The sequence below is a fragment of the Triturus cristatus genome, chromosome 2_2, assembly GCF_964204655.1.
Source record: "Triturus cristatus chromosome 2_2, aTriCri1.1, whole genome shotgun sequence".
In the NCBI taxonomy this organism is placed as follows: domain Eukaryota; kingdom Metazoa; phylum Chordata; class Amphibia; order Caudata; family Salamandridae; genus Triturus; species Triturus cristatus.
This window is the reverse complement of record NC_140582.1, coordinates 469,914,493-469,986,581: the sequence shown is the minus strand read 5'-3', so window position 1 is coordinate 469,986,581 and position 72,089 is coordinate 469,914,493.

Below are 72,089 nucleotides of genomic sequence, written 5' to 3'. Positions count from 1 at the left end.
CAACCCAAATGTGTTAAACCCTGGCCGGGAAAGAACCTGAGCGCAGGCCTGGCGAGGACCTATGGTGTAGTGTTGTGTAGCATTGCATTCGTCGGGTTTCGATTGGGAGAACTTGCATAACAGCTTGGGAAACGTGACCCTCGGAGGCTCTAGAAGAGCGTTTTTCACCCCCAGTGGGGGAAGGGTGGTACGAACAACGCAACCCCCAGGCGTCTCCGTTGCACACTGGTGTTCTGATCTCCCTGGCTCGAATGGCTTACTCGTGTGCATGTCTTAGCCCACGAGCAGTTTTATGTTACTCACAAGGTTATGGTTTCCCAACTCCTTTCAAAACGTGTTCAAGATCCCCGTTATTGGTTTAGTTTGCCTGTAGCAAGTAACTCCTCAGTTTATGTTACGACTGGCTTCCGTGGTTGCTGCCTTGTAAACTATGTACCAAGTGTTCAGCATTCTTGTTGTGGTAGTGGATCAGCACCATCTACTCTGCCAAATCACCCCTTTTGGGTTACACGCCAGCGAACCCAGTGTTTAACCTCGCCTCAGGTGACTGAGAACACGTACTTGGGCTTACCACCTGTTATCTGTCAGTCACTGTTATTTTAGGACGAATGCCTCGATGCTAGGAAGGGGTTGTAGATTATCAGATTCGCTTTCAAATTGCCACTCTTGCTGGAGCATTCGTAGTGATGGAGAAATTGGCTGGATGCCTAAGCATATCAAATAATGGTGAGTGGTTGCTGTGTGGTACTGCAGACCGTTCGTGGAAAACTGTTTTTTTTCACGACAGATAATCACCCAGAGAAGACACGTCGCATAAACTGCATGCCGAAACCACTACTCTGGGGCAGGTGCATGTACATTTATTTTGTAGTGCTGCAACACCCATAAGGACGGGAAACACGCCACACCTACCCAAGGGGCTCTGGTCCGACATGGCTGCGGCTCGGTTGGGCTCTCAGAGAGAGCTGTGAGGTGACGAGCACTGCCGGAGCCCCACGCGCCCTGCTTTGCGTTATGGTCCTATGCTCTGTTTGTGTACGGTTAGGTTGCATAGAGGGATTTTGTACCCTTAATGTTACGTGAAACGCGCAATAATGATGCAGTGCACCAGCTGTTAGTGTGCAAAGATGGTATCGAAGGACACATACAGGAGCAGCGGTTTAAACGAGTGCTAGACTAACGAAGTGAAAAAAAAACAAAGAGCACACAAGAAAGCGACAAACACAAGCAGTTTGGAAGGGAAACAAAACGGGAAATGGAAACAGCTGTTTAAAAATTAAAATCTGACAAATGCAAAAAAAACAAGTTAGGACTATTGGCTTTGTCAATCGTTGTTAGTTGCATAAGATAAATTAGCAGTAACTGTGGCTTGTATATAATATTGAAAAAGCATCCACTTGAAGCCCTAGTGACACCACGACAATGTTACTGCTCCTGAGTTTCAAAAAGAGGCACAAGAATCCAGAGCAGACATGGCGAGTAAGTTGGCTGAAGAGGTGGGGGTGGCAAATGGTGTTCACGGGCGCTTTGATGTCCTCAGTGGCCGCGCGGCTCACTGAAAACATCAAAGCGCCCGCGAAATGTAAGTGATCGCAATCGCGATCACACTTCAAAGTGCGGCTGTGTGACAGGCGAAAGTGAAAGACGAGTGCTTTCAGGCTGCCAAATGGTGCGCGCGCCCGGCACACATGCACAGTAGTTGGCGGCCTGAAAGCACTCGTTTGCACTTCCAAAAGTGCTTACTATAAGTCTCGCCAGAACAGCGCTAAAGCGCTGTCTCAGGCGAGACCTAAAAAACATGAACAAGATTTAACTAGAGCATAAAGACACATAATCAGGCCAGTCGCAGCAACGGAGCCGGCTGTTGTAAATGTCACAGTGAAAGCCTCTGCTCTTTATGTCCAACTGAAGTTGCGTTGTAGGTGGTGGTGATGGTGGGGGCGGGGAGAGAAGGTTGCGACGCTACGGCCAGAGCAGCCGACTGAGGAATAACGGGTTTGAAACTTGGCGTCGCCTCATCAACATTCTGTGATTATGGAAACTCCCGTATTTCAAACATTTTTTTTCAAAATGAGGTAAAAAAAAAAATACATAATAGTGATTTGGGAGGGGGTGGGTAGACTGGCAGTCTCACCCGCTTCATGCCGCACCATGGGCTCCTGCTGTCTGTCCAGCAGGACTATCATGAGAGCAGGCTCGGCTGCACAGTCCCCCATCTGTCCTAGGCAGTAGGCCGCCTCATGCTTGAGCAGCGCAGAAGGATCCTGGAACGCCCCGCTGATACCGGTAAATACACTACAAATGACAGGCGGAAGGGGGCCACAGGGAGATTAAGTGAACTGTGTGGAGAGCTGTGCAGTGAAGCTGAACACTTACTTATGGCACGAGCAGCTGGGAGCAGAGATGGCACTGAAGCTGAACAACTGCCAATGACACAGGCAGGAGAAAATAACAAGCAACAAAAAGACGCGTGTCCACGAGACGCGCTCTGTGGTGGGGGAGGGGAGGAGCGTTGAAGCGCGAGCAAGACAAAAAGGCGGAGCGAGGCGCGAGCGCGCTTGTGCATGTAACCACACGCTCTATGCCTCACAAAAAGCTGTGGTCGGCTTTTTGAAGCCCAGTAACTTAAAGTCTCGCCAGAGCAGCGCATGTGCTTGCTCAGGCGAAAACTAAAAAAACAAAAACAAGCATTTGCAATGCAATCGGTCTCGCCTTTGGGACCTTATATGTATTTAGCTATGCAGCACAGTAGCCTGGGTGCTGAAAGTAAACATCTAATGTTCTTTAACATGGAGGGAAAGTAAGCACCAAACTGCGTGACACACCAGGTATGGGAACACATGGAGAGAAATATTGCCTTTCAGTGGGAAAGGTATAGCCCAAAGCTCTGTTTTTCAATATAAAAGCAGGGTCTTTGGTGGTCATATCACTGAAAATACAAGATTTGAAAAATATATTATTGTCTACGGGTGCTCATGGAAGACCATGTCTATGGACTGGAATCTAGAGAATGCTAAAGTGATTCTGGTATTTTACTGACCTCTGCTGGTCGTTTAATAGAGGCAGTTGCCAGAAAATTTAAAAAAAGAAAGTCCCTCAGCAGAAGGCCATTCTGGTATTTTACTGACCTCTGCTGGTCGTAATCTATAATGACAGTTAAATAGAGGTAGTTGAACAGAAAAAAAAAGTCCCTAAGCGGAAGCAGACAAGTCCTAGGGCTGATCTCCAGAGCCCACAAAGTACATACACATGCAAGTATATACTAAAGTATATATACTATAGTATATACAAGAGGTCTCGAATGCTCGACCTAAAAAGGTTGTCTCTGACTTTGTATTGCTTGCTGAGTAAGTACAAGTGTATATGATTTTCCATGGCTAACCAGAGTTTGTACTTTTGTCTACCTCTCACTGTCAACATGTCATCTCAGGGCACTGATGAAAAGCATTGGCAAAGTCAATGAGTCTAGCATCAGACTCTAACCTTTTATATTCGCCAGTGCTTATTTTGTTTTGCCATGATTTTTATAAAGGTTTATTAAAACTATTTGAATTAAAAGCTATAAGAAAATGCATGGACATACATCGGTAAATGTTTTATAACAAACTTAAACCCAAATAGTCAAGGATGACGTGAGGTGGGGAGGAGGGCCGCAGGAGCCGGCGGAGCAGCAGAGTTTGGTGCTACGAGACCCCACAGCCCTGCCTGGCCCCGACTAGGTCCAGGCCTGCTCCGCAACCCCCTGCTGTGAGGAGCGCGGGCACTGGGGAGCCTGGGCAGTGGGCTGCCTTCGAGCTTCAGTCGAAGGTGCCAGAAGGTGCGTGACTGAGTGCAAACCCCGTGTGGGTGAGTGCGGCACCCTTCGGGTAGCACCAGGTGCCGCCTGCGTCCGGCTGTCAGGCCCCACTCACCTGGGTTTTAACACCAACACTGACATTGACATTTCCACCTTGTGCTTGCCTCTACTCTGCTCTGCTCTGCCCCACCCTGCTTTAACCTCCTTCACCACTGCAGCGGGGGACTGAGGAAGTCTGCACCCCAGTCCTTATGGCCCAACACCCCACTAAAGACCCCCAGGGGGCAACATTAGGAAAACATTCTAGGACAGCGGCCCCAGGGTAGAGAAGCATGGGACCCAGGTTCAGCCACACGTACAGCGAGGTCACGGGAGACTGAGGCGACACTTCAAGTAACGCTAGGATAAAGGGGCAAAAGGGTGACATTCGGTGACGACTGCCGCAATAACGCAGACAGTCAGACAACCGGGCTAAAGGAAGCCATAAGAAAGGATAAAAGAACAAGCATTTGCAATGCAATAGGTCTGGCATTTGCAAGAGTTTAAGTTATTGGCATTGTAAATAATTAGGTTTTAAAAACCAACATGTAAATAAAAGGCATTATCATTTACAATGTCAACAGCTCAAACTCTCGCAAAGCTTGATCCGGTAGAGGAACTGGAAGAGGAAAGGCGTGGTCACAGAGCAGCCCAGAGCAGGAGTGGAGTGGAGGGCAGCGACGGAGGCAGCTGGCCTCCCTGCTTATTTAAACATCATCGCTGCACCACCACTGAGCCGCCAAGCCGCAGCAGCCTCCCGCGGCCCGACATCTCGATAGCGAGAGTGAGAAAAAGTAGCGTGAAAACGAAAGACACACTGCCGGCACTGGTGTTGATGCCTCTGCGCTCCTGTGTCTTTGACACAGCGAGTGCGCGTTCTTGGCAGAGCACGGGGGGGGCCCGAATTCACCCGGGAGAAGCCCGTGACCCTACCCCACCCTGAGAGTCCTGTTTATCCCCCTGCCACCGGCCTCCACGAGCCCACTCCCAGACAGCTCACTTCCTGCCATAACGATAGAGCGGTTGCAGCGGAGGCAGGAGTTGGAGAAGGAGTTGGAGCGGGAGCAGGGGCGGGAGCGGGTGACAGACAGAACCAGAGCCAGAGCTCCGTCAGGCAGAAAGATTGCAGGAAACAGGTCGAATGAGGGTGAATCAGGCTTCCTTTCATGTTTATGTTGAATTTGAATTTGAATATGGATTTCTAAAGCGCATAGCTGCCCTTGGGCGTCCCAGCGCTGATACTATCTGAAAACACCAGTAGGAACGGAAGGGGGAAAGGGTTATACTGGAAAGAGCCAGGTTTTGAGCTGCCTACGGAAGGCAAGCAGGTTGGATTCTGACCTTATGGAGAGTGGTAGGGAGTTCCACAGCTTGGCAGCATTGTAAGAGAACAGTCTCCCTCCTGAGCGGGACCTTTTCACTCTGGGGATGGCTGCAAGATGGAGAGAGTCCGATCTGAGTTGTCGGTTTGCTCGGTATGGATTGATAATGGATTTCAGGATAGGGGGGCCTTTGCCTTGCAGTATTTTGTGGGAGATGCATAAGGCTTTGAAGGATATTCTTTCCCTTACTGGGAGCCAATGTAGGCTTTTGATGGCCGGTTTGGCTGAGCATCTCGTTTTTGTTCCGGTCAGTATTCTTGCTGCTGCGTTTTGGGCGCATTGTAGTCTGTTGATGACATAGGCAGGGGCTCCCAGGTAGAGGGCATTGCCATAGTCCAACCTGGCGTTCACCAGGCCTTGCATGAACAGTTTCCTGGACTGGAAGGGAATAAGGTGAAGGATCTTCCGTGCTGTTTTTATTAGACCGAAGCAGATGCCTGTCGTTTTCCTGGCCTGTGATTTAAAGTTGAGGTCTTGGTCCAGCCATATGCCCAGACTCTTGACTTCGGGTTTAGGGGAGGGTGGCGAACCCATGCAGGGGGGCCATAATAGAGTTTGGGGGCGTTTGAGTGGATTACCAAGGAGGAGGATCTCTGATTTTTCTCCGTTCAGTTTTAAGCGGGATTCGCACATCCAGTGATAGATGTCTTCTAGGCAAGCTGCCAGATTGTCCAGACTTGCTTGACTGGTTGATAGACACCACCAGTTGGGTGTCGTCAGCGTACATGACCGTTTTGATGCCAAATGGGGCGGTAATGTCCTCCAACGGGGACATATACACATTAAAAAGTGTGGGGCTGAGGGAGGATCCCTGGGGGACCCCACACTGAAGCGGGGTGGCTCTAGATGTGGCTAAGCCATCGGTTACCTGATAGGTTCTGCCTTCCAGGAATGATTTAATCCAGGAGAGGGCGGTCCCTGTTACTCCTGTCAGTTTAAGCCGGTGGATTAGTATGTCGTGATCCACAGTGTCGAAGGCTGCGCTTAGATCAAGGAGGATCACTGCCACTGATCCTCCTGCCTCTAAGATAGATCTTGCCTCTTCGACCACGGCTAGAAGTGCAGTGTCTGTTCCCTGCCTTGGTCTGAACTCAGTTTGGGATTGTCTTAGGAGCTCATTGGTTTCCAGGAACAAGGATAGTTGCTGGTTTACCATTCGCTCGGCCACTTTGCTTATGGCCGGGAGTAGGGAAATGGGTCTGTAGTTGGAGAGGTCGGAGGGGTCGAGATGTGGTTTTTTGAGGAGCGCCTTTACCATGGCTTTTTTCCAGTTGGTTGGGACCGTGCCTAGTCTGATGGAGTCGTTGATTAAGCGGGTAAGTGGCTCAGCTATAATCGGTATGACTAGCTTGAGTTGGCTCATCGGGGCAGGGTCCAATGGAGAGCCACTCTTAACCGCTTGTATAGTAGATCGGAATTGTTCCGTTGTTATCTGTGCGAAAGCGTCAAGACCTGGGGTGTCTGGGTCGGGGAGGGGGGTCTCACGGGGTTGAGGTGTAGGGGGCGGTGGGAGGGAGTTGAGGATTTTACTGATTTTGGTATCGAAGAACTCCGCTAGTTGGTTGCATCTATTGCCCGATGGGTCTGGTGTGGGAGGGGTCTCGGGGGTTTTGGTGAGGAGACGTACGATACGGTACGTTTCTTTGGCAGAATTGGCTGCGTTCTGTATTTTCTCCTCATAGAAACTTGCTTGTGAGTTTTTTATACACGATTTGTATTGTTTTATAGCAGATTTATATTCGGACTTGCTGTCCGTCGTATAGTTCTTTCTCCATTGTCGTTCTAATTTTTTGCACTTTTTCCTGATAAGGCGTAGCTCTGGGGTACACCAAGGGGATTTGAGAGTTCTTTTCCTGGTCGGTAGGTTTTTTTCGGACAGGATGGTATCGAGAGATTGCTTGATCCAATCCTGTAGTTGAGTGGCTGCTCTAGAAGGGTCTGGGTCCATCATGGGTTCAGTAGAAGCCAGTAATTGAGCCCAGGCGTGGGGGTCCAGTTTGTGCCATGGCCGGGATGGGGAGGGTGTTTCTCCCTTGTTGCAAGGGACAGTTGTAGTTTGAAGGGGATTAGAAAATGATCTGACCAAGGAATGGGTAAAGGGGTGCTCACCGGGAGTCTCGCGAGGTTCGTAAATATAGGGTCTAAAAGGTGGCCCTTCTCATGTGTGGGCAAGGAATTTTTTAGATGAAGATCCAGGGAGACAAGGTCGTTTTTTAGCTCGGCGGCGATTGTGTTTGTAGGGTCGTCGAAGTGGAGATTTAAGTCACCTAAGATCGTAAAGCTAGGGCAGAGGTGGCTTCCACTAGCGAGTTGCAGAAGAGACCATGTTTGCCCAGTGGGCGATATAATAGTATACCCGAAAGGGTAGTGACTGGTGGAAAGTGAATTGAGAACGGGATATTTTCGCAATCGACTACAGGGCTGTCCTTGAACTGACAGGATAGGTGATCACGGTAGATAATAGCGATCCCTCCCCCCGTTCCGGAGGGTCTATCCGCGTGTTTAATGAGGTAGCCTGCTGGGAGTGCTTGAATAATATCCGGGTCGGAGTTATGGTTAATCCATGGTTCGGTAAGGAAAAGGATATCAATCTCCGAATCCTGAAGCAGAATGTGAATTTGTGATTGATGTTTCGGGAGGGATCTGCAATTAAGCAAGGCCCTGTTTAGATAATGGAGCGTCGGAGTGACTTGCGGGGTGAGTTTGTAGGTGCAGTTCCTGCAGCATGACTGGCCGTCGGGGGGGTAGATGCTGTGGGTGCAAAGAGGTGCGAGGTGGTTCCTGAAGTTAAGTACGTTTTCCGTCGTGTACCTAAGGGGAGCCTGGGATGCAGGAGCATGGTTATGTGGCCCTTGGCCCGGTCTGGCGCGGACGGGCGCAGACGGGCTTGCCTTAGGCGCGCCTTCGGCGTGCAAACCGCGCTCCCGCTGCGCTCGTCCGCTGCGCTTCCGGTGGCAGCACATGTTATGGGTGGTGGAAGGGGCATGGCCTGAAAGGGGGCGTGTCCTCTGTCCTCGCCGGGGTGGCGTTTCTAGAGGGAATTCCTCTTGGGCTCCGAGTCAGCGATAAGATCCGCTGCCCGCTCAGCTCATCGATCGAGTGAGTGCCCAAGTGCTTGCAATCCTCTAGCGAGGTGCTTTGCTTTTAAAAACACAGTGAAACAAGCATTTGCAATGCAATAGGTCTCGCATTTACGCAAGTTTGAGCTATTGGCACTGTAAATGGCAACGCCTTTTATTTATGTTTTGGTTTTCAAAACATAAATAAAAGGCATTGTCATTTACAATGTCAGTAGCTTAAACTTCGTAAATGCGAGACCTATTGCATTGCAAATGCTTATTAATGTATGTTGTACTTTTTTGGTGCCTTTGAATGACAGACTAAAGATTTTATGAGGACTGTAAATTTTGCCAAAACATGGGCTGGTAAGACCTCTCCTGCTGTGTGCTACAGCACGGCGTGGTACAGTGCGTTCTCTGATGTTTGGTAAACAGATAATTCTATGTACAGAGGCCTCGGTTTCTTCTAACCTCCCACTCTGTAAAAAACAAACAGCAAGTACAGGTAGTATCCGATTCCTCCTGGTAAGTGTATGGCCAGTGCATGCCCATGCTTTCACACTCTGAGAGAAACTGCAAGGCTCAGTGTCTTTTGCGATCAGTTAAAGTTTTTGTGAAGCTAATATGTCCCACAGGATGCTACTGGGATATGGCACATAGATGGGTCAGTCACTGTGCACAGCCATTAGCTTGGGTTCTATACTGGCAGGGAAGGAGTAGAACGTATTCAATTTGTAAGCTAAGCCAATGAGCAATGTGCTGTAGAGCCAAAAGGGATCAAACTCAGATAGTGATAGATCAGTCAGACCTCCAAACCTTACCAACTAGAGGTACTGATAAAGAAATCTGAGACAGGAAACTGGAAACAGTGTGCCAGCTGGGCTTGTAACTTCATATCATCAATCTAGAAACAGCCTATCTATTTAACAGGAAATAGAAGTGTCAAGTAAATTACTGGATTATTAGCTGGATTTATTTGCATGCAGCAGACAAGAAGTCAGCACCGAACACCACAGTAAACAAGCTTTTCAAATTTCCGATCATCAGTAATTTGTACTATTATGCAAATATAGGATTCTGGCGACGTGAAGCACGGGTCAGAAAAACTTTACAAACTGAACAGAGCTCCATACATTCAACAGAGACAAAAATGTTTGTCATTGAGCAATGTGTTTTTAAATACCTCTGTGGTGCAGGGTAGCAAACATTCCCATTCGTAATTTATTTTAAGTACAATTTTCTAGTGTCCATTGCTCGTGTGTTTACGAGGTATGGGGTCATTCCCTCGTGTATTTCCATATGTGAATCAGAACTCATCCTTGTAGTCACCGAGACAGGACCCAAGCAAACAAACAACAAAATAATGCAGCAAATGCTTTTTGAAAGGTAAGGCGTAGAATGTTAGAAAAGAGGAACAGAGTGGGTGTATCGAATTTGCTCGAGACCATCAAGTGACCGAATTATGTAAGAGAGTCTTCCATTCTCATAACCATCTTTCACTTTAAAAAAACCCTTTCCCAGGCAGATTGGGGTGCCGCTATAAATGCAGAGCCCCAGCATACAAGATGAAGCTCCTGTGCATTCGTTCACTGGATACAGCTGGCAGCAAACGAGTCAATGAAGGGTGAGAGGACAATTCACCAGTCTTCCCCTCAGTCCGATCTATAACCGGGCACACCTGACCTCTCCGTAACTAAACTAACTGTATCGAGCACCTATGTGTGCCTTCATTGTAGGATGAACAGAATACCTCCCAACACAAAAAAAAACCAAAAAATGTTTTTTTAAAGTCTTCATCATCACTAAGCCCCAGCTGGATGCCTTCCTTTGACGCTGATTCCCCGACCCAGCCTCCTCCTGGGGGTTACCCAGATATTAGTTTTAACTCCTTCAATCCCCGCTCCTTTAGACAACCGCTTTGTATTTTTCAGTAGTCGTCTGAGCTGCCAAAGTGCATGGTTTCTGCCTTGAAAGTATTGACAGTGCCAAAATTAACCTCTCAAGAGTTAGGGCAGATTCGAATTGAGGTATTTAACTGAGATAGGAGGCCATTCGCGACCATTAGGAGTTGACTCTCAATTGTAAATAAGCCCCCAGAGACAATAACGTGCAAACTCGCCCGTTTAAGTTTGACAGATCCTGTAACAAAGTTGAGTTGCTAAATGTAAAACGCGTTATTTGCAACAGCCATGCCATATTTTGGGGAGTCTGGCAGTCAGGATGCATGGAATAAGACAAAGAGCAAGAAGAACCCGCATCCTGAAAACGTGAGTTATTTGAAAACTCACTGCAAGCCACTGACACCATGCGCGCAGCTGTGATAAAAAGCATGCAGCGGTTACCTAAGCATACTGGAGACAGTGGGAACACTGTGCGCTTTGCGCCACAGACACTCACCCACTTCTCAGACAAGGAGGGGAAAAAACGAACTTGATGGACCTTAAACATTTTACGTAAACCCTATTTACCCCACGAGCAGAGCTCCAAAATATTACATTTAAAAATACGGCGGGCCCCTTCGCCTGTGGGCACGGCACATGGGTGACTGCCCTGTGAAAAAGTCCGGGGATGGGGCACGGTCAGACGCGTGGCTGAGACACCCGATTCTATCCCAGTTCTCCCCTCCTTCTCACAGTCAAACGCCTCTCCGGCTATCTCTCCTAGTTCCCGTCCACGCCAGGCCAGCTTCCCGCTGGCGATCTGCACATATACCTGGCTGAGTGGCTGGCAGCCGTACAGTGCTAGATTTTTTCGGAATAGCATTTAAAACGGCTTCCATACAGCGCTACACACAACACATAATTGCGCGAATCCCATTGACATCTGCTTCATTACAGTTCGGCTCAGCAGCTTATTTGTATTAACAAACACCACAAGACGCGCGTTGCACTGCCACCCTCGAGCGCGGAGAGATCACCTGTTGCACGGGTCCTGTCGCTGGCGCGAGCTTGGCCGGAGCCTGCAAAAAAGCACTTCCTATCCTTCCCTTTAACGTTCGCCCTTGCGTGCGTAAACAGATAAAACGTGGCAGTCGCCGGGGCCTCTTCACTGCCAAAAAAAACAAGCAAAACAGAAAGCAGCTCCGGGCTGGGGAGGAGACCTGGGAGGCGAGGGCTGCCCGCGCATGCGCAGTACCTGTTACTTTCGCGTGCAGCCGGTGTGGGAGCTGAAGTCCCGGGTCCCAGGAGGGGGCCCGGGTGAAGAGCGGCAGATAGCAGTGCGGGGCTCCCATGCATAAGGAGAGAGCCCCGCATCGTGCTGGCAGTAGTGGAGCTGGAGTGCTCCGGAAGCCGCCGTTCAGAAGGATTCCCCCCGCAGACCGGGTGAGTGGGATTCTCCATATGTAGAAAGTGAAACTAAATGCTGGCTTGCGAGGGAAGAGGGACAGGAGATGTGCACGCCGCGTGGCTGTAGGCGCGTACACCAACTCAAATCCGCCAAAAGCCTGCGCGTGCACATCTCCTGTCCCCCTTCCGAGGCAAGTCAGCAACAATAGATCTCGCCGAAAGCAGCGCTCCGCGCTGCGTTCGCAGGCGAGACCTAAAAAGGAGGCACGTCTGCTGGCGAGTGGTGTACGATGTGCGCGCACCATGACGAGAGAGGAAAGCCAGATGGTGCCTCTGCTCGTCATTGTGCGTGTCACCGCACTCTCTATGCCACCCAAAAAGATGTGGTTGGCAAATTGGTAAAGCGACAAACCGGTGCACAACAAATGTAATCCATTTACCACAGGTAATGACACAACATATTCCCAGATTAAGCGGGGGTATGAAATTGGCCAAATTCACCTCAGGGGGCTGAGCTATGTCAAATAGTGCAGTTTGGCCAATAGTATTTTGAAACAGAATGGTAAAATACGGTAAAAAAGGAGGAGATAGCCCAAAAACAGGAGAACCTCAAACCAATCAACCAATAATATCCCTAAAAACAAATCGGTCCTGCTTGCTTCAATGGGTGCCAAGAAGAAACGGAGAACTCGTGATTCGGCGTCTGGAAAACTAGGCAAGCAAACCGCATTACATAGCTCCGCTTTATTGACATACGTCGCCACCCACAATGATGACGTTACAGAGTCACGTGATTCTTGAATACTTGTAATTGCATAGCGAGCCGACCTGTCATCTTGGAAAGGGCAAGGTGGGGTACAGTGGCCAGGATATTGGAGAGGTTGAAAAATACACATAGGAAAAGAAAAACGAAAGAGTAGAAAGCTGGATTAATCGTCCACCTAGTCCCAAGAGGAAGAAAAAGAGAAACATTCAAACTAAATTATATATATATATATATATATATATATATATATATATATATATATATATATATATATATATATAATGATGGGCCGTGAGGACAGTGACCAAATGCATACATTGGTGCGTTTCATTTTTTCGCGGGACCTTCCACGTTCGGTTATACTCATCACTGTTCCGGGATAGCGTGTACACTCATATCAGGGAGTTGTACCGAATACTGACATAACGTGATTGAAGCTTGTCGTTTTATTATTTGGTTTACATTTCTACTCGCAACTACGTTTTTTTTTCAAGATTCATGGTCTTCCGTAGTCTAACGTGATTTTGGTTTGACTGGACGATTTGCTGAGGGTCACCTACATGTACCAACTGGGATGATTGTTATACATTAATTGCCTTGAAAAAGTCTTAGTATAAGACGAAACACATGTCGGCTAGATCGTGTGCTGGGATTTCTGTTTTAATAATAAAGATGACAATCAACTGAAATTGAAGGGGTTTGATTTCTTTGACAATGGAGACCATTGATTGATGGAACTGATCTTTCCCACCTGTACTGACGAGTACATGTAATTTTGAATACAGTGATCAATCAACATTAATGTTGGACTGAAAATGTATTATGCAGGGGTGTGCTGTTCAGGCTTTTTCTGATATTCAATGTATGCATCTTGTTTAACATGCTGGCGATGTCTCTAGGTAGTAGATGTCAAAACTTGCCTTGAGCACTCCGTGTGTGAAACCTATGGTTTTTTCAGTGAATTTGTACGGTTCTTTAAATGCTAAGTTATGTATTTATTAATTTTGGGTTTTTTCAGGTTTTTCACCGTGCGCGCACCGTGAATTTTTTTGGTGCGCGCACCATGCGCTTCGCGCACCGTGCGCGCGCTGTGGGCACAAGGTGCGCTTCGCGCACCAAGCACCCACGGATCACAGTGCGTGCCGTGCCGCACGGTGCGCGCACCACGCGATTTAAAAAAAAAAAAAATGTTTTTTTCTCCCTTCTGTGACCCCCTGACCAAGGCTAGGGGGTCAGGAACTGTCCAATCTGCCCCCTTTTCACGTTTCCATAGGAAATCCGCAACATTCTATTTGGAATAACTTTGGCACCGGTTGACGAATCCTCGCGAAATTTTCAAAATAGGTGGGGCGCTCCGCTCCTACCCTGAAAGTCTCAGGGGGATTCGTCAAGCGGGGGCTGAGAAAAAAGGGGGGTCCCAAAACGCGTTCTATCCATGCAATTTTCCATAGGGACCTTTAGTCCAAGGTACAGCCCGAATGGCTGAACAGAATTACTTGAAATTTGGCAGAGAGGTAGTCCTCAGCTCAGGGATGTGCCTTTTGCATATATGGTGTCAATCTGTTCAGTAGTTCCTGAGAAAATCAAAAGTAAAATCACATACATATCTGGGCGGAGCCTAACGACACATCTCATCGTGAGATCTGATTGGCTGTCAGTACTTCATCCAAGAAGTGTTGGCAGCCATCTTGGGACCAATATACATGATAGCACCTCATTAAAAAGCATTGCAGTTAATAGAAGGTTTTAAGACTTTAGTTACATTATAAATCATTTGTTGATGGTACCATACTCATTTTAGGAATTTTGGTGTGTTCTAAGGTGATTTTACCATGTGAAAAAGCCTTCTGCTGTGATATCATGAACCATGTTTGAGAGAAAACTATTTTCTCATGCTTTTCCCACAGAGGTTTGGAAGGTGATCTATAAGCTAAACTGAGAGCATATTTTCAGTAAATTCACATTATCTTTCTCAGTCATGTAAGAATGAAGTCTGACATTCTCAGTAAAACATGTACATCCAACAAGGGCAGAGACTGTCAGTTGATTCCTTTGTGTTCTACTGCAGCTTCCCAGAGTGCTCTAAAGAACAACTAGAGCGCTAACAGTCTTACTTATGACAAAAGTATGGCACACCTGAAGCCATCTTGATTGGAATAAAGTGGTAACACTTAAAACATTTAATTTACAAAGGAACAAAATGAGGGGGTTCATTTTGCCATATAAATTATGATTAGTGCTGCAGAAAGAAAAACTAGGGCACCTTTTGACTTCTGAAATCCTCTTTTATTTCATAAAAAAATTCTGACATGCAGACTGAAACATGCACTTTGAATACCAGCAGCAGACTTGCCTGGTGAGCAGTAGCTTTACTACAGTGATCTAATGAGCAGCTAGAGTGCTAACATTCAGAATTTATGGAAAATGTGTGACACATCTGAATGTCTTCTTGATGGAATCAAAGTAAAAAACTGAAAGTATTTCCTACTGAGGAGACTGTAGTAAATGAGGAAATTAGGAAACTTCATAACAAATAAATCTCCCAAGATGGCCACCAGAGACAAAAGAGCCCAAATGTAGCCCAAATATCACCCAGATGTAGCCCAAGTATAGCCCAATGACAGAATGTCCCAGAGTGTTCTTAAGAACAACTAGAGCGCTTACTGTCTTATTTATGACAAAAGTATGGCACACCTGAAGCCATCTTGATTGGAATAAACTGGTAACACTTAAAACATTTAATTTAAAAAGGAACACAATGAGGGGGTTCATTTTGCCATAGAAATTATGATTAGTGCTGAAGGAAGAAAAATTAGGGCACATTTTGAGTGACTTCTCAAATCCTCTTCTATTTCATTAAAGAATTCTGATATGCAGACTGAAACATGCACTTCTAATACTAGCAGCAGACTTCCGTGGTGAGCAGTAGCTTTACTACAGTGATCTAATGAGCAACTAGAGTGCTAACATTCAGAATTTATGGCAAATGTGTGACATATCTGAATACCTTCTTGATGGAATCAAAGTAAAAAACTGAAAGCATTTCCTACTGAGGAGACTGCAGTAAATGAGGAAATTAGGAAACTTCATAACAAATAAATCTCCTAAAATGGCCATCAGAGACAAAAGAGCCCAAATGTAGCCCAAATGTAGCCCAATTATCACCCAGATGTAGCCCAATGACAGAAGTGTGCAAAACACTTATTTTTTCTGCATTTGCAGTTTTACATAGTGCAGACTTGTCAGGTATTGGAGTGCTTTACATGAGCATCGGTTACATCACACAAGATCAAATTCATTTTGGTTGTAGACATGGGGAGACTAAGTGATTTGACCAGAATCACAGAATGTTGAGCTGAAGCAGAAACTCCAACCTGGTTCCCCAGTTGCAAAGTCTGCAGCTCTGGAAGTAACACCACACCCTCTCCCCTTAGATGCAACATTTAATCAAGTGGTCAACTGGATAAAAAAACTAAGATTACAAATAATTTAAAAGTTCTTTGTCGCTATTTGAAAACTCAGAAAATATGTCCTCATTTTAGTTTTTTAGAGCACTAACCATAATTTTGATGCAAATAAGACCCTCTCGTATATGTAATTTCTAAAGGAAATGCTCTAGGCATTACAGTTTTGATTACATCAAGATGACGTCAGGCGTGCCACACTTTTGTAATAAATATAGAATGTTAGCAATCTAGTTGTCCATTGGGATACTGTTGAGAGGCAAAGGTCAGGGGCACGGACTCTGAAAATTGAAGGCAGGTAGGAGAGTGCAGAGGCAACAATTTGACCACACTAGGCAGGCAGGAAGGGCAGTGGCAGCACAACAGACTATGGAGGGCAGTGGAAAGGGGGGCAGGGGCAACAAACCAACAATACAGGACTGGCAAGAGAGGCTGTGGCAATATAATAGACCATTGTGGGCAGAAGGAAGAGGCAGCGGTCATACAACCATACATGCCAACAGACCCGTTTCAGCCAGGAAACGTCCAATGTTTTTAAGCTCAAATGGGCTTTACTTGATCTGTTTCCTGTCTGAAATCACCTCTTTTTCAATGTAACTCAAAGGGGAAAATCAATACCCCAGTTTTATTTCAAAATCTCCCTCTTACCAAGTTCAAAATGTTCGCAAGTATGGTACATTGGATCAGAGTAGGCAGAAGGAATGGGGTAGGGACATGGACTCGGATAACAGAGGACAGGAGGGACATTGAGAGGTGCACCAAACTGACCCTTCAGGGCAGGCATCAGGGTTTGCAGCAGTACAATACACCACACAGGGCATGCGGGACGGGAGTGCAGCACAACAATCCATAGAAAGCAATAAGGATGGGACAGGACCATGCACATGGACAACAGACAACAGAGGGGAAAGAGGCAATGGTAGCTAGCTGACCATAATGGACAGACAGGAGAGAAAGCTGCAGCATAACAGACCATAAAGGGCAGGAGGGACGGATCAGGGGCATTACAATGGAACCGACAAGCCAGGAGGGAGGGAATAGGGGTCTGCACATGGAAACAGAGGGCTGGGGGCAAGGGGGCGGGGCAGGGCAGGAGCAGCAAGATGACCATGGAGGTCAGGCAGGATGAGCACTAGAAACAAGACACACCATGGAGAGCAACAGTGAGACTATGATGGCATACACACAGACCATGGAGGGAAGGTGGGAGGGGGTCAGGAGCAGCTAGCTGACCACACAGGGAAGGTAGGAGGGGCCATGGCAGCACAGAAGACCATTCATGGCAAGCGGGAGGGTAAGTGGCAGCACAATGGCTATGATGGGCAAGAAGGAGGGTGCAGGGGCATGCACAAAGGACCATGGAGGATAGAAAGGAGGGTCAGGACCTGGGCACAGACAAGAGAGTTCAGGGGAAGGGGCCTCACAACAGACCGCGCGGGGCAGGCAGGAGGAGCAGTTGCAGCACAACAGACCAGGGAGGGCAGAAGGGTGTGGCAGTAAAATGGACAATGGAGGACAGGAGGAAGGGGATAGGGGCATGGCATGTGGACAGGCAGGGTGGAGGTGGCAGGGACAGGTTACAGTCATCTGACAATGCTAGGCAGGTGGGAGGGGAGCTCAACAGAACACTCAGAGTAGATAGGAGTGGCAGGTCCATGGAACATGGTGGTCAAAAAGGATGGAGCAGGGGCATGCACAAAGAGATCGGAGGGAAGGAGAATAGGGGCAGCAAGCTAAGCACAGAGGCTACGCAGGAGGTCAATGATGGACCATAGAATTGCGCAATGGAGGGCAGGAGGAGTGGACTGGTACATCATGCTAAATGGAGGGCAGTGGCAGCACATCAGACCATGCATGGCAGGAGGGAGGAGGCTAGTCCATGGATTCAGACAACAGAGGACAGGGAGGAGGTGGATGGGGCAGCAAGCTAACTGTTCATAGAAGGTGGCTATTAGGAACTTTATTGTTTTTAAAATGTGTGTCTGTGCGAACTACTTAAAATATGAACAAGTATGCAGCAAAATCTCACTTTTATTCAGGAAGAAGAGGACGTTTGGGACTGTGACTCCGGGCTCACTTGGCAGAAACATCCCCTGACCCTCCACCCCCCATCGCAAAATGTAATGCCCGTGAAAAGGGTAGGTGGACGCAGTGTTATATAGAACATAGTCCTGAGAGCACGATTGAAAATGAAAACTAGATATAGTATATGGTATAAACTATGCACCAAAAAGTGTGATATAAGATGAACCGAGCCTTGAAATATAATATGCAATACATTGTGCGCAATGACAGATTAATTGGAGAGCGCGAGATAGCACATGCACTAGCGCTTGCTATGTGATATGCGCCTTGGAGTGTAATATGCACAGGGCAGTGTTGTGTAACCTAAGTAGTCTCTAAAGTTGTAATATAAAATATGTGCTGGGTAGTGTAACATTGCATATGCACTGTGACAAAGATATGGATCCCAGATTATAATATGTATGGCATAGCGCTGTGCTTTTAACATAGGCAGAGGAAGGCACGTTAGATGGGGCAATATAACCCGTGCGAAGGCAAGTGTGGCATGACATATTCACGGGGTGGTGTTACAGTGCACATGGGCTAGAGAGTGTCATAGCATACGCACTAGCTGGTGGAATACAACACAGAGGTGTGTGGCACTCGGCGGGCACTGGTGGGTGTAACACAGCATTGGGCTCAGCCAGGAGCACGCTGTGACTCTCAAGTGAGGTTTGTCTCCTTTCCAGAGAGTAAAATAAAAAGTATTACACATCCGGCGGTGGATGTGTGTTTTATTAACCGTGAGGGGGTTTCTTGCATAGTTTGGTCGAATTTTTGTCGAATCCCCTTTGAATGGCTTGGTGTGCATGTGTATTAAATGTGCCCGTCAATAGCTACACATGTTTGTATAAATAAACGACAAGGGTGTCTACTTGGAGAGTACCCACCAGCGGGGGCGCCGGGATTAGACACGGTAGAGTGTCAGACATGTCAGAGCTTCACTAGCAGTGTGAATACATTCTACGTGGATTCATTGTATGCATAGTCGCCTTTTAATGAATATCACGCAAATCGTCATGGTGATAGGTACATACGGTTTGTCCAGCATGTCCTAGGTGTTTCTATAAATATATATTTTTTTAAAATAATAAAAATCAAAGGCCGGCCCCGGGGGATGGGGTCCCCGGGGCCATAAGTGGCCTGAGGAGGGGGGCAACACAGTCCCCCTCCTAAAGAATAAAAAAAAAAAAAATAGGCCATGACCCGGGGGTTGGGGTCCCCGGGGCCGATTAAGGCCTTGGGAGGGCCAAATTAATTTTTTTCAACAAAAAAAATTAGGGTGCAGGCCCTGGGGGATGGGGTCCCCAGGGCTAATAAATTAGAAAAAGAAAGGGGGACACACAGCCCTCCTTCTAAAAAAAAATAAAAATAAAAGACCGGCATCGCGACGGAGGCCACGCCCCCTCCTTGCAGCACTCTGCAAACGCGCCCCCTGGCCAGTTGTAAGTTGATGAATTAATTCCCCTTCAATACTGAGGGTCCCTGAGGGCCAACTGGCCCAACAGGTATCTCCAGTATGCGCCAGGGAGCTGCGTTGCAGACAGGTGTTCTGAGGCCACGCCCCTTTTTACACCTCCATGCAACGCAGCTCTGTAGCGCTTACTGGAGGTACCTAGTGGGCTAGTTTGACCCTAGGGACCCTTAGGATTCAAGGGGACTTAATCTCTCAACTCAGAACGGCCACAGGGCGCGTTTACACAGTGGTGAAGGGAAGGGACGGGGCCTGAGGTGACGTGTGCAAACACGCCCTGTGGCGCGTTTTTAAGTTGGGGAAATAATTCCCTTTCAATCCTGAGGGACCCTGGGGTCCAACTAGCCCACCAGGTGCTTCCAGTAAGCACCACTGCTCTGCGTTGCAGAGAGGTGGTGCAGGCCGTGCCACTTTTTACACCTCTCTGCAAAGAAGCTCTGTGGCGCTTACTGGATGTACCTAGTGGTCTAGTTGGACCCTAGGGACCCTCAGGATTCAAGGGGACTTAATCTCCCAACTTAAAACGGCTACAGGGCGTGTTTACACAGTGGGGAAGGGGGGGACGGGGCATGACGTGACGTGTTCAAACACGCCCTGTGGTGCGTTTTAAGAGGTAGTTTTAATACCCTGCCCTATTATATACTAGGGGCTTACAGAGGAGGTCATGTTAATCACAGGGGGACCCCAACGCATAGTGTGCCCTAGTGTATGTAGGTGTTTTCACTGTATTCTGAGTGTCTTTTAACATAGCACTGGCTCTAGGACTGGTTAGTCAGACTCAGTTACCACCAGTCTCCGTCTGAAAAAGTTGAGGGTACAGGATGATTTTACAACAAGGCTTGTTTCTGCTCTTCTGTTTGTTCTTTCTGCACGTTATACTTCTTCCTGCACTTTTCTTCTTCTTTGAGGACTTCTGTTGCTTCTTTCTGCATTTCTTTTTTTTTCTTTCTGTGCGTTTTTCCTTCTTTCTTCACATGTCGTATCTCTGTAGGCATAGCTAGAAATTAGCATTTAAAAAACCTTTGAAATTCACTGAAAAAACCATAGGTTTCAGGCACGTTATAGCTAGGAATTAGCATTTAAAAAACCTTAGAAATTCACTGAAAAAACCATAGGTTTCAGGGGCGTTATAGTTAGCTGGACTTTTCACTCGTACAAAACTATAGAAATTCCCCCATTATAGTTAGTTCAGCTAACTATAACTCGCGCGCCCGCAATGCACTGCTGATGACGTCACATATTACATCACTCATGACATGGTCAGTGACATCACTCATGACATCACTCATGACATCATCCTTGTGATAGAGTGGCAGACCTCCTCTCCCCCTAATATAACCTTTGATGCACACATTCAAAAATAGAAATTAAAATTTTCAAAACAATGGACATACCAATACCAGTTACAACAACCTACTCAGTAATTGTAAGATCCACATCCACTCATTCACCAACAGTCCTATACAGTCACTCATACATGTACTCACTCATCATATGTACTCATACACCTATACATCCTGTTACACAACGCCACTCATCCATAAAGTTACTCACACACATAGTCACTCATGCTAATAAAGAAACAAACATCCGTTTACCTGCATATACAGTTATACACACACCACCACACTTACTTCTACAGAAACTTACACATACTTGGTCTTTTAAATAATCACTTATAGAAACACATACTTATTCATACAGGAACGCTTTCAAGCTCTCACTCTCACATATACTCACTTATATACACCAATAGTCACATATACTAGTTTAAAACACATGTAGTTACTCATAGAGACACTATTGAGACAGTCATTCACTCACTAACACACCCTTGCACACACTCATCCACCCATACAGTCCTGCACACATGCTGTCTTCAACACATACAAACAGTGAGTCGCTCATTCATGCACCTATGCACTACGTAATACCCCCCACCGAACCATACAGACATCAGACACTTATACTGATACTCAAAAACCAACTAATAACCTATATAGACACTCATGTAGCTACTCACCAACCCATGCAGCCACTTATACACAAAGTGAGAGACTGATACAGATATTTACATATTTAAACATTACTCACTAAGCCATGTATTCACTAAGATACACTTAATCAGTCAGTTATACAATCAATTTTTCAAAAACAAATCATCCATTTAGACACTTATATACCCATTTATTCTTCCATCGACCTTGAGATATACATATATAAAACATATGTAATTTTCAGAAAAACACACATTCACTGGATGATGACATCAGTGATGTCATCAGTGATGTCATTTGAGATGTCATCAGTGATGTCATGAGTGAGGTCACTAACCAGGTCATGAGTGATGTAATATGTGACGTCATCAGCAGTGCATTGCGGGCGCGCTAGTTATAGTTAGCTGAACTAACTATAACGGGGGAATTTCTATGGTTTTGGACGAGTTTAAAGTCCAGCTAACTAGAACGCCCCTGAAACCTATGTTTTTTTCAGTGAATTTCTAAGGTTTTTCAAATGCTAATTCCTAGCTATAACGTGCCTGAAACCTATGGTTTTTTCAGTGAATATATATATATATACAGGGTTCCAAGGGCTCCATAGAAAGTAATGTAATTCTTCATCTGTGTTGTGTCCCTTTTCAATACATCTTAGGCGGCATAGCCAGGCTGCCTCCGTACGTCTCAGTGCCAGCTCACGGTTCCCACCCCGTGGGTTGGGAGGGATGTGGTCAATGCCATGGAACCAGATTTTACAATCTCCCCCACGTTGCTCCCCCATGTGAAAGGACATTGGGTATCTCATATTGTTTTTCTTTATGGCCCGCACATGCTCTTGTATATGTAATTTTAAGGGTCACACTGTGCTCCCCTCGTATCTCTTGTTACAATCACAGACAATGGCATAAACCACATACTTTGTTTTACAGTGTATGTAGTGTCTGATCTTATACTTTCTGTCTACATTATAACTGAATCTTGTGATTTTGTTCCTTCCCAGTAGACAGACATTGCACTCCTGACATGTGAAAAACCCTTGTTGCTGGAGGCAGCCTTGTTTTGTTGGTTTTAGTGGTTATGTAACTCGGACAGAGCATGTTTCTTATTGTCTTTCCCCTCCGGTAAGTGATATTGGGGGTAGCCGTGATGGCCTTAAGACTAGGTACTTCACTAAGTATACTCCAATTTTTTTTAGGATTCTGTGTACCTTATCAATATTGGTGGTGTATTGTGTGATAAAGGGCAGGTGTGTGTTTTTTCTACTTTGGCTATTCAAATTGGGTCTTTTGGCTCGTGTAGTGTCTCTAGTCACCTTCATGATTCTGTTTTCGGCCTTTTTAAGGGTGTTTTCCTTATATCCCCTATTTCTGAATCTGCTTTTCGTGGCGGAGATGTTGTCTCTGAATGTATCCCCTGAGCTGCAATTGCGTCTCACTCGTACCATTTTTCCAAATGGTATGTTCCTGATCACAGACGTAGGGTGTGCACTTATGGCATGCAAAGTACTATTGCATGAGGCTGGCTTGCGAAACATGGTGCTTTGTATGATGTTATTCTCCACACAGAATAGATCAAGAAACTCAATTTTTGTATGGCTATGTTGGATGGGAAGACTCAAATTATATGGATTATCATTCAGGAAGCAATGAAATTCCTTCAACTGATCTAAGGTGCCTTTCCATAGTAAAATGATGTAATCAATATACCTCCTCGAGAAGACAATGAAGCCCATCCAGGGGGAGGCATATCTGCCCCAGGCATGCTACCTCTCCCACCAGTCCATAAAGAGGCCAGCGTAGGAAGGAGCAGACCTGGAAGCCATGGTGGTACCCTGTGTTTGATGATACCAATCCCTATAGTGCAAAAAAATGTTTTTTGACAAAATATCAGTCATCTCCATGAGCATTTCGTTTTGTTCCATATGTTCTGTGGTACGGGTTCTTAGAAAAGATTGCACTGCCATCATCCCAAATTGTTTCTGTATACAGGTATACAGTCCTGTGACATCCACGGTGACAAACATTAAGTTGTTTGACCAAGACATTCCTTCCAATTTCTGAAGTATGTCCCTACTATCCTGTATGTAAGCCGATAAGTTGATTACAAATTGCTGTAAAGATTTGTCTACATACTGTGACATGCGTTCTGTAGGTGAGTCAATTCCAGAGATAAAGGGGCATCCTGGGGGAACGGCCCACCTTTGTGAACTTTCGGAAGCATATAGATACATGGATAGCGTGGGACCCGAACTGTTAGGTAAGCATATTCCCCATCTGAGATAAGGCCATTCTCACGCCAATCCATTAATCTATGGTTTATATGAGTGACAAGGGCTATGGTGGGATAAGCAGATATGTGCTCATAACTGGTATCTGCGAGCTGCCTATTGATTTCCCCAATGTAGTCATTATTTCTCATGATGACTTTGTTTCCACCCTTGTCCGCCTCCCTAATCACAATAGAGTTGTCCTTACTAAGATCATTCAAAGCGAACCTCTCACTTCTTGTGAGATTCTGCTTCTGGTTGTTCTCTTGTTTGTTGTTATCCATAAAAACATAGATATCCTTGGTCACTCTCTCTCTGAACTGGTCTATGTTTCTATGTGTCCCACTAGGTGCAAATTTAAACGAGGCTAGAGTATGAGCAGTGGAATACAATTTCATTGGGTTTGCATTGAAATAGTATTTTAATTTAAGCAGACGCGTAAATCTCTGCAAATCAATCAAAAGGTTTACTGGGTCCCCTGATTGGGTGGGGCAAAAACACAAACCTTTGCGCAATACATTACATTCTGATACAGATAAAGACCGGATTGACAATATTAAGTTCATTCTGCAATTGTATCTCACTGGTTTGGTGTTCCTAGTTTGTTTTCGAGCGTGTTGTCATCCCTAATGAAATGTCTTTCTTTTTCTCTCTTTCTGCCATCTCTTTCCCCCCTTCTCATCTTTGTTCTCTTTTTGTTGCTTAGTTGCCTTAGCGAAGTTGTTCCATTTCCACCAAAAAAGTGGACCGTCCTGGTGGGATGGTTCAGTCTGAGCCTCCCTCATGTGAGACAGTGCTATCAATTGAGGTCAGTGAACTGCTACTGATTGAAATTGAATCACTTGTCTCTTTCCTAGTTCTTTTTCCTTCGCAAGTCGGTTTCACGTTGTCATATTTTTAGGCGAAGGAATAAATACTTTCTTCACTATAGTCAATATCATCGCGTTTGATCTTTTTCAAATTTTTATCTCAGATAAATCTGATGGTTTGCAATGATTGTCATATATCTCGTAGTTTTTTTTTCTACTTCTTTGAGGTCAGAACTTTCAATTTCCCTTTCTAGCTTTTCAATTTCCCCTTGTAATTTTTTGACTTTTTTGTCTGCATGCTTGATGAGGATCCGTATCATGATGTTCCGATGCATTCTGTAAGTTGTCTTCCCATTCCTTGAGGGAATCCTCATCAAGATCCTAAAAGGTGGGGAATAATAATATCCTCAGTCCTCTTGGTATTTTCTTATTGTCCAGATCTTTTTCTAATGTCACATCATCCTACCATCCAGCCATCTCCTGTTTTATCAACCTTTCCAGTCTCTGGAACTTAATTTTAAGTCCTTCTACTTGTTGCCCTTCTGTCACTGCAGTGCCCTTTGCCCAAGCATTAGACAAGAGGCCTTGTGCCAATCCTTCTCTATCATTAAATTGTGACATATTTTGTTTCTTTCTGTGTGTGTCAAATAGATATAAGGTGATTCAATGTAATAATACCAAATGATGGGAACCGTTGCTCTTAATTAGTCCTATTGATTTACACAATAAAACTTATAAATGGGCAGCTGACCCAAAGACAGCTACAGCACTCACACCGTTATATCCCTACGGTCATAGATGATCCTGTGTGCACCACTCTGTATGCACTTAATGCACACAAAGTGCTACCCACACTGGGGGGAAAATTCATACAGCCACGAAGAAGTCCATTGTTTAGTGGACAAAACGCGCTGGCTGTTTTTTTATTAACTTCAATATGAGACACTAATAAATTAAGAATATCACCACATGATTCGAGAATTACTGTTATCAGTTTTTGTAATCTTTAAGTGTTTATATTGTTCTTTTTATTCATATGTGGTGCAACTCTGGTCTTTGTATTTGCAGTAATTTCAGAAGTTGATGCTGAACTGTGCACTGCGCATGTGTGGAGGCGTAAAGTTAGCGTGCATACTGCAGGATGTGGCCATCTTGTCATCAGTCCGTCAACAAAACAAGTCCAACGCGTACTCGAAAGATACCGCCTGGCACTGCACGTTTGGGGTCCCGTGTGAAACTGAATTGCCGCTTGTATACAAAAACTGAGAATTTCGGTGACGGGCACACCATGTGTATTCATTTGTAGGAACACTTCTGGAAGCATTGCTTTGAAAAATAAATAGAGCGGGAAGGAAAAATTAAAAAAAAATACATTTAAAACATTTGTGAATTGTGAAAAACGTTCTTGGTGCATTTACTTGCAGCGATGCGCGCAGCTTTTCTTTAGTTCACGTTCATCCATATAGCTATATTGTCAGAAAGTGTGTCATCACAAGTGCAGACTGAGGGCGCATTGGTACTCTTGGTTATAATGGAAGGTTTAATGGCACCATCATAATTTCTGAACTTACCTGGGGAACCTAATGAAATTTGGGATGTTTGGAAGGAAGGTTTTCAAGTTTATGTAGAAGCCATGCGAGGTGACGAATTCACTGCATCACGAAAGTTGGCCATGTTCAAACATTGTTTGGGTGCAGAAGGAAGAAGTATTTTAAAACATTTGCCCTAGTTACCGTAGGAAGGTGATGAAGATTCAGAAGGGGATGACTTTGAGATAGCATTGTTGAAATTAAATCAGAATTTCAAAACAAAGAAAAATTAAGCTGTAGAGCAGTATACATTTTTGAAAAGGACACAACTTCCAGGAGAGTCAGTAAACACATTTGTAGCAGCACTTAGGATGTTGGCATCAACTTTCAACTACAAGGTATTTCTGGATGAGATGGTAAGAGACTAATTAGTACAAAAGTTGAAAGGCAAGCAGGTTCGAGAGAAGTTGTTAAACACAGAAGAATTAACTTTACAAAAGCTATTGATATAGTGAAAAGAGAAGAAAACGAAGAAGGGATGGAGAAAATGGCAACAGGTGATATGACGAAGATGGATGTGTTCAAGCAGGGGGGCATGGCTTGCAGGCCGATAATGGCAGACGCGTGAGCCACGGCGTCTCTGCCTTGTTGCAAACTCCCGCGGGGGTCCCTGTGGTGTCGCGGGTGGTCGCTGGGGCTCGGGTCGCATCCCTGAGACCCTCTCGGTCCTTTGACAGGGTGGTCCTGTCTAAGGCCGATTTGATGCCGCTACGGCGCCGGCAGCAGCTGGACCGTGTGGGGCCACGGTGGTCGGTGGACCCTCCTCGTCCCGCTCCGGGTAAGGGCCGAGGGAAGACCCCTCGTCCCTCTGCGGGCCCCTCTCGTCCCTCCACACAGGTGGCTGCCTCGTCGGAGGGCGAGTCGGAGGTTGAATCGTCCCTGGCACTGCCGCATGGGTTGCCGAGCAATCTTCGCCTCATTCTGGGCCGCGGCTGTCAGAGGGCTTCGTGTCACACCCCAGGCCCTTCTCGATCCCCCGCGCAGGTGGCTGCCTCGGCGGGGGTCGGGTCGGCGTCACTCCGGCACCGCCCCGGAGCCGGTACAGCTCCAGCTCTACTCCAGTCTCTACTCCGGTCCCCAGTGCGGGGTGACTTGGAGGTCCCTTGTCCAGCGACGCTGGCTGATGCCGACCTCCTGCCTCAGGCAGCGGATTCGCACAGGGGTCGTACCGCGGATTTGTCTTCGGACGCTCCTTCTCCGGAGGCATGCATATTGGTGTTCTCCTCCCCGGAGACTGGTCGACGTGTGGTGTCTTTTTCACCGGCATCAAAGGGTGGCTCCCCGCCCTTCCAGGGGCAGAGGTGTTAGTCGGAAGAGCGGCAGGTCCCTCATTCTTCGGCTCCTCCTGACTTCCAGATCTGGCCCTTGCCCGCCCCACTTGGCCTCGGGGCGGCCGCCTTAGTTTGCAGCCGTCGCCCACGGAGGAGCTGATTTCTCCACCGTGGGGCCCTACGGAGGCGGGTGCGGCCTTCGCTCAATTGGTGTCCACAGCTGTGGGCATCCTGCGCATGGGTGATCCGGTGGCTCACTTTCCGCAGGACCATCTATTGGAAGTCCTCCACCAGGGCTCTGGTGGGAGGGAAATCTTACTTCCCTTTGAAGGTTCGCTCCTTTCTTCCCTGACGGGGGCTTGGAAGCGTTCTGCCTCAGGGGAACCGGTGCCTCAGCATCTTTTGCACCGGCACCTCCCGGCGCCGCGTGACCCGGCGTGCCTTTCCTTTCACCCCTCAGCAGACAGCCCCATTTTGCGGACTGCTTTTCCCTCCCTGCCGCCGCTGTTGACACCATCGTCCAGAGAGGCCCGCTGGCCGGACTCTTTGGGGCGCAACATGTCCGCCTCGACCAGCGCGCCCTTAACACCTTGTGTGTGCTGGCTAGGGCCTCCTGGGATCTGCAGCGTCCAGGAGTCTGGCCTTGTGGACTTGCGGCATCATGTGTTGGATGGCCGGGAGCATGCGGCGTTTATTCTCCGCTCCGCTCTGGACATCTTGTAGGTGCTGGGCCGGGCCATGGCTTCCTCTGTCGCTCTCCGTCGCCATGCTTGGCTTCGGGACGGAGTATTCCCTGAGAATATTCAGGAGCCACTCATCGACCTTCCGTTTGATGGCAGCCTGTTGTTCCATGACCCGGCCAACACCGCCATCCAAAGGCTCTTGGTAGGGCTCCGTCCTCCTCTTCCTCCTCCGCCTTGTCTTCGTCGTCCTCCTCCTCCGTCCCCTTCTCAGTGACTTCTGAGTTGGGTTGATTCTGGGCCTTCTTAGGCCGGCTGTTCTGACTGTGCAGCCTTCCTTGGGACTTTGGCATTTTTGGCTGCTGGACGGCCCTTGTGTTGATTGTGTGTGGTTCTGCAGGAGTTGTTGCGCAGACTTGGCCCTGAGATTGGGCCTTCTGCTTTGCTTGGGCTGCTTGTCAACCCTTCAGCAGGGGTGTTTTTTTCCCCCGTGGCTCTTGTTTTTTCCTCTGCTGCGGGAGTTCTTCCAAAGAGGGTTCCCATATCTTGGGACTTACCGTTCCCTATGTGGGGTAGTGGTAGCTGTCATATAGCTTCCGCTCTGCTAGAGGGTTCTGGCCGCCTTCGGGTGCCTGTTCTCCATGGCGTTTAGGTAGGTTGCTTTTGCTTCCCGAGGTCGTGTGCGCGGCCCCTCGTAGTGGTGGGCCGGGCCTCTCCTCCTCTCCCTGCTCCTGTCCTGAGGTCTCGGATCATCCTGTGTCTCCCTTGCCGGGCGATGCCTACTCTGCCTTCCTGGGGCCTCGGGCTGTTCTTCTTGCTTCTGGCTTTGACTGCTGGCGCTGTTCTGGCTGGCAGGCTACTCCTCATCTGGAGTGGGTTCGCCTTCTTTTCCCCAGTTTCCTTGGGTCTTCTAGGCTTCTTTTTCTTCCGCTTTTCCTGTCTTGGCATTGGGCAGAAGCTATGTTGCCTTGTGGGGGAGTGGGGTGCTTCGGCCTCTCAGTCCTTGCCCTTGGTTCCTCTGCTGTGAGTGTACGAGCCTCTTCAGCCTTCTTTCCCTCCTACATACCCTTGGGGTCGGTGGGGTCCTGCTTGTGGGGCTTCCCTTACCCTGGCAGGGGCGAGGTTCTACCTAGTCCACAGATCTGGTCCCCTGTGGGGCCCTCTGTTCTGCATTGGCTGGTGGGGTCCTTTCGCAGACCCTCCTTCCCAGGGGGTATTGCTAGGGTATCTATTCTACCTGAAGGAATCTGTGGCTAGTAGTCTATCAGATGTACAAGGTACTTACCTTCGGTAACGATGTATCGGGTAGAGACGATTCTAGCCGCAGATTCCTTCACGGCCCGCCCTTCCTCCCCTATTCTGCGAGGACCCTTGGGTTGGTCTTCGGTACTCGCCTCCTGGTGGGGGGCTGTGTCTCCTGTGAGTGCCTTCCTTGTTCTTGACGGGGGGCTCCATCTGGGGGCGGTTTGGGGTTCTGCTGCTCCGATGCCCTGCTGCTCTGGCTACTCCAGGTTTGGGGGGGGGGGGGGGATTGCTTTCTATCCCTGTCCTCCCTCCCCTCCCTTCCTTCCATTGCTATCCTCTGATTAAGGGTCATCTGGCCTTGTCTTGCCCTTGTCCCTTGTGGGTGGTTGCCCTCTAGGTTGGGGTGGCTTGGAGGTTTGTTGTCCCTGTCTGTCTTGGGACTGGTCCCATTCCTTGCTCAGGATGAGGGGGGGGTGGGCTGCCTACGTGTGCCATGACTGTTATGCCTGTTCATGCCTTTGGGGCACAGGGATCGGAGGTTGTCTATGTGCGGGCAGGGTGGCTGCGCAGGTTTCTGCTTGTTCTTCTTCTTTCTTCTTTCCCTGCCCTTGAGGTCTGCGGTGTTGGCACTACCCTGGTGGTGTTAGTCACCATTTCTTTCCAATGTTTCTGCTCTTCCCACACTGTTTCCATGCTTCCACAGTTTTTATCTGGTGGTTCCGTGTTGTGGTGCGGAAAAGTTTTCCGAAGAAAACTGACGTGGGTGCGCCGGTGTGGGTCTTATGTGACCTCACTGACGTAACGTACGCGGACAATGCCTGGGCGGAGTCGCGTGATGTCGCCCACCCCCCCGGCACGCAGGGATGCTGTGACAAAGAGTTTCCGGATTCAGTCTCACGCCTGGGGATAATTCTACGTGAAGGAATCTGCAGCTAGAATTGTCTCTACCAGATACATCATTATTGAAGGTAAGTAACTCGTACGTTAGGCTTGCTGTATTTTAGTTTTCTATTTAGTGAAATGTATAGTAAAAGTTGAAAAATGGTACTAAAGCGTTTTGCATTTTTTTCCTTTTCATTATTGTTATTTTTTATTTTTGTGTTCTGTTGGTTAATATAAGTAGGGAGAGGTGTTATATTTAGACTCAGAAGCCTGCTTCACAAGACACGTAGTGCGAAGCATTGCTTCGCGTGGCATGTATCATGAGGATTTGAAAAGAGGAACAGGAAAGAACGACCATTAAGGGCATGGGTGGCTGGCAGCTCCCTCGTGATGTTCCAGGTACTAATAATAAATATGATTTCCTTACCAATACTGGATCAGCACGTCTTTTCAAGAAGACAACTGAGCAGGCAATAGCGGTGCTGCAGCAACCCCGAAAACATTGAGACCAGGAAAACTAAGCTGGTGAGGTAGGGGAGTCCACCTGGGCTTGGCTGCAGTGCCCTTACCCAACTGGATGCGTGGAGGAAGTGGTGGAGCTCAAGGTGCGGTTCCGTGTGGGGCAAACTGCCGGCATCATCCCGGCATGCTTGGTGGCAGAGCAGGAACTTAACCAAGATGGGGCCTGTCCATAGCAGAGGAGCTGCAGGGGAATGCCGGCAGTGAACGGCAGTGGTAAGGGGGCCAAAAAAAAAAAGCAGCCGTGCCCTCTCAGGGACCTTGCTCCCTCCCCCCAACTAGGACATCACTCGTTTAACTCTGCCAACTCCAGGGAGTTTTGAAAAAGGAAGCTGAAATGGTGTGATGAAGTTGATGCATGGCGGAGCCTAAAGCGTACAGGGCATGCAACGGGAGCGGCATAAGCCTGTGAGCCACGGACTTTGCTCACTGTCTAAACACAAATATTTAATCAGGCCCTGAGGTACTACACAAATGTTGCTGGGAACGCCCCATCGGGGGGTTGGGGAGAACCCAATATTGATGGAAGCAGGCCGTGATGGGAGTGCTCAGGCCCACCCGTGCCCCTTCCTCCCTCCCTCTATGGCAAGAGATCCAGAAACGGATCTAGAAGCTACTGCTTGCATGTGTGCCATCCTTGTGCCTCCCCGACCCTTGAGAGACAGAGCCCATGTGGATCCCGGCCCAGATGGGCGAAATTAGACTCAGAAGACACACCTGACTTTCTCCCAGAAGTGCGTTTTGGGACTGAGCAATGTGGAGGAAGGGTTGTTAAGCCAAGAGTCTGAAGGTGGTGTAAACAGAGAGCGCTGGCTATGTCCCACCACGCTCAACAAGCAAGTTGGCACATGAAATGCAGGAGCTGCGGATGAGTGCCTGCTTGGAAATTGTAAGTCCACGTAATACAAGGGGGACCTCCCTCCCCCACCCGACAGAGGAGCTGGCAACTCAGAGACAGAAGGGTCTGGTGAAGACAGCACATCCTTGGCCACACATACAGCAACCATACTACAAGCAATACAGGACACAAAAACATCCTTGGAGACCCAAATAGTGGTGGTGGTGAGTGAAGTGGGACTGCTGAGAGATTACCACAGAAACCTAACAGATGGGGTAAAAGAGTCGGAAGACCAATTGGGTGCTACCCTGCCACAAGTGAAAGATCTTACTAGGAAGTATGTGGTCATGGAGAAGGATGTGAAACTATTGGTGGGTATACTGGAGGACGCTGAGGGCAGGTCCAGCCACCACAACGGTAGAATTGTAGAAGTACTGGAGAAATCAGAGGGGGCAAACATCGAACTGTTTGCAGAGAAATGTTTGGATAAGACCGTCCTACAGGTCAAACCATCCCGATTCTTCTCTGTGGAACAGGCCCACAGAATCCTGTCCTATCTCCCACTGCCAGGGGCAAACCCATGCCCGATCATAGTGAGACTGATGTACTTTAGAGATAGATATGTAATTCTCTAGGCAGCAAGGAAAAAACAGCCCCTGGACCATAGACACCTGGACACCTAGCTTGCCACTTGCCTGTGGCCTCCAGTTCCTGTTTGTTCCAGACTGGTCCAGTGACACCAAAGTTGTATGTGTTTACCCTCTTGAGTTAGCCTGACTGGGTTTTCCCACTCACCTTTCTCCCCACCAATAGAAGCCCCGCCGACCCCAGGACCTATTTCATGCACATCACAGCACATCTGCGCAGCAGGCAAGCCACAGGCATGCCAAACGCAAGTCTGTCTGTGTTTGGACTGCGCCCAGCACCACAAAGTTTGGCCTTCCCCCTCCCAAATATGCACCATCGCCGAGCTCAACACCCTCAAACCCAGACACGGCAACAAACATTGCCACCGCACTGAACCACGCTCCACAATAGGACCTTTCACTTTCACCTGCACCTACTGCTACTTCACCTGCCACTGCACACACGCACACACACACACCAGCCTACTGACCAGCCCCACCCGAACACACCACAGACACCACCTGAACAAAAACACCAACTTGCAAGCGCTCTTCTCAACACACGCTCACTGTGAAAGCATTCCATTGAATTATGGGACCTCATCAACATCCTTGCGCACGACAGTCTTCCTCACTGAGACCTAAGCTCAACCCCACATCCGACCCAAGCATTGCCACAGCAACCTGGGATGGATATAAAATCACTCACCAGTACTGCACCAACAAGCCAGGAAGAGGAACAGCCATCATTCACAAAGAGACCATACAGTGTACCACCAAAACCAACATCACCATCCCCATAGAACATATTTTTATGTTTTTGCAATTTTTATAGCGCGCAAATACCCAGGGGTGTCTCGGCGCTTAACTGATCAGATGATGGCTATAGCAGATCTTAATGTGGGAAAAGCCAGGTTTTTAATTTCTTCCTAAAACTAAGGAGAGTGGGGGCAGTTTTGATGGTAAAAGGGAGTGAATTCCATAGTCTAGCTGTGGAAATCACAAAGCATCTGTCACCCCAGTAGGCTTTCCTTGTGCATTGGACATTGAGCAGATGAGCTGAGGATGAGCGAAGAGTTCTGGGGTTTTCGAGAGGACGAAGGGCATCTTTAAGAAACTGCGGGCCTGAGTTGTTGATGGCTTTGTAGGCAATACACAGTGCCTTAAATTGTGTACGGCTCCTGACAGGAAGCCAATGAAGCTGTTGGATGTGAGGAGTGATGGAGGTGAACTTGGGAATGCCCAATAAGATTCTGGCTGAGGCATTCTGCACCAACTGAAGCCTATTAAGAACTTTTTCCTGTGCGTTGAGAAGGAGGGCATTACATTAGTCCATTCTGGCAACAACGAGGGTGCTGATCAGAGTTTTACCAGCTGAAGTGGGGAGGTAGGGAAGAAGCTTCTTGATTTTCTTCAGAGTGAAGAAGGAGGTGGAGACTACCGAGTTGACGTGGTGGTGGAAGAGCAGTCTGTCATCGAATATGACTCCGAGGTTGCGGACCTTAGTGACAGGTTCTGGTGGAGATCCCATCTCGTTGGGCCACCATAGGGGGGACCAGGCAGGTTCCAATTTCCTGAATGTCATAACCTCTGTCTTTTCAGAGTTCAATTTTAGACAGTTTGAAGACATCCAGGAGCTGATGGCGAGCATTCCTCTTGAAAGTTTGCTGCAACTGTAAGTCCATCATTATGTACAGATAGAACCAGCTGGGTGTCATCGGCATAGGTTGCGAGACTAATGCCGTAGGACTTAATCACCCTCGCTAAGTCCGAAACATAGATATTAAACAGGGTCGGACTTAGCGAGGAGCCCTGTGGTACTCCGCATGGAAGGGAGAACGTGTGGGAGAAGAAAAGGCCCAGTTTTACAGCCTGTGAACAATTGGCCAGAAAGGAGGCGAGAAGTTCTTTGGCATTGTTCTGGATGCCAATTGCTGAGACACGGTCGATCAGAGTGACATGATCGACCGTGTCGAAAGCTGCAGATAGATCAAGCAGTATTAATACTGCCGCGCCGCCTTTGTCTAATGTCATTCTTATTTCGTCAGCTGCTTTTATTAAGGCTGTCTCGGTTCCGTGTCCCTGCCTAAATCCAAATTGAGTGTCGTCCAGTAAGTTATTTTCATCAATGAATTTGGAAAGCTGTATATTCATTACTTTTTCAAATATTTTTTCAGGGAAAGGAAGACATGCAATGGGTCTGAAGCTGGATGGGGAAGCAGGATCAAGGGTGGGTTTTTTCAAGACAGGCTTGATGATGGCTATTTTCCAAACTGTGGGATATGAGCCAGTAGTGAACATAGTATTACAAATGTTGGTCAAGGTGGGGGAAATGGCATCAGGGATGAGGTTGAGGATGGAAGGTGGACATGGGTCTAGGGGTGATCCTGATTTGGTGTTGGAGATTAGACGAGAGAGTTGTTCCTCAGAGACTGATTTGAAGTTGCAGAAGGAGGGAACGTTGATGGCTGGAGATTGTTTAACTATGCTGGTTGAAGAAGATTCGTGAAGAAAAAAGCTGAAAAGATAGAAGTGACTTTGTCCATAAAGAAATCTGTGAGGGAGTTGCAGAGGGATTGAGACGTATCAGAAGGGGGAACAGGGGGGTTTGAGAGATGATTAACCACTTGAAACAATTTTCTTGCATATCAACTTCAAGCTCCACACTGACGACAAGATAACCATGAGAGGCACCCTTCATACTGACTTCCCCCAGGCCCGCGCTCCGGCTTCTGAATCACTATTGCAGACTTCTTTGCACCCCTAGCCTTAGACTCCAAGGACTACATCTTCCTTGGTGACCTAAATTTCCACATCGACGACCCCAACGACAAAAACACTGCACACCTCCTTGACAGTATGAGCAGCCTTGGATTGCCCAGATCGTCCACTACCCTACACACACCGTAGGACACACGCTGGACCCAACTTACATCTCCAGCAACCATGTCAAATACATCCGTCACAAAACTCAAATGAACCGATCACTCCATTGTCTAGTTCAGCATCTCCAGCCTGCACACCACCACCCCCAAGAAGACCAATGCCCCCACTTGAGGTGGAACAAAATCTCAGAGACCAACTGAGCAAAAGCCCTCAACATCTATCCTGCTACAGCCATTAACCTTGAACAGGAAATCACAGACCTCAACGCCTGGATCACCAATTGCGCAGACAGCATCACCCCAATCAAGAGCAACATCCAGAGAAAATCCTCTAAAAAGAAAAGGCCAGCTGGAACACCTAAAAACTCAGAACAGCAAAACGAGATAACAGTTGTAGAGCAGATGGTGCACCAGCAAGGACACCTCCGACAGGGCAGGCTTTAAGACCTCCCTCAACCTCTACCACTACCTGAGGGCAACAAAAAAGACCGCTCTTGCCGCACGCATCAAAACCAGCGCCAACACCACCAAGGAACTTTACAACATTAAGGAATTCTCCATCCCACCTGCCAGCAAAAACATCACACCCTCACAGGAGCTGTGCAACAACCTCGCCCACTTCCACAGCAAGATTGCAACCATATACAGAAACTTCAAACCTCAACCCACACCTATGGACTACCTTGACAGATACACCACCACCACAGTAACCGACACAAACCACACACCGACCACCTGGAACATCCTCTCCACCCAGGAAATCACCTCTACCATGAAATCCATCTACTCGGGAGCTCCCACATACCCATGGCCACACCTCATCTTCAACCTTGGAAACCAAAGGATAATGCAGTACCTCGGGGACTCCTGGTGACTAATGAACCCCTCATCTTCTTAGATGATGCAACATTCCGACGCGACTGGGCACTCATAGCATGGAAGTGCACCAGGGATTGCTTAGTCCTCATCATTAGTACAGCTAAAAACAACTAGCAGACACCCTGATAATCCAAATACAGGCTAATGAACAGGGGCCCAAAACCAATGTGTTGATAGTCACATACAAGCGTAAATTGGACGAAGTAAACAACGAGTTAGGAGAATATAAAGAGTACCTAATGTAGTTCAAGATAATCAAACTACAAAAAGACCTTAAACGTTTCTCTAAGGAGAAGGTCTACCCATACACTAACGCCGAATACATTCAGCAAAAACAGGCCGAAATGAAGAGAGGTTCTCAGCCAGGTAGGAAAGCCCACGACACTCAGCAGTAGCAGCGAAGGGAGCGGTTACAAGTTCTCACAGCGCGGGAGAGGGAGTGGCAGAGGAGCCCAGAGGGGCCCCCACCCCTTCTTTCCTGGACCATTCCACCGCTACCCTAACCAGGGATTCAATTGGCCAGGAATGGTATTTCCTAAACAGCAAGTTTTCCAGCTTCCACAGTTCCAACAACCACAGTTCCCCCAGCCATAACACCCTTTTTTAGGCAGAGGCAGGGGAAGGGGCAGAGGCAAACAAAAAGGACAACAGAGGATATCATGGGAAGACCTGGACCAACTGATAACCAGGAACATGGCACAGAACCAGATGCCAGGAACGAGCAGGGAGGTGCACTAATAGTTAACCTATCCTCAGTCCCTCTGACCACCTCACAGGAAAAACTCTTGCATAGAGGGCTAGGGTTCGTCCCCACCAATCTGTTAAATCATTTCCAAATCTGTCTAGGAGCTAGCAGCTTTCTTTAGGAGCATCAGACTCAAGATCTTCTTTGACGGAAGGGAAGAGAGGGATGATTTATCAGGTGACACCTCTCTTTGCCCTAAATTATCTTTCACTCCACAAATTGCAACACTACCATTGGAAGTAGCCACCTTCGAAAAGGCGGTCAGCCACGATTTTGAGAACCTGCAGAGGTCGGAAGCATGACCTTTCATGAACCTGAACAACACGGAAAAGAAAGCATTGCGACAATTAAAAGAGAATGACTACATCATCAAACCAGCACATAAGGGGGGAGGAATCGTAATTTTGGACAAAATAACATAACAATGATTGCCGACATCTCCTTTCTGATGAAAGAAACTACAGGACCTTGAGATAGGACCCCACCATAGAAATCGTCAAAGACATCGCGACCGTGGTGGAGGAGGGCGTAGCCAACAACTGGATCTCTAAACAGGAAGCAGACTATCTGATCAGAGACCAACCAACCACACCATACTTCACAAAATACATAAACTCGCAAGCCCTCCCCCCCCCCCCCCCAAAGGTAGGCCGATAATGTTACATTCTGGAACCCTAATCACAATTTTGTTATTTTTACCTTAAACCACTTGTACAAAAAATGCCAGCCTATCTACAGGGAACACTGGACGTTCTGAACCTAATAAAAGACATTAACTTTGACCCCAAAAGGGAGTTCCTGTTGGGTCTGGACAACGAGGCCCTGTATACCAACATACCCCAAAGAGAAACTCTGCGGGTATTGGAAAACATCTTATTTGAAGCAGTATGGGTACAGCAGACCCTAAGAGCCTTCATCCTCAACTTGGCTGATATTGCACTAATCAGAAACTTCTTCGAATTTGAAGGTACGCTGTACCTACAGACCCATGGTACTTCCATGGGTAGTACTTTCGTCCCTAGCCTGGTGGGGTTGTACGAAGGTGCATTCAAGACCGCAAATATCTACAATGAGGGAAACCCGTGGCCAAACAACATCAGACCATGGCGGGGATCCATCGACGACATCTTAGTGATATGGAGGGGGTATGAGCATTCAGTTTGCTTGTTCCTAGAATGGCTAAACAGGAAACCCCTACTACATTTCACATCTACGGTTACCACAACAGAGCTACCGTTCCTGGTCATAGAACCTAATGATGGAAAACTCTCAACCAGGGTCTACCATAAGCTACAGATAGAAACTCCATACAAGCATACAATAGTTTCCATCCAAAAGCCCGGAGGGAGAATCTTCCAGTGGGACAATTTTTCAGACTCTGGTGAAACTGTACTGACAGAACCATCTTCAAAAAAGAAGCGGATCTCTTGATGGATAAACTACACTGTAGAGAATACCCAGAAAGAGTAGTAAAAAAAGCCAAAAAAAGAACTGTTAACACAAATAGGGACAACCTATTAGAAAAGGTGGAAAAAATTACAATGAACAAACCAGTATGTGTCACTACCTTTAACACTGCCTCACGCCATACTAAACAGCTAATACTAATAAAAAACTGGCGTATACTAAACTCAAATGGACTAAATGTGGAAAAGCCCTTGTTCTCCTTTAAAATGAGTGCAAATTTGAGGGATATCTTAGTATACACCAGACCCAGCATTAGTACACCCACGATCTCAGAGTATCCAAGAGTTTTACCTTCACTCCAGAGAGACACTAGATGTGGCTTGTGCGATGTGTGTCACCCTACAAAGAACACAAAAACGATTGATATGGGTCTAACATATCCATGGGAGCAAAGGACACTTACTAATTGTAACTATGAGATTGTCATTTACCTCATCATGTGCCCCTGTAGTAAACAATATAATGGCATGACCACTAGAAAAGTAAAAATACGTATAATGGAACACAGGAGCACCATCAGGTGTCACAAGTCTAACACAAAACTGACATCACACTACTTGGAAAAACACCACGCAGTAAACAAGATAGCATGGACGGTGCTGGAAACACCTAGATTAAATTCAAACACAGGAGATAAAAAAAAGATCACTCCTGATAAGAGAACAAAAATGGGTTTACAGACTCAAAAGCCACGTTTGGGCTGAACGATGATATTCCTTGGAACACCCTTAAAAGATAGAACCTTATCACATCTGGGTCGATTGCTTTTATATTGCCTTTAGATCAACTTAGTAACACTATTTATGGCATCTTTCTACAGACAATGGCCACCTACCCAGCATATAATGGAGCTGGACTACTTTGACACAGGTCAGGCATTTCCAAACCACATGACTGTGTACAAGTCTGTAGGAGGAACACCTTCCCACTGGCGGGAGCACAACGCCAGTAACAAAATCAATTGTTACCATAAAATTTAAATCTGGTTGTAATCCAATAAATCCACTTTGATTCAACTCGTATTCATATTTCCAAGGAATATTTATTCTCAGTTATTCCATCATAAACGATAAGATATCCAATCAGTAATTATTTTCCATGATATGATCAACAACCCAATGCATTTCGGATCAATAACACGACCCTTCATCAGGGTCAGGGGTCATCTTCGAGGTTGAGAATGCAGAATCAAAGTGGATTTATTGGATTACAACTTGATTTAAATTTTATGATAATTGATTTTTTTACTTGCCTTGTGCTCCCGCCAGTAGGAAGGTGTTCCTCCTACAGACTTGTACACAATTATGCACAGGCTGCCTTTGGACTAGGCACCAGGCGTGGATGCACACAGTATTGTGTTTGACCTTTTTGAACTTGAGTTTAATACTTCAGAAACACGAGTGCACATTGGCAACATTGTTTCAAACCACATGACTACCACGAGTCGTGTTCTCATTGCTTATTAAATATAAAATAATTTTTTTATAAGTATGTAGCACAAGATGAACGAATGGTGTTCCCAGATGTTTATTTGATATCATATATAACATATGATTTTAATGTAAATTTGCCACACTTAATGAACGCTTTCTGCCCCAATACTGAAGTACACAGAATTACAAGAAACTACCTCAGTTTTCGTTTGTCTCCATTGCCTGTAAAAACGGGAATTTCCGCACCAAAGTTGAACAAGCATTTACAATGCAACGGTCTCGGCATTGTTAAAGTTATAGCTATTGGCATTGCTCATGACATTATTTTTGTTTATGTTTTTGTTTTGAAAACATTTAAAGAAACGGCATTGTTATTTAAAATGTCAATAGCTTAATCACTCTCAAATGCGAGACCTATTGCATTTGCACCCACACACGGAGCCACACACACAAATAGAGCCACCCACACACAAATAGAGCCACCCACAGGGCCACCTACACACACACAGAGTTATTAAAAAGTGTTGATGATGGCGTGACAATCGTCTGCTCTAAATACAAAAACACAACCGGTATAGCCATTCGCCGCAAAGCACGCATATACACACATCCTTACGAACACACTAATATGCATAGATGAGCGCCCACACATGTTCGGAATGTGTATAACAGTCTGTTTGCTGCTTTGTCCGTGGGTGTTTGTTTATGCACCCACACACAAATAGGCTCTATATACAATCGTGAATTGGGTGAATATATATGCAACGTGTAGAACTATACCGGTGATCATTCTCACTTTACAAATCTGTATATTTATTTAAATAGATCCTGCAAAGCGTGCATGTAACGTACGTAATGTGTGCAAGATACCACCATGCTCACTATACACAGTTGTATGTTTCTATATGCATGATTCTGCTATGCATGTACGTACTGTGTGCAACATTGCATGCTCATTGTACACATCCCTATGTTACTATATACAGTAATCTGCTTTGTACATGTGAGTAAGTGACACAGAGGACACTTATTTGTCACACTTTCTTTGTATTCACTTTATAGAGATGACAGTCACTGGATTGTTGTGAACGGGACGTGAGCATTTTGCAGAGGTGGCATCTTGAGGTGCTAGACGCAGTCACGGGGTCACAAAGGAAGGGCGCATCCACACAGCGATGGGCGATGTTTATCATAAAAACAGGAAGTGACAGGAAAGAGGCCCGGAAAGGGAAGAAGGACTCGAGGGCACGAGGGATACTTAGGCAAGGGAGTTGTGTGGAAGGGGGGTGGGGGGTGCGAATGGGGGTAGAGAAGGAAACAAGTGCTGGAACTGACTAGCAAGCGGGGAGGGGAGGCAGTGAAAGGACAGAGAGCCACTGAAAGCAAAGAGAGGGAGGACTGGCGTGTGCAGGAAGGAATGGCTCGGAGAGCTCGGATTTTTATTTTATTCTTTGCAGTCTTAGATAGCGCGGATTTGATCCCAGGGCATTAGAGCACTTTCGATGACCTCCAGATTACATTACACAAAGTCACATTATTTTTTAAGACACCTGGAGATTAAGTGATTTGCCCAGAATCACAGGATGTCGAGGCCAAACGGGGACTACGGACTTTGTTTCCCAGTGCCGAAGCCAGGCAGCAGCTCGGCCCAAAGGCAACATCGGGCATAGAAGAGCGAAGTGCACACGCTGTACTTTATGGAGGGGGTGGAGAGCAAAGGAAGGAATAAAAGACAGCCGGGTAGAAGAGGCACTGGCAAATACCTGCGTGCACAGCCTGAGAGGACAGGGGGAGGAGACCAGAGCAGCAGCCGGACACGGGAGCACTGAGGGAGCCGAGAGCAGGGGGAGAGGACGCCATGAACACCACCGCCTTTCTCCGAGGTCAAGCAGAAATGCCTCGGAGAAACGCAGCGGCGTTTTCGGATTGGGGGCGTGTTTTTCTTTCTCTCCTCTTGCCATTGGCTGGAATGTTTACATTCCAGAGGAGAGAAAGAAAGTAAAAACCACGCCCCCGAATCCGAAAGAGACGGGGCTTCTTTGGAGAGACAAAGCTCTTCTCCAATGGCCAGCCAATGGAGAAGAGGGGCGGGTTCAAGCCCCTCTTCTGAAAAACATTAACTCTCGGAGCGAGACTGCGCAAGCGCAGCCTTCGCAGCTGACACCTAAAAAGTGCCGAGCACCATTGTCTGGGGCGAAGCCCTGATGCCAGCGCGTCTCTTGGTCACGTCGACGCGGCCGCGCCATGCCGTGCTCCTCATGTGATGGGAATGCTGTACGCTATGAAGGGCAGTAAGGATCAGCTCCCGGCTACCTTCACGGTGGAATCGGGATACTCTCTGGGCAGAGCAACCACCTTAATAAAGTAAGGAGTAGAGAGAGGAGGGCAGGACCACATAACGAACCACGCGTCTGGGTCCATTTGCCAGTTTTACTCAGCCAGCAACAGCACGCAATAATGCACCAGAACAGCGGGTGATTGTGTTTGGCTTGCATATCGTGGTGCACTAGGCAAAAAACACCCACATTAGGGGTAATGTTGGGATACAGCGAACAGAACAGGCTATGACTACAGTGGCATGAATGTGGGGTCTGCCGCTAAATGACGTCAATGGTCCCTTCTTGATCGGAGCATTTATATGGGGTCGGCCGCTACATGACGTCAATGGTCCCTTCTTGATCGGAGCATTGTGGACATCTCAATATACAACCTGATCGACATTCACTATTGGGGTCTTTATGACCACTGCGATATTATGTGCTACTATCTAATCATTTGCTTCCTTGTTTTGTCTCCCCCAGTGTGTGACTACAGGGGGTCTCTCCCACTTAATCGCCAGTTTTAGCATATTTCAGATGAAACTCGGTGAGTTGGGTTTTCTGCTTAATAGCGTGAATGAGCATAGCTAAAATAAGGTGGACTTCTGTCCAGCGACGTACGATCACCAGCATATATTCAGAGGTGAATTACCCCAAGGAATGGATGATATGTCCTATTATGGACATGTATACAGTGTGTAGGACCGATTATGGTCAGTCATGAAGCACATGGTGGTGCATGCGAGCTATGAGACAGTACTGTGCGAGTCAGAGTATGAACCCACTGCAGTTGGCCAAGCACAAATAACTATATTCTATCCTTGTATTATCCCCTACGGAACAGAGTGTGTGCTACGTAGGGTTACCCTCCCGGTAGAAACCACAGGTTCCCAGGGGTACCTAATCCTGGTATTGAGGGGAAAATGCTATTGGGATCGGAAAGGTCCAGAGAAATGCCGGTGTGACCCCAACCCAGTAGGCACCACGAACACGGAAGAAACATGTTGACGATTTGGCAGTAAGGAGGGGTGAAGGAACTCTTAATTCTTTCCTATCACCACCATCCTTCATGTTTTTAGTCCTGGCCAGGGGGTCCAAGAATACATTTTTGAGCAGTGACACCTCCGTGCTAGTTTTAACTTTCACAGCACTTCTCTTTTGGTGATCCCAATATACATTGGCAAGAAATATATATATATTTTACATGTTTGTATTGTCTTCCCCTCCCTTTTACTCCACCCCAGGCTTTGGTCTGCACAGGGGTGCATTGAAGCAAGCCCAATGATGAAGCATGTCAAAATCTTGTGAGTGAAGGCAGTATTTTCACACCAAGCATGTGCCACCAGCTTTGACCTCTACTCTCTACTCCTCTGTGTGTGTGTTACAACCAAAGGATCAGCCAAGAACTCACTACCCTACTCAACACCTATATCACCACCACAACATTTACCGACAACAAGAAACACGCCAAAGTCAGATCACTACTCAAAAAAACCTCCCCCGACCCCAGCTAACTCAAATCTACCGACCAATCTCCCTACTCCCATTTCCAGCGAAGGTACAGGAAAAGATGGTCAACAATCAACTCATGACGTCTGAAGCAGAACCAGCTACTCAATGCCTCCCCATCCAGCTTCCGCAGCAATTACAGCACCAAAACCACTCTGATCACAGCCACCAACAACATCCGAACCCTCCTCGACCGAGGAGAAACCGCAGCTTTGATCCTCCTCGACCACTCAGCAGCCTTTGACACCGTATTCCACCACACACTGATGAAGACTCCACAACATCAGCATCCAAGGGGCGCGCTCTGATGGATCACCACCTAACTCACCGGAAGAACCCTGAGGGATCCATCTCCCAACCCTTCACCTCTGAACCCAAGGAGATCACCTGCAGTTTCCCACAGGGTTCATCCCTCAACCCCATGCTCTTCAACGCATATACACTCGCTCCCTCCAACCACGCCAGAAACCTCAGAATCATCATGGACAACAACTTCACCATGAAATCACAGATCACCACCATCTCCACCACCTGCTTTCTGACACTGTGCATGCTACGTAAGATCTTCAAGTGGCTACCTCTACACACGAGACGCACCGTAACAAGCCCTCATCACCAGCGGACTGAACTACAGCAATGCTCTCTATGTAGCAATCACCGCACACCTTCTACAGAGACATCAGACCATACAGAACTCCTCAGCCAGACTCATCCTCTGCATTTCCCGATGAACCCACATCACACCCCACCTCAAGAAACTCCACTGGCTCCCTGTACAGAAGAGATGTCAATCCAAGATGCTGACCCACGCACACAAGGATCTACATAACCAAGGACACACCTACATTAACCACCGCCTGAACTTCAACCAACCAGAGAAGACTACGCTCTGCCTCCATTTCACTTGCCGATACTCCTCACATCTAGGCAGAAGTGGAGGGCACTCCTTCTCCCACATCACAGCAAACACCTGGAACAGCCTCTCCACACACTTCCGGACCATAACCTCAGTTCAAGAATTCCAAATGGCTATAAAGACCAAGCTTTTCGAATAATCCTTCGCTGCCTGCAAGCACCTGGATACTGTATCAAGTGATTAGATGCACTTTATAAATCCTGATTGATTGATTGAAGTAAGTCTGTATCCGGACTATACAAACCTAGTCCAGTGGCAATGTGGAGCATTTGTACCTGTAAAAAAGTGCTACGACAGCTGGAACTCAAGTACTCACTTTAATAACCGGCAAAGCTGATGGTGGAACACAAAGGAAAGACTACGTTCCTATTAACCACACAGGATGCCTGGTCATCGCACAAACATCGGGGTCTCTGGTCGGGCTCACCGCTTGGAAGGGGAAGTGACGGAGAATGGAAACCAGCACCACCAAGACAAAGAAACAATAGAGGGTAAAACCAACACATCCTTCCCCACCAAGGAACAAATGAAGGCAGAGCAGGAAAAGACCTTCAAGGAGATACAAAATGCACTGATGTTCTCAGCAACAGGTGGAGATCCCTCACTTCAGGGCAGGGGGGCGCGGTGGCTCGGTATAAATTGAAAGAGCATGAAACAGACGATGACCAGATGCCTCTGGTGACACCCATGACGTCAGAACACTTGGGGTAATGGTTGTTCGGATGGATGGCAAGGTCTGGTAAGAATGGGACAGTCTTTGGGGCATATGGGCCCTGGGCATCACTAGAAATTTCCTCATTGAGTAGAGACTGCCTAAGGTAAGACATTAACAAATGAACAGCCTCGCAGAGGCCAGTAGCTGCACCCCAGCGATAAGTGCATATGTTTATTGTTTTGGTTTGTAATTCACACATGCTGTGATTTGGGGGGTCGTTAGTTCTACAATCACTACACAGTGAGGTAGGGTGGGGGTAAGTTTAGGGGATTTTCACAAAACCATGACATACCTAAGGCTGGGGGGAACCTTAATTCAAAACAGGGAATCTCTCTGGCAAATGAGAAAAGATCTGGCGGAGTATGTGTCATGACTATACGCCACTTCAAAGAAAAATTGGGAAAACAAAAAAGGTTCCTTTTTTATATTCAACGCTCACTCACTCGTGTAGTAACCTGCTTCATCATCGGGTTCACCCTGACTCCTAAAGTGCAGGGTGGGCTCGGCCGTATTCCAGGGAGCTTTTTATATATGAATAGTCGAGGGAGCAAACGTTAAAAATTCCTCATCCACTCCCAATGTTTCGCTTTATTAGCGGGGTTGATGGGAATGTTTAAAATAAATTATGTTAAGAGACAATTGGGATGTAATGGTCGTATGATCCTTATGGTGCCAACATATTTCTGCCTACTCTACTGGCTGAACACGGTATAAGGCATTCGTCAGGGCGGGATTGGTTTACTAATATTCCCCCCCCCCCCCGCTTGGGGCTCACTGGTTGGGAAGGTGATTGCTTTCTTGGACGCAAATAAGGCCTTTGACTCTGTGGAATTTGCCTACCTTTTCAGGGTATTGGTCAGATGGGGTTTGGACCCAAATGCATCAAGTGGGTCAGATTGCTGTACAGGCAACCTAAAGCCAGAGTGTGGATTAATAGACAATTCTCGGAAATTCAGCATACGAAGAGGAACCCGTTTAGGGTGTCCGCTCTCACCAATGATGTTTGCCCCAGCTATACAAGTCTTAGCTGCATGGGTGCGTATGGATGCACAGGCGTTGTGCTGGCCTGGAGGTGGGGGTGCAGACAAATGCATTTCACCAAATGCCAATGCCATTCTACTATATCTGACCAATATGGCCCCATCTCTGGATAGACAAAGATATTTTTGGCATATTCGGAGATCACTCCGGCTTTGAAATAAATCGGGACAAATCACTACTGTTCTCAATGGGGGCGGAGGGGATACAAATGGGGTGAAACGCTCACCCTGCTGCTGCAGTTAGAGAGGTCATAGTTTAAATCACTTGGAATCTGGATAACTTAATGTCCAGACTTGGACTACGAGGCATACCTGGAACATTGGCAATCACTGCCATTCTCCATGTTAAGGAAGGCGGCAATGTTTAAAATGGCGGCCCTCCCAAGATTTCTGTATATACTCCAGATCAGACCCTGTAAAATACTTGGGAAGGTTTTCACTGAGGTGTACGAACGAGTACGAACACTGCTTTGGGCAGGAAGATAACCCGGAATAGCCATGAGAGTCCTTCAAAGGTTAAAATACCAAGGGGGTATTGCCTTATTGAATGTGCACAAATATATCAAGGCGGCACAAGTACATGTAGTAAATGGTTGTTCGTACGTAGACTGGTAGTTTTTAGAGCTAACTTTGAGGCTACAGAAGGGTTTTACATTTTGTGTTGGCTCCATCACTGTGAAATATTTTGGAATAGAGTCGATCTGCCTTATTTTTATATTTGGGCAAGATTCCGATTTTTCAGCCTCTATCCCGGGTTTCGGTCATGATGACCCTCAGACTACTGGGCCTGATGTCCTCATGCATCCTGCTGTTAGACCATGCCAGATGGCATATGCGGGCTCTGCAGGGCGACCTGAAGTTCCAGTGGCCAAAACATCAGGAGAACCGGTCTGATTGCGTCCAGATCTCGGAGGGCACTGCACACCAATTACAATGGTGGATAACGAACCAGGATTGGGTCGACTGCAGATCCCTCTCCCTACCCCAACCAGAGTTCACAGTGGTGACCAATGCATCACTTCTGGGATGGGGCGGCCACATGGGGGAAGTGGAGATCAGAAGCCTCTGGTCTCCGGGGGAGTCCGGGCTCCACATCAACCTTCTGGAGCTTCAGGCGATTTGTATTGCACTCAAAACATTCCTTTCCTCTGTCCGGGGAAGAGTAGTGCAGGTGTTCACAGACACCACCACCGCCATGTGGTACTGCAATTAACAAGGCGGGGTGGGGTTGTGAACCCTATGTCAAGAGGCCCTCCGCCTCTGGACATGGCTGGATCATTAGGGCATATCCCTGGTGGTTCCAACACCTGGCAGGTTCTCTAAACACCAGGATGGACAAACTGAGCCGCAGGTGCATGATGGATCATGAATGGCATCTTCACTTGGAGGTGGTGCAAGGTCTCTTTCAACAGTGGGAAGAGCCTTGGTTAGATCTATTCGCCACCGGGGAGAATGCGCAATGTCAGCAATTCTACGCGTTGGAATTTCCAAGACGGCACTCGCTAGGCGACGCTTTTCGTCGCAAGTGGAGTTGGGAGCTTCTATACGGCTTTCTGCCTATACCAATTCTGCCCAGAGTGCTGAAGAAGATCAAGCAGGACCAGGCCCAAGTCATTCTTGTGGCTCCGAATTGGGCACCAAGAGTCTGGTATCCCGAGCTGCTACACATGCTCATCGATCCTCCGATCAGACTGCCTCTTTGGGAGGGTCTTCTGTCGCAGCAGCAGGGGACGCTCCTCCACACGAACCAGTCCAGCCTCCACCTCCTTGCATGGATATGGAGTGGCGGCAGTTGACGTCGTTTGACCTTCCTCCCGAAGTCTGTGATGTTATCTTGGCAGCCAGGCATCCCTCCACTAAGACGGTATACACCTGTAGATGGAACAAATTTGTGGCATGGTGCGCAGCAAAGGCTGTGGATGCCCTTTCTGCCCCTCTTTGAGGTTCTCTTGTTCCTTCTTTCTTTGGCCCAGCAGGGCTTTGCTCTGGGCACTATTAAGGGCTACCGCTCGGCCATTCAGCTTTTCTAAGCCTTCCTAATCAGCCTTCTCTTTTCAAATCCCCAGTAGTAAATCGCTTTCTTAAGGGCATTGGTCATCTTTTTCCTCCTGTTCCATTCTTAATGCCTCAGTGGGACTTGAACTTGGTTCTTACTTACCTTATGTGCGCTCCCTTTGAGCCGTTTCATAACTGTCTTCTCAGACTTTACTCTAAAAACTGCTTTTCTGGTTGCCATCACCTCTGCTCGCAGGGTGAGTGAACTACAAGCTCTTTCTTCAAAGCCTCCTTTTCTGGCTGATCATCTGGACAAAGCTGTCCTGAGAACCAGACCTTCCTTTCTACCCAAGGTGATACTTCTTTTCATATCAACCCATCTCTTTGCCCACCTTCTTTCTGCCTCTGAATCCTTCTAAGGAGGAAAACAGGCTCCACCATCTGGACCCAAAATGTGCGCTTTCATTTTATTTGGATCACACCAAGCAATTCCGGATGGATGACCAGCTCTTTGTTGGCTACGTGGGCGCCAAGAAAGGTCGGGCCGTGCACAAATGGACCATCTCTAGGTGGGTAATTTTGTGCATTAAGGCTTGCTATTCATTGGCAAAGAAGGAGCCTCCAGTGGGGCTACGCGCCTATTCCTCCAGGGCAACCCCAGCTACTACTGCTTTGGGACGAGGAGTCCCCCTCAATGACATCTGTCAGGCAGCTACGTGGGCGTCTCTGCACACGTTCACTAAACACTACTGCCTGGGCAGCCAAGTCGGGAGAGAGAGCTTTTTTGGCTGTTCTGTTCTCCAGGACTTTCTGGTGTGAACTTGATTCGCAGACACACCTCCGGGGTTGGTATTGCTGGGGTATCGATTCTAAGGTAAGGAAACTACAACTGTTTATTTCAGATGAAGAAGTTACTTACCTTCGGTAACAATATATCTGTAAGAAACACAGGTTAGTTATAGATTCCTTACCGCCCCACCCATCCTTCCTGGTCTGACAACTGACTTCTAGGGTTAAGGCTTTCCTTTCAGGGCCCTAGTGTTGTGCAGCACTGGTCAGTGTCTTGCATGGCTCTGCGCTTCTGGCGTGGAAAGTCGTGTACAGAACTGACGTCTGCGCGTGTGGGTGGCGTCCAAGTAGCTGCCGCGATGTCATCCCAGCAAGCATGACGCCAACGACTAACGCGGAGCTGGCCGCCGCCGCCTTTCGACGCGCTGGGGTACTGCGGACGAAAAACAAAACCTTTCTCTGGATCCAGTCTGACGCCTGGGGGTGATTCTAAGTTAAGGAATCTATAACTAACCTATGTTTCTTACAGATATATTGTTACCGAAGGTAAGTAACTTGTTCTTCATAGATTCACATTTTCTCTTATATCACTAAGAGTGTGCTCCAAATTGTCAATCTGAAGAGAAGCAGATCTAACTTAAACTATCAGTGCTCAAACTGATGATTGCATATGTACATATTTTAAACGTACCATAAATAAGACCATATAAGGTTAAAAGATGAAAACAAACATCTCCATCCAAAAACTGTGATAACTGGTATATTGTGCCAGCTCGATAAATCACAGAGCCACCACTCAAAATCCAGTTTCAGCGTGTTTATTCATCACATAAGGCAACAACAAAAAACCAACGCGTTTCGGAGTTTCCTCACTCCTTGGTCACGGGTTAGGTGTATGCATGGATACTGTTCTATTTGAAGAGACAGTTTGTGCGTTTCATGAACATAAACAAAATACTTCCCATTGTTTGGTAACATGTTTGTATACAATGAATGAAACGACCGAGCATATTGACATGATAAATTATCTGTGTTTAGTAGAAAAAAAATAATACATTTCATGTTCAACAGTTTTTATATATATATTTATACACTTATACAGATAAAATGTATGCAGTCTTACAGCAGGAAGGAGGGGTGAAGGAGAGAGCTCACCGTCAATGGAAAAGGTTCCTCAGCCCCGTCTGTCCTACTGCTACATCACTGTAAGCGGCAGCATCCAAGCAGTAATGTCTAGTGAAGGTGTCGGTACTCTTCCAGGTTACAGCTCTGCAGATATCCTGGATAGGCACCCCAGCAAAAAGAGCAGTAGATGTAGAGATTGCTCTTGGAGAGTGAGCCTGCACCCGTGCCCGCAGAGGTTTTCCTGCCGCATGATGCCAATACTGGATTGCACTCGAGATCCAACGAGCAATCCCCCTTTTGGATAGAGGATAGCCCTTCCTGGGCGCACTGAAGGATACAAAAAGCTGGGTTGATTTGAAAAATGTCGTTCTTTGCAGATACATTTTCAGACAGAGCTGAATATCTAGCGAATGAAGCTCTTTCTGCTACAGTTGTTGGTAGTGGAAATAAGGTTTTAAGGATAAGAGGCTCATTTAAATGGAAGTCCGACGGAACTTTGAGGATGAACCTGGGATTAGTACAAAGTGCTACTCGGTCATCCCTAAACTGTAGAAACGGTCCCTCTATTGTCAGAGCCTGAATTTTCCGAACTTTCCTGGCAGATGTCAGCGCCAGAAGAAGGGCAACCTTCCAAGGTAGGAACTTATTGTCCCCTTATGTATGGGTTCAAAAGGATGTGTCATGAGTTGTGACAATACTATTTTAAGATGCCAGGGAGGGGCAGAGGCTTAACAGGAGGAAAGGTACTGAATAGGCCTCTTATGAACTGTTTAATGATCCTTTCTGACCATAATGATGGCCCTGAAGAACAAGTTACTTACGTTCAGTAACGATGTATCTGTAAGAAACATTAGTTAGTTAGATTCCTCACCTTAGAATATCCCCAGGCGTCAGGCTGGATCCGGAAAGATTTTTGTAGCAATACCCCTTGCGCGTCGCTAAGCGTCCGTCGTTGGCGTCGTGCGCCAGAATGACGGCGTACTTAGACGCCGCCCTCGCGCGCTGACGTCAGTTCTTATACATAGCTTTCCGCACCAGGGACGCTGAGCCATGCAAGAGACAGACACTGGTGCCAAAAAAATCTAGGGCCCTGAAAGGGAGAACCTTAACCCTAGATATCGGTTCGCAGAATGGGGAGGCTGGGTGGGTCGGTGAGGAATCTAACTAATGTTTCTTACAGATACATCGTTACCGAAGGGAAGTAACTTGTTCATCTGAAAGAAACACGTTAGATTCCTCACCTTAGAATAGATACCCCAGCAATACCAACCCCGGAGGTGGGCCTGCGAACCAAGATCACACCAGAAAGTCCTGGAGAACAGAATGGCCAAAGTGGCCATCTCTCCGGACTTGGCTGTCCAGGCAATAGTGCCTGGCGAACGTGTGCAGTGAAGCCCACGTCGCCGCCTGACAGATGTCCTGCAAGGGGACTCCCCGTCCTAGGGCAGTTGTCGCCGTTGTGGCCCGGGTGGAATGGGCTCGCAGCCCAACAGGAGGGACCTTTTTCGCCAAAGAATAGCAGAGTTTAATACACAACACAACCCATCACGAGATGGTCCGCTTGTGCACAGCTTTACCCTTCTTCGCACCTACATATCCAACAAAAAGTTGGTCGTCCACCCAGAACTGGTTTGAGCGGGCCAAATAAAATGACCGCGCTCGTTTTGGGTCCAGACGGTGGAGCCTCTCTTCATCTTTTGAAGGATGCGGTGGCGGAAAGAAGGTGGGCAGCGTGACAGATTGCCCGATGTGAAAGGGAGTCACGACTTTAGGAAGGAAAGAAGGACGGGTCCGGAGGACAACCTTATCCGGATGAACCGAAAGGAAGGGAGGCTTAGCTGACAGAGCCTGGAGCTCACTCACCCGCCTAGCGGAGGTGATAGCCACCAGGAAGGCAGTTTTCAGAGTCAGTAGACGAAGTGGACAGTTGTGAAGGGGCTCAAAGGGAGCGCACATCAGAAAAGTAAGAACAAGGTTCAAGTCCCACTGAGGCATTACCAATGGAACAGGAGGGAACATATGAGTAATGCCCTTGAGAAAACGGGAGACAACAGGGTACTTGAAAAGAGAAGGCTGATAATGAAGCCTTAAAAAACCAGAGATTGCAGCAAGATAGCCCTTCAAGGTGCCCAGAGCAGAGCCCTGCTGGGCCAAAGAAAGAAGAAAGAGGAGAACCTCAGAAAGAGGGGCAGAAAGGGGATCCACAGCCTTTGCTGTGCACCATGCCACCAATTTGTTCCACCGGCAGGCATATACAGTCTTTGTGGAGGGACGCCTGGCTGCCAGAATGACATCACAGACTTCAGGAGGCAAGTCAAATGGCATCAACTGCCGCCGCTCAATCTCTACGCATGGAGGTGGAGGCTGGACAGGTTCGGGTTGGGGACTGTCCCCTGCTGCTGCGACAGAAGGTCCTCCTGAAGAGGCAGTCGTATCGGGGGATCGATGGACATACTGAGTAGCTCGGGATACCAGTACCGTCGTGCCCAATCCGGAACCACCAAGATGACTTGGGCCCGGTCGCGCCTGATCTTCTTCAGCACTCTGGGTAGAAGTGGTATAGGCGGAAAGGCGTACAACAGACCCCAACTCCACTCGCGACGAAAAGCGTCTCCGAGCGAGTGCCGCCTTGGAACGCGCAGAACTGCTGACAGTGCGCGTTTTCTTCGGTGGCGAATAGATCTAACCAAGGCTTTCCCCACTGCAGAAAGAGACCTTGCGCCACGTCCGAGGTCAGAAGCCATTCGTGATCCATCATGCACCGGCAGCTGAGTTTGTCTGCTCTGGCGTTCAGAGAGCCCACCAGATGTTGAACCACCAGGGTGATGCCCTGATGTTCCAGCCATGTTCAGAGGCGCAGAGCCTCCTGACAAAGAATCCACGAACCCACCCCGCCCTGTTTGTTGCAATACCACATGGCGGTGGTGTTGTCCGTGAACACCTGCACGACACTTCCCCGGACAGAGGGAAGTAAGGCTTTCAGTGCAAGTCGGATCGCCCTCAGCTCCAATAGGTTGATATGGAGCAGAGTCTCCGCCGGAGACCAGAGTCCTCTGATCTCCGCCTCTCCCATATGCCCCCCCCATCCCAGGAAGGACGCATCCGTCACTACGACATGCTCGGGTTGGGGAAGGGAGAGGGATCTGCCGCTGAACCAATCGCGATTCGTGAGCCACCACTGCAGCTGGTTCACAGTGCCCTCCGAGATCAGGACATGGTCGGACAGGTTGCCTCGATGCTGGGCCCACTGAAACTTCAGGTCCCACTGCAGAGCCCGCATCCGCCACCTGGCGTGAGGTACCAACAGGATGCAGGAGGCCATCAGTCCCAGAAGCCGCAGCACCAACCTGACCGAAACCCAGGACAGAGGCCGGAAGATGGAAATCAGGGCCTGAATGTCCCGGACCCGCTGTTCTGGTGGATAGACCCGGAACCGCGCCGAATCGAGAACCGCTCCAATGAAAAGGAGCTTCTGGGAGGGACTCGGGTGCGACTTCGGCACATTGATGGAGAACCCCAGCGAGTGCAGGAGGTTGGCCGTAGTCTGGAGGTGGGAGAAGACTTGCAGGGGTGAGCCCGCCTTCAAAAGCCAGTCGTCGAGATAGGGGAAGACTGGAACCCCTGATCTGCGCAGTTGAGCTGCGACCACCGCCATCACTTTCGTGAACACCCAAGGGGCACTGGTGAGGCTGAAGGGGAGCACGGTGAACTGAAAGTGCTCCTGACCCACCGTGAACCGCAGGTAACGCCGGTGGGCCAGCAGGACGGGGATGTGGAAATAAGCGTCCTGCAAGTCCAACGCTACCATCCAGTCTCCAGGGTCTAGGGCAGCCAGAACTTGAGCTAAAGTGAGCATCTTGAACCGGTCCTTCCGGAGGAAGGCGTTGACGCTCCTGAGGTCCAAGATCGGGCGTAGGCCCCCTTTGCCCTTCTTGGGAACCAGAAAGTAGTGGGAATAACAACCACAACCTACTTCTGGACCAGGAACGTGCTCGACGTCCTCTTTGGCCAAGAGGGCCGAAACTTCCTCTCGTAGAAGATGCAAATGATCCCCCGACATACGGTGGTTCAGCGGTGGCATGGCTAGAGGGGTCGTCTCGAAGGGGAGGGAGTAGCCCCTTTGGACGATTTGCAGCACTCACCTGTCCGACGTGATGGAGCGCCAGTGGAGCAGGTGATGGCGAACTCTGCCGCCCACTGGCGTTGAACTGGCCTGAAATCTCGGACTAGGAGGGCTTTGAGGCGGATGCTGCCGGGGTGGATGTGGACTGACCGGCACGTTTACCTCCAGTACCGCCTCGGCGGAATCCACGTCCGCGACCACGTGCAGATTGGTTCTGTGGCCGGTGGCTGGGCGGACGTGAGGAGGCGCCCCTTCCTTGGCCACGAAAGGGACGAAAGGCGGAAGTTTGCGGCTGCGGGCCGAAAGACCCAAGGACTTGGCCGTGGCCCGGGAGTCCTTGAACCGAGCCAGCACACTGTCCGCCTTCTCACCAAAAAGGCGAGTGCCATCAAAGGGCATGTCCATGAGGGAACTCTGGACATCCCCCGAAAATGACGTGGACCTCAGCCAGGCGTGACGCCGAAGCGCCACCGTGGTGGAAATCGCCCGACCCAGCGAGTCCGTGGTGTCAAGTCCACACCATATGGCATGCCGTGCTGCATCTCGACCGTCAGCAAGTGCTTCAGTGAGTCGTGTCCGGGCCTCCACCGGGCACAAGGGCAGCACGTCCTCCACCGTATCCCACAGAGAGTGGGAATAACGGTCCAAAAGGCAAGCAGTATTTAAAGACCGCAGTCCCAAACTCAGGGACGAGAACAGTTTCTTGCCAAACTGCTCCAACCTCTTGGATTCCCGATCCGGAGGAGCGGACGGGAAGGAGGATTGGGAGGTTGAGGCCTGGATAACCAGACTCTCGGGGGTAGGGTGTTGGAAAAGGAAACTGGGGTCGCCCGGAGCAGGGCGGTGGCACCGGGCAACGTTCCGGTCCACAGGAGGGACTGTGGAGGGCTTGGACCAAGTGCCCTGCAGAACGTCAATGAGGGCCTCATTAAACTGCAGCAGAGGCTCAGTGGAGCTTGCTGTCGGTTGAAGGACCTCAGTGAGGACGTTAGTCCTCACTGCCACAGCAGGCAACTCGAGCCCTAGGGCTTCGGCCGCCTTGCGCAGCACCACTGAGAAGGCTGCACCCCCCTCCGAGGCCACAGTCGGAGGAGAGATGAAACCAGCGTCCCGGGAGGTATCCAGACCGCTGGCATCCCCCAATTCCTCTGCCCAGTCCTGAGAAAGTTGGGCCTGAGCAGCCTAAGGGTCATCATACCCCTCCCAGTCGCCCTCGTCATCCGATTCCCGATAAACAGGAGGAACGATCGGAGCCGGGCAGTAGATGAAACGTTCACCAGTCGGCACCGGGAGCGGCGCCGCGTCGGCGTCGGGCCCGGACTAAACTGGGGAACGACGTCGTCCGGGGACGGCGTCGGAGGTGGAACCGGTGTCGGCGGAGGAGGCGTCGTGAGGTCGACCGGCGCCGACCGAGAGCCAGGCCTGGATCCCTCGGGGACCTGCGGCGTCAGGGCCGGAGCAGTCGACGGCGCCGGAGCCGCCTGCACGCGAGGTCACCCAGTCGAACTTGCGGGGCCCGAAGGCGCGCCTTCAGGCGTCGACGGCGGAGCCAGGCCCCTCATGGCCGAGAGGAAGGCACTGACTTCCGCCGGACTCGCGGGTCCGGCCGGTATGGGGACGGACGGACGCAGCTCTGACGGAGCCGCGGGGGTGGGACCACCCTGACCCTCAGCCGAGTCGCGCGACCGGCGAGGGTCAGGGGGGTGGGACCACCCTGACCCTCAGCCGAGTCGCGCGAGGCGGAGTCCTAAGAGCGATGTCGTCTCTTGGACTTCTTGGAGTGATCGACTTACCCGGAGCCGAGTGCCGAAGCTCGAGAAGCTTACGGGACCACTCCCGCCTAGCTTTCGATGTCAAGGCCTGACAGTCGGGGCACGACTCCGCGTCGTGGACGGCCCCCAGACAGTAAAGGCACCGGCGATGCCGATCCGTCACCGACGTCAGGCGATGACAGGCGTCACAGGCTTTAAAACCAGGCATCCTACCGGCACCAGAGTCGAGTCGATAGACCAAAAAGAGTCAAAAAGTTAGTCAAGAAATGACTAGGGGTAAGCTCTTCCTGGATCAGCGCTTACTGGTGCGGAAAAAAGAAGAACTGACTGTGAGAAGTTGGCCTGATATGTAGTGCTCACTATTCTAGTGATCACTGTGTATCATTCCAAACGACCCTTATTGATGATTGGTTGTAAGTCAACCTTATAGACCAGCTATCCTAGTAGCGTGGACAAGAGCAGTCTTCAGGCTAAACTCTAGAGGGCGTGTTAAGCCAGCTGTTTACCATCACATCTACCCCTTGAACACCAAGTGAAAGGACACCACACAAGTTGTTATGAAAATAAAGGATATTTATTTATAACAAGACTACCCTGGCTCTTTATGAGTCCGGGAGCTAAGCACAATACAAAACTCTTAGGAAAATACTTCTAGTCGCACAATTTACACAAATGCCCGACGGGCATGAAACCATTACACTGCAAGTGGAATGGGAGAGGTTAAAGAGTCTAAAGTCACTGATTCCGGAGGAATCCGATCAGTGGGACTAAACGGGAAAGGAGCTGGACCCTTGTGGAGTGAACCGACGATGGAGCACCAAGATGCTCGTGTTACCTAGCCCAGAGGCTGCGGCTGCGTGGGGTTCAGCAAGATGTCAGGAGTCCTTGTTGTAGTCTCAGGAGCCTGAAAGAAGAAGTTGCTGGCAGGCGACCAGTGACGATGTTCAGCGAGATCCAAGCCTGGATCGGTGATGAAGGAAACCTGAAAGCAGAGGGGACTCAGTTCTCAACCGCTAGCCAGCGATCGTGTGGGTACCAGGAAGGTACCGGCTGAAGTCACCTCGACCAGGTGAATGGGTGACGTCGGACTCGGCTGTTCCTCGGACCAGGAGGCGCGGCGGCGACCAGGATGGAGGCGAGCTGTCCCACGAAGGTGTCTGCTGTCGATGATGCTGGTCCCAGGAATGGGGCAGCGGATCTTGGCAGTGGCGAACCCACGCGGTGGAGTCAAGATGGCGTCTGGAGTGGACCAGGAGGGTCCGAGGTACTCCTCTGTTGAAGGGGAGCAAGAGCCAGTCTGGAGCAACCAGACCAGGGATGAAAGACTGTCGTGGTGCGTCGTGAAGAGGGCCACAAGCCGGTCGGCGAGTGGTCGGACAACGCGGTGAGCAGCAAGGAGCAGAAGGGCCCCCACGCAGATCTCGTGGATGCTGGGGAGGCAGACTTCGGTGCTGGAGCCGCTCAGGGTTAGGGCTTCTCAAACCCTAGGTGCACTCACTCGAGGGTCCCTCGGGGGGCGTGCTAGATAAGCGTCGTGCAGGTTCTGAAGATGGCCGGTCCCGCAGGTCTCGTCACACCTACGAATCTCAGCTGGGCTGACGATGTAGGTAGAGGTCAGAGATGGCAGGGAACCTGGGTCTCGTCGAGCTGGGCAGTCTTGTTCCGTAGGAGAGACGTACAGCCAAACCGCAAGCGCTTAGGTGGTGCCTGCTGGTGCAGGGTGGCTACTCCTTAGCCACAAGGGAGAGTCTTCGGAAAAAGTCAAGAGTTACTTTCGTGGAAAGTAGTTCAAGATTCAGAATTATCCAATTTGGGAAGGGGACCCGCTCCCACCTTTATTCTAGGAAAAGGGGCTGGCCCGTGACTAGGTCCTACCTATGGGTGGGACCAGGAGGGGGGTGGTTACACCCCTATCCTTTGTCCGGCTTCGCCCCAGCTCAGGGGCTGGTGTGCCCCCAAAACTGGTTTGAGCCGGGCTATGCACAGTGAGCACCGGGGTGCCACTGGCAATCACCTTCCTTTCAGCCCTGCCTACCTGGGATACACAAACCCTGTCTGGGATGGTGCTAACACCGCCCTCGACAGGAAACCCTTTGTCCAAGCTCCCCTCGCTGGAAGGTCTCCCAGCAGCAGGAGGTCAGACTTGTGTCTGGTGGCAGCATCCATTTTGTGATGCTGAGGCTTGAGTCAACTTTTAACCGGGGTTCAAGGTTACTTCCATGTCGTGCCCCTCTAAAAGGGGGGAATGCTAACCCCGTCGCCAGAATTGGCGAGGGGTTCGTATTCCAATTCGTATGACACCTTACTCGACATGTGTGGGTGATGCGATGCCAAAGTTAGCAAATAACCGCGAGGATTATAATGCATTTAAAGGTAGTTGGCCCGCGTCACCATGGAACGGCTATTAGGACTTGGTTCCGCAAGCCGTCGACGGGCTCAGCTCGCGCCAGAGCACCATCCCACATGATACCCAGCACCCTGCCTTCAGGATTGATAAGGCCTGCCATAGGAGTGACTGACAGGAATCCATGTGTCCATTTTAAGGTTAGGTATAGGAATACTACACCTACAGCAACGGGTGCTTACACCACCTTGCCCCAGCTGTCGTGCAGCCAGTTGTGTCAGATTTGGGTGGCCATCCAGGGGTGGCATAATACATGCTGCAGCCCCTGGTAGGCCCCGAGTACACCGATGCCCTGGATACCTGTGGTATGTTGATACAGGGACTGATAAGGCGGCCCAGTTCCAATTAGTGGATGCACCTAATGTACATGTATGTTAATTTCGAGGGAGAACAGCTAGGCTGTGGGTCTGATTGGCAGGCCCACAGCCAGGGAAAGTCGTAAACCAATGAAGCAAAAAGCAAAAATCTGGGTGATCATAGGATTGCAGACCCTACTCTCCTACATGACCCCCCCCCCAAACTTTGGGACAATAAGCTAACCTTGACCAGGTGAGTCTTCTTGCTCTAAGTGGAAATACCTGGAGAGCCCATCTGCATTGCCATGATCAGTGCCAGGTCTATGCTCCACTGTGAAGTCCATCCCCTGTAGGGAAATGGACCACCTAAGTAGTTTGGGGTTTTCACCCTTCATTTGATTTAGCCACAAGAGGGGCTTATGGTCGGTCTGAATCTTGAAGTGAGTGCCAAACAAGTATGGCCTCAACTTCTTCAGGGCCCAAACCACAGCAAAGGCCTCCCTCTCAATAGCTGACCAATTCTTCTCTCTGGGGGTCAGCCTCCTGCTAATAAAAGCTATGGGCTGGTCATGACCATCAAAATTCAGCTGAGATAGAACAGCTCCCACACCCAACTCCGAAGCGTCTGTTTGGACAATTAATGTTTTGGAGTAGTCTGGACTCTTTAGGATAGGCGCTGTGCACATGGCCTGCTTTAGGTCATCGAATGCCTTTTGACAGCTTGCTGTCCACTGAACTCTTTTTCGCATTTTCTTACTTGTCAGATCGTTTAGCGGGGTCACGATGGATCCATAATTTCTGACAAATTTCCGGTAATAACCAGTCAGGCCCAAGAAAGCTCGAACCTGAGTCTGGGTGGTTGGAGGAGCCCAGTCCTGGATGGCCTGTATTTTGCTCTCCAATGGCTGAACCTGGCCTCCACCTACAAGGTGGCCCAGGTATACAACCTGTGTCTGCCCTATCTGGCACTTAGTGGCCTTGAAAGTGAGGCCTGCCTTCTGCAGAGCCTCTAACACTTTCCTCAGGTGGACCAGGTGATCCTCCCAGGTGGAGCTAAAGACAGCGATATCGTCCAGATACGCCGCACAGAAGTCGTCCAACCCAGTGAGAACTCGATTCACCAGCCTTTGGAAGGTGGCAGGTGCATTTTTCAAACCAAAGGGCATTACCACGAACTGATAATGCCCACCCGGGGTAGAAAATGCTGTTTTGGGCTTGGCCTCCTCAGCTAACCCGATTTGCCAATACCCAGCTGTCAGATCAAATGTACTTAAGTAGTTGGCCGAAGCCAACCGGTCTATAAGTTCATCTGCTCTTGGTATCGGGTGGGCGTCAGTCTTAGTGACTGCATTGAGGCCTCTGTAGTCCACGCAAAACCTCATCTCTTTCTTACCGCCCTGGGTGTGAGGTTTCGGCACGAGAACTACGGGACTAGCCCAGGGGCTGTCCGAGGGCTCAATGACTCCCAGCTCCAACATTTTCTGCACCTCTGTCTTGATGCAGTCTCTGACATGATCAGGCTGTCGATAGATTTTACTCTTTACGGGCAGACTGTCCCCAGTGTCGACCTCATGGGTACACCACGTGGTCTGACTGGGTGTCAGAGAGAACATATGGCGGAAGGATTGAAGAACCTGTTTACAATCCTGTTGTTGATGTCCAGAGAGGCTGCCACAAAAGACAACACCATCTACTGACCCATCGTCAGGGTTCTGAGAGAGCAGGTCTGGGAGAGGGTCACTCTCCTCCTCCTGTCCCTCATCTGTGGCCATGAGCAAGCCCATGCCCTCCCTGTTGACATATGCCTTGAGCCTGTTTACATGGAGCACCCGGTGGGGGCTCCGGGGAGTTCCCAGGTCTACCAAGTAGGTGACCTCTCCCTTTTGCTCAATGATCGTGTGGGGCCCAGACCATTTGTCTTTGAGTGCTGCTGGGGCCACTGGCTCCAGCACCCACACCTTCTGTCTAGGCTGATACACAGTCAGGACAGCCTTTTGGTCGTGCCAAGCTTTCTGTAATTCTTGGCTCGCCTCAAGGTTTTTAGATGCCTTTTCCATGTACTCAGCCATCCGCGAGCGGAGACCGAGCACATAGTCCACAATGTTTGATGCCGGCTTTCTGAGAGGTCTCTCCCATCCTTCCTTTACCAAACAAAGGGGTCCCCTTACAGGATGTCCGAACAGAAGTTCAAATGGGCTGTAGCCAACCCCCTTCTGCGGGACCTCTCTGTAGGCGAACAAGAGGCAGGGTATCAGGACATCCCATCTCCGCCGAAGCTTTTCAGGTAGTCCATGAATCATCCCTTTTAGGGTCCTGTTGAACCGCTCAACAAGCCCATTGCATTGAGGGTGATAGGGTGTGGTGAATTTGTAGTTGACACCACACTCCTTCCACATAGCAGTCAGATATCCCGACATGAAGTTTGCACCTCTGTCAGAGACAACCTCCTTAGGGAAGCCCACTCTGGAGAACACTCCAACTAGGGCTCGTGCCACAACAGGCGCTGTAGTGGTCCTAAGGGGAACAGCTTCAGGATACCTGGTGGCGTGGTCCACCACCACCAGTATAAACTTGTGCCCTGATGCTGTCTGGGGTTCCATTGGTCCGACAATGTCGATCCCCACTCGTTCAAAGGGTACCCCCACCACCGGCAGTGGTATGAGGGGGGCCTTTGTCGTGCCACCTGACTTACCACTGGCTTGGCAAGTGACACAGGAGCGGCAAAACTCCTTCGTATCTTCGGACATGTGGGGCCAGTGAAAGTGTGGAACAATTCTGTCCCATGTCTTATTCTGGCCTAAGTGACCTGCAAGGGGAATCTCGTGGGCCAAGGTAAGGAGGAAACCTCTCAGAGACAAGGGGACGACCAGCCTCCTGGTCGCGCCAGGCTTGGGGTCTCTTGCCTCGGAGTACAGGAGTCCATCGTCCCAGTACACTTTGTGGGTACCTGTGGCGTTCCCTGCAGCCTCAGCAGCGGCTTGCTGTCTGAGGGGTTCAAGTGAGGGGCAGTCTAACTGTGCCTTCCCCAGGTCTTCCCTAGAGGGTCCCCCTGAGCCCAGAAACTCAACCTGACCAGGTTCCAGCTCTTGTGGCTCAGTTTCCCTCAGTTCCTTAAGGTCAGCCTCCTCAGAGACTTGATCCACGACCTGGGGCAAGGGGGAAGGCGAGGCCTTACCCTTACTGCTCCTTTTCTTGGATGGTGTCTGGTCCGTTCCTCCAGGATCCAGCACCTGTTCAGTGGGGCATCTTTTGGCCTGTGACCTGGTCACAGCCAGGACATATGCTGGCAAGCCTAACATTTCCATGTGAGTCCTCTGCTCCACTTCTGACCATTGTGACGTTTCCAAATCATTGCCCAACAGACATTCTACGGGGAGGTCTGAACTAACCACAACTTTCTTTGGGCCACTTACCCCTCCCCAGGAGAAATCAACAACTGCCATACTGTGATTGGTAGTGACATTGCTGGCATTGGTCACTAGGTAATTGGTACCTAGCATGATCTGTCCAGGGTCCACAAAGTTAGGTGTCACCATCGTGACACTGGCACAAGTGTCCCTGTAGGCCTGAGCCACTTTTCCATTGATCAAAGGCGTCTGTCTGTATTTGCCCAAAGTATTGGGACTGGCATCAGGGGACATGTCCATATCCCCTGTACAGACAAGGACGGCCTGAGTGAGCGTGCCAACTAAGTCGTCACACCCCTCAGTTCCCAAGGTTAACCCAACTAATGCCTTGGGAGGTGCACTACCACTGCTGACTGTACTAGGGGGTGCAGGTGCCTTAGGGGCTGCAGTGGCAGGAGTTTGCCCTCCTTTCTTGGTGCACTCACTAAACCAGTGAGTCTTACTTTTACAGTATTGGCACCACCTTTTTGACTGGCCTTCTGGAGTCTTCTTTTTCTGCTGTGAAGCCTGACCCCCACCCTCTTTGGTTTGTTGGGGGCCTGTCGAAGACTTCTGGTCATTTTGTTCACTCTTGTTACTACCCTTTTGGTCTGCTTTCTTCTGACCACCCTGGTTCTAAGTCTGGTTCTGCTTGACCCTTGTTCTGACCCATCTGTCTGCCTTCTTTCCCAATTCTTGGGGAGAGGTCAGATCCAAGTCGACAAGGTGCTGATGCAACAATTGGTTCTGACAGTTGTTCAAAATCTGTTCTCGCATGATAAGATTGTACAATCCTGTGTAATCAGTAACCTTGCTACCCAGTAACCAGCCTTCTAAAGCCTTAGTGGCACAATCGACAAAGTCAGTCCAATCCTGAGACTGAATTTTCTGGGTGTCTCGGAACAGCACCCGGTACTGTTCCGTGGTTAAGCCGAACCCATCAATCAGTGTATTCTTCAGGACTTGGTAGTTGTTAGCATCCTCAGCTCTCGTAGTGAGGAGCTTGTCCCTTCCTTTACCTTCAAAGGAGAGCCACAGTATAGCTGCCCACTGACTTGGGGGGACGCACTGGACAGTGCAGGCCCTCTCCAAAGCAGTTATCCACTTGTGGATGTCGTCCCCTTGTTTAAAGGGGGGCACTATTTTACTCAGGTGTCTAGTGTCTATACCCCTGTCTTTCTCTCTAATGAGAATGCTGCCACCAGTGGGATCTAACCCACTCAATTTCTGTTCTCGGGCCAAGGCAAGTCTTTCTTTGGCGAGGGCAAGTTCTTCCCGCTCGATCCTCAGATTGACTTCCCTCATCTTCGCTTCGTGCTCCCTTCTCTGAGGGGACGTCATTTCTCTCTGAGAAGATGCCTGAGAAACATGTGTTCGAACAGATCTGTTAGAGCCTCTCGAGAGAGACCTAACTCGTCCGTTCCCAAGGTTAAGCTTGCTTGAGCGTGGGCCTGGGGCTCCCCCAGTTCCATTCTCGTGCCTGCTTAAGTTGGTCCTGGTGAGCCTACTGACTACTACTGGACCTCCGTCTGCCTCGTCCCCTGCTAACTCTTCTTCCTCCTCACTATGGAGGTCAAGGTCAGGGTCGCCAAGGGTTCCCTCTAAGGGAGGCATGTCCCCATCAGGATTAGGGGGGCCTGTGTTAGAAGCCCTCCTAGCATCATAAGTCTCTAAGAGACCTATCAAAAACGTGATGGTAGGGTTAGAACCCTGGTTTAGCTTCCTGGAGGCACACAATTGTCTCATCTCCGTGAAGCTAAGAGCTGCATATCGTGACACGACCTGTGGAGGGTCGATGACCGCTAAGGGAGTCTCTACAGACTCTCCGTGGCCCGACATGCTTTCTAGTGAGGTGTAAGTGATGCACCTACCCACACTATGTGTTTCCCTACTGATCCCTTGCTAAGAGTTATAGTCAGGGTGTGCTAGTCCCTGTTTCACTATAACAGCTGGTTCAGTAGAACTCAGAGTATTCTAAGTTAAGTTATATGTACCTGGGTACTTATGTGATCTTTCGACTTGATATTCTTAGGATACGTGTGTGGTAAACAACAGCAAGCTCAAATCCCAACCGCTGCTCACCAATGTGAGAAGTTGGCCTGATATGTAGTGCTCACTATTCTAGTGATCACTGTGTATCATTCCAAACGACCCTTATTGATGATTGGTTGTAAGTCAACCTTATAGACCAGCTATCCTAGTAGCGTGGACAAGAGCAGTCTTCAGGCTAAACTCTAGAGGGCGTGTTAAGCCAGCTGTTTACCATCACATCTACCCCTTGAACACCAAGTGAAAGGACACCACACAAGTTGTTATGAAAATAAAGGATATTTATTTATAACAAGACTACCCTGGCTCTTTATGAGTCCGGGAGCTAAGCACAATACAAAACTCTTAGGAAAATACTTCTAGTCGCACAATTTACACAAATGCCCGAAGGGCATGAAACCATTACACTGCAAGTGGAATGGGAGAGGTTAAAGAGTCTAAAGTCACTGATTCCGGAGGAATCCGATCAGTGGGACTAAACGGGAAAGGAGCTGGACCCTTGTGGAGTGAACAGACGATGGAGCACCGAGATGCTCGTGTTACCTAGCCCAGAGGCTGCGGCTGCGTGGGGTTCAGCAAGATGTCGGGAGTCCTTGTTGTAGTCTCAGGAGCCTGAAAGAAGAAGTTGCTGGCAGGCGACCAGTGACGATGTTCAGCGAGATCCAAGCCTGGATCGGTGATGAAGGAAACCTGAAAGCAGAGGGGACTCAGTTCTCAACCGCTAGCCAGCGATCGTGTGGGTACCAGGAAGGTACCGGCTGAAGTCACCTCGACCAGGTGAATGGGTGACGTCGGACTCGGCTGTTCCTCGGACCAGGAGGCGCGGCGGCGACCAGGATGGAGGCGAGCTGTTCCACGAAGGTGTCTGCTGTCGATGATGCTGGTCCCAGGAATGGGGCAGCGGATCTTGGCAGTGGCGAACCCACGCGGTGGAGTCAAGATGGCGTCTGGAGTGGACCAGGAGGGTCCGAGGTACTCCTCTGTTGAAGGGGAGCAAGAGCCAGTCTGGAGCAACCAGACCAGGGATGAAAGACTGTCGTGGTGCGTCGTGAAGAGGGCCACAAGCCGGTCGGCGAGTGGTCGGACAACGCGGTGAGCAGCAAGGAGCAGAAGGGCCCCGACGCAGATCTCGTGGATGCTGGGGAGGCAGACTTCGGTGCTGGAGCCGCTCAGGGTTAGGGCTTCTCAAACCCTAGGTGCACTCACTCGAGGGTCCCTCGGGGGGCGTGCTAGATAAGCGTCGTGCAGGTTCTGAAGATGGCCGGTCCCGCAGGTCTCGTCACACCTACGAATCTCAGCTGGGCTGACGATGTAGGTAGAGGTCAGAGATGGCAGGGAACCTGGGTCTCGTCGAGCTGGGCAGTCTTGTTCCGTAGGAGAGACGTACAGCCAAACCGCAAGCGCTTAGGTGGTGCCTGCTGGTGCAGGGTGGCTACTCCTTAGCCACAAGGGAGAGTCTTCGGAAAAAGTCAAGAGTTCCTTTCGTGGAAAGTAGTTCAAGATTCAGAATTATCCAATTTGGGAAGGGGACCCGCTCCCACCTTTATTCTAGGAAAAGGGGCTGGCCCGTGACTAGGTCCTACCTATGGGTGGGACCAGGAGGGGGGTGGTTACACCCCTATCCTTTGTCCGGCTTCGCCCCAGCTCAGGGGCTGGTGTGCCCCCGAAACTGGTTTGAGCCGGGCTATGCACAGTGAGCACCGGGGTGCCACTGGCAATCACCTTCCTTTCAGCCCTGCCTACCTGGGATACACAAACCCTGTCTGGGATGGTGCTAACACCGCCCTCGACAGGAAACCCTTTGTCCAAGCTCCCCTCGCTGGAAGGTCTCCCAGCAGCAGGAGGTCAGACTTGTGTCTGGTGGCAGCATCCATTTTGTGATGCTGAGGCTTGAGTCAACTTTTAACCGGGGTTCAAGGTTACTTCCATGTCGTGCCCCTCTAAAAGGGGGGAATGCTAACCCCGTCGCCAGAATTGTCGAGGGGTTCGTATTCCAATTCGTATGACACCTTACTCGACATGTGTGGGTGATGCGATGCCAAAGTTAGCAAATAACCGCGAGGATTATAATGCATTTAAAGGTAGTTGGCCCGCGTCACCATGGAACGGCTATTAGGACTTGGTTCCGCAAGCCGTCGACGGGCTCAGCTCGCGCCAGAGCACCATCCCACATGTTTCCCAGCACCCTGCCTTCAGGATTGATAAGGCCTGCCATAGGAGTGACTGACAGGAATCCATGTGTCCATTTTAAGGTTAGGTATAGGAATACTACACCTACAGCAACGGGTGCTTACACCACCTTGCCCCAGCTGTCGTGCAGCCAGTTGTGTCAGATTTGGGTGGCCATCCAGGGGTGGCATAATACATGCTGCAGCCCCTGGTAGGCCCTGAGTACACCGATGCCCTGGATACCTGTGGTATGCTGATACAGGGACTGATAAGGCGGCCCAGTTCCAATTAGTGGATGCACCTAATGTACATGTATGTTAATTTCGAGGGAGAACAGCTAGGCTGTGGGTCTGATTGGCAGGCCCACAGCCAGGGAAAGTCGTAAACCAATGAAGCAAAAAGCAAAAATCTGGGTGATCATAGGATTGCAGACCCTACTCTCCTACACCGACGTCAGCGCGCGAGGGCAGCGTCTAAGTACTCAGACGACGTCATTCCAGCGCACGACGCCGACGGACGCGGAGCCGCAGTTGACTCCTAACGACGTGCAAGGGGTATTGCTACAAAAATCTTTCCGGATCCAGCCTGACGCCTGGGGATATTCTAAGGTGAGGAATCTAACTAACGTGTTTCTTTCAGATGATGTCCTTCTAAATTGGCATTTAGTAGCTAGATGGACTTTAATTGAGGCATGAGCTAATCCAGATTTTGCTAACAGCAGAATGTAAGGAAGGATCTCATGAGGTGAGGATCCCAGAAAATGGACATTTGAATCCGGACACCATAAGCAGAATCTTCTTCATTTCATCCTGTACGTTCTATATGTACTTTCTGCCCGAGCATTTGAAACAATATCTCTATACTCAGATGGGTTTTCTAGATAATGAAATTCACGGTGTTCTGGAGCCATGCTGCTAATCGAAGTGATTTCGGATCTGGATGTAGCCCTTGTAGGAGAGTAGGGTCTGCTTTCTATGTTCACCCCCACTTTTTGCTTTACTGGTTTTCGACTTAGATGTGGCTGTGGGCCTGCTAATCAGACCCACAGCCCTGCTGTTCTCTCTCTAAATTAATACTATGTACTTTAGGTGCATAACCCAATTGGATAGGATCACCTTATTGGCCCCTGTACAGTGTACCTTAGGTACCCAGGGCATAGGTGTACCCTAGGCCTACCAGGGGCTGCAGCATGTATTATGCCACCCCTTGCCTGGCCTTCCATTATGACACAACTGGCTGATCACTCAGCTGGGGCAAGGTCGTGTAATCACCCCTTGCTTAGGTGTAGTATTCCTATACCTATCTTATATATAGACACATGTGTCCCTATCAGCCACTCCTATGGCAGGCCTTAACAATCCTGGAGGCAGAGTGCTTGGTAACATGTGAGATGGTGCTCTAGCATGAGCTGGGCCTGTCTGCAGCTTTCGGAACCATGTCCTTATAGCTGTTCTATGATATAGCCTACCATATACTCTTAAAGTGCCTTATAATCTTAAACCGTTATGGTAACTATGGTTTGGCTGTATCAAAACATGTCGTGTAAGGTGTCTAACACTTTGGAATAATACCCCCATTTCATTTCTGGGGATGAGGATATTATCCCTCCCTTCTAGAGGGAGAAGGCATGTTGTAACCTACTTACCCAGTTAAGGTTAACCAGATCCCCAGCATCACAAAATGGATGCTGCTGCCACGACACAAGTCTGACCTCCTGCTGCTGGGAGTGATCCCGGCAAGGGAGGCTTGGACAATAGGTTTCCTGCCTTGGGAGGTGCGAGCACCACCCCAGACAGGCCTTAGTGTATTGGGGCAGGGAGGGATGAATGAAACTAGACACTGCCTGGGGCACACAAGGTGTCCCATGCATAGTCCAGTTCAAACCGGTGCTGGGGCACTCCAGCCCCAGTCCTGGCGCGAAACTGGACAAAGGGAAGGGGGTGTAACCACCCCCCTCCCAGGTCCCACCCATAAGGCGTGACCTAGCAGGCAACCCAGCCCCCCAGATTTGGATAAGAGTGGTAGCTGGGCCCCAGGAGATTAGATTATCCTGAACCTGCAACTTGAACAGAAACTCTGGACCTTCGACATTCGACGAAAGAAGAAGACTGAAGAATCTCCCTTGTGGCCAAGGAGTGGCTACCCTGTGCAAACAGGCACCATCAAGAGACTTACCCTTTGCTTTGCTGAAGTTCTACGAGGGACCGACTTTAGAGCCTGACCAGAGCCTTGACTTCCAGACTTCTCCGACCCTGATCCACATCCACAGCCGAGCTGAGATCCGTGGAGGCGACGTGGGACCGGCTACCTGGGAAAAGTGGCGAGTATCTTCCAGCGCAGCTTCTGAGGCACCCTCGAAGTTGTGCACCGAGGATTGAGAAGCCCCAACCCCAAGCACCATCTGCACCGAAGATCAGCCCCCCACACTCCACGAGTCCTGCGTGGGGCCCTTCTGCATTTTCCTGCTTGCCGCGTCTGTCCGGTTGCTTGCTCGTTGGCTAGCGGCCTTTGTGACGACACACCTTGAAATCTTCACTGCTGGTTTGGCTCCTCCAGACTGGCTCCCGCTTCTCTGCAAAAGAGAAGCACCCCAGACCTTCCTGGTCTGCGCCAGAAGCAAGTCCTCCGTTCTTCGTGGGTTCCGCTTGCCAAGGCTTGGTGAGTCCTAGTTCGACTTCGACGCCGCCGACAGCAAGAGCCTTCGTGGGACAGCTCGCCTCCTGGTCCTGGTCGTCCTCGACGTCTCCTGGTACCCGTGGCTGCAGCGACAAGCTTCACCCTTCGCCTGCAATCTACACGACATCGCCTGGTTCCAAGTGGTCACTGGCTAGTGACCTTGACTCTGTCCCTTCTGCTTGCAGGTATCCTCTCTTCTAGATCCCAGCCTTGGGATGCACCGGACACTCTGCACTGACTGCCTGTCAGCAACTTTCCTTCAGGCGTCCATAGAAGTCCACGACGAATCCCGACGCAAGTTCACACCTATGCACCCGCAGCCCGTGGGCTAGGTAACTTGGGTACTTCGGTGCTCACAAGGGTAGTAGCTATCCTAGGGTCTAGTTTCCGAGTCTCGACTTCCTAGTTGCTTCAGAAGTGTCCTAAAACTGTTTATTTCAGAACTGTACTATTTCTATCGACTATACGCATTACGCGTGAGTGTTTCCACTCTGCACCTGAATCCCGTGGGCCTCCCACTTCCTAACTGTTGGTAGTGTAGTGTAGCCCCAGCGATTCCCTAGGCCTAGGCCTATTCTATTTCCGTGACAGTGGTCCTTATACCACTTCTTTAGTATATGGTTTGCGTGGCCCCTAGGGCCTAACTGTATTACTTACCTGTGTGACTTAATGTATGCTTGAATAAGACTGTGTTGTACTTACCTCGAATCTCATAAAGAGTGCTGAGGGTTTGACTAGAATAAATACACTTTATTTTATATATATATATATCTGTTGTGGTGTCCTTTCATTTGGTATTCAAGGGATTACATATGGTATCACAGCTGGCTTCACATGCCATTCAGAGTTTAGCCTAAGACTGCTCTTCTCCATGCTACCACTAGGATAGCTGGTCTATAAGGTTGACTTTACAACCAATTACCATAAGGGTTGTTTGGACTGATATAAGGTGCACACTAGAACTAGTGACATCATACATCAGGCCAACTTCTCACAGTAGATAACAGCGGCAATTTGGAAACCATAAGCAACGGTATTACTGCCGTAGATGCTGTTACCGTCGTCGTTGCCATAGTCATTGGCGCGGTCATCGTCGACGTCTTCATAGCTGTCGTATCATCGATGCAGTCATAGTCGTTACTCCGGCATCGTCGACGATAGTCAGACAGCTTACTCGATGGTGACTAAGTCTTCAATGACTGAGTCATCGGCACTGACGTGGACGCGATACTTGCCTTCTGCTTAAGACGTTGAAGACTGGCGAACCTCCGTACTTGCCGGCAAACGTGAGGGCTCCTTCGTCGACGATGGACTTTGTCGACTGCTTTTCTTCAGGCGGCACAGAGGGAGGCTTCTTGAAAGAGTGCCTGCCTTGTGGGGGTGTAGTAAAAAGCCCAGAACTAGCCTTTTTTGATTGTTTGTCTCCCGAAGAATGCCCCTTTCTCTCCTTTTCATGTTTGTGAGATTTTGAGGGACTGTGCCCCTGAGGGGTCTTTTTTAGGGCCTTATTTGGACGCTCACCAGAAGAATGCGCATGAGGCGATTGTAGGAAGGTGGATATCTGACTATGGTTACCCAACTTTTTGCCTAGTGTCTAGCTGGTTTTTCGACTTAGTTGGCCTGAGATCCTGCCATTCAGGGTCTCAGGCGGTCTGCTCTCTCTTTAAAATGGACTCCATGTACCCTAGGTACATACCCAATTGGTAAGGATCACCTTATTGGACCCTGTAAAGTGTACCCTAGGTACCCAGGGCATAGGTGTACCCTAGGCCTACCAGGGGCTGCAGCATGTATTATGCCACCCCTGGCCTCGCCTTACAATCAGACACAACTGGCTGATCACTCAGCTGGGGCAGGGTCGTGTAATCACCCCTTGCTTAGATATAGTATACCTATATCTACACTCACAATAGACACATGTGTACCCATCAGCCACTCCTATGGCAGGCCTTAACAATCCTGGAGGCAGAGTGCTTGGTAACATGTGAGATGGTGCTCTAGCATGAGCTGAGCATGTCTGCAGCTTTCGGAACCATGTCCTTATAGCTGTTCTATGATATCGCCTACCATATACTCTTAAAGTACCTTATAATCTTACACAGTTATGGTAACTATGGTTTGGCTTTATCGAAACATGTCGTGTAAGGTGTCTAACACTTTGGAATAATACCCCCATACCATTTCTGGTGATGAGGATATTATTCCTCCCTTCTAGAGGGAGAGACATGTTAAAATCCTACTTTGCTGTTTAACTCTAACCAGAACCCCAGCGTCACAAAATGGACGGTGCTGCCACAGACATGAGTCTGACCTCCTGCTGCTGGGAGACCTTCCAGCGAGGGAGGCTTGGACAATAGGCTTCCTGCCTTGGGAGGTGCTAGCACCACCCTAGACAGGCCTTAGTGTATTGGGGCAGGGAGGGATTAATTAAACGAGACACTGCCTGGGGCACACAAGGTGTCCCATGCATAGTCCAGTTCAAACCGGTGCTGGGGCACTCCAGCCCCAGTCCTGGCGCGAAACTGGACAAAGGGAAGGGGGTGTAACCACCCCTCCCTGGTCCCACCCATAGGAGGGACCTAGCAGGTAACCCAGCCCCCCAGATTAGTATAAGAGTGGGAGCTGAGTCCCTAGGACTTTGGATTATCCTGATAAACTGAACTTGAACAGAAACTCTGGACCTTTGACATTCGACTACGGAAGAAGACTGAAGAATCTCCCTTGTGGCCAAGGAGTGACCATCCTGTGCAAACAGGCACCATCAAGCGACCTGCCGTTTGCTTTGCCCAAAGTTCTACGAGGAATCGACTGCAGAGCCCGACCTGCGCCTTGACTTCCAGACCTCTCTGACCCTGATCCACATCCACAGCAAAGCTGAGATCCGTGGAGGCGACGAGAGACGTGGGACCGGCTACCTGGGAAAATTGGCAACTTGCTTCCAGCGCAGCTTCCGAGGCATCCGCGAAGTTGTGCTCTGGGGATTGAGAAGCCCCAACCCCGAGCACCATCTGCACCGAAGATCAGCCCTCCACGAATTCTGCGTGGGGCCCTTCTGCATTTTCCTGCTCGACGCGTCTGTCCGGTTGCTTGCCCGCTGGCTAGTAGCCTTTGTGACGATGAACCTTGAACTTTCCACCACTGGTTTAGCTCCTCCAGACTGGCCCTTGCTTCCCTGCAAAAGAGAAGCACCTCAGACCTTCCTGGTCTGCAACAGAAGCGAATCCTTCATTCTGCGTGGGTTGCGCTTGTCAAGGCTTGTTGTGTCCCAACTCGACATAGACGCCGCCAACAGCAGGAGCCCTCGTGGGACAGCTCGACTCCTGGTTCTGGTCGTCCTCGACGCAG